This window comes from Castanea sativa, chromosome 3, assembly GCF_040712315.1.
Source record: "Castanea sativa cultivar Marrone di Chiusa Pesio chromosome 3, ASM4071231v1".
Classification (NCBI taxonomy): domain Eukaryota; kingdom Viridiplantae; phylum Streptophyta; class Magnoliopsida; order Fagales; family Fagaceae; genus Castanea; species Castanea sativa.
This window is the reverse complement of record NC_134015.1, coordinates 15482807-15543402: the sequence shown is the minus strand read 5'-3', so window position 1 is coordinate 15543402 and position 60596 is coordinate 15482807. Positions and strand designations below refer to the sequence as shown.

General features: G+C 34.8%; 1 protein-coding gene across 2 annotated transcripts; it reads left to right on the top strand.

Annotated features, from left to right (window-relative positions):
- Window positions 1-32031: 32031 nt before the first annotated feature.
- LOC142629514 (calmodulin-like) lies at window positions 32032-34197 on the top strand. Of its 2 annotated transcripts, XM_075803522.1 has the most exons (4): window positions 32038-32284; window positions 32844-33001; window positions 33159-33239; window positions 33864-34197. In XM_075803522.1, the coding sequence occupies exons 1-4, from the start codon at window positions 32209-32211 to the stop codon at window positions 33996-33998; spliced, it is 450 nt and encodes a 149-aa protein (XP_075659637.1). In that variant the 5' UTR covers window positions 32038-32208; the 3' UTR covers window positions 33999-34197. The 2 variants fall into 2 exon arrangements, with proteins under 2 accessions (XP_075659638.1, XP_075659637.1); XM_075803523.1 differs by lacking the exon at window positions 33159-33239 and having other exon boundaries at window positions 32032-32284.
- Window positions 34198-60596: the final 26399 nt, after the last annotated feature.

Genomic DNA, 60596 nt, shown 5'->3' with positions numbered 1-60596 from the left:
TAAAGGGCCCTGTAGGGGGTAACAAATAGGGACATCTGGAGAGTTTTCTGAGGATCTAGAGAGAGTGATAATAGGACAGGATTAGGAACAATATTTCCAGGTAGGATCCTAGTTGCCATCCTTGGAAAAAGCAGAGTTGGTGAAGTTTCTAGAGGCCAATGTTGATGTCTTCGCTTGGAGTACTTATGATGTCCTAGGGATTGAACCTAGATTTATATGTCATCAATTGAACATTAATCTCGAGGCCGTGCCACGTAAACAGCCTCCTCAACGATCATCCAAGGATCATGCCGAGGCAGTAAGGGTGAAGGTCAACAAGTTGAAGCAAGCTGGAGCCATTAAGGAGATCTTCTATCCTAAATGGTTGGCCAACATTGTGGTGGTTAAGAAGAAGAATGGGAAGTGGTGAAGAGCAGGCAAATAGGAGAGCATTTAGCCGATTTGGGGGAGACATTCTCGGTCCTAAGAAAGCATAAGTTACCCTGAACGCCTCTAAGCGTTCTTTTGGGGTCAGCTTAGGCAAGTTTTTGGGCTACATGATCACTCACCGCGAGATTGAGGTCAACCCCAAGCAGATTAAGGCTATTAACAATTTACATCCTCCTCAAAATCCCAAAGAGGTGTAGAGATTGACTAGAATGGCAGCTGCCTTAAATAGATTCATCTCTCGGTCAGTGGACAGGTGTCGTCCCTTTTTCCAGCTTCTTCACAAGTGGAAGGACTTTCGGTGGATGGAGGAGTGTGTAATGGCTTTTGAGTAGCTTAAGTAGTACTTGTCAAGTCCCCCAATACTCTCCAGGCCTGAGAAGGAGGAAGTGTTGTATGCATACCTAGCAATCACGGACTATGCTGTTAGTCTCGTCTTGGTTAGAAATGAGGATGGGGTCTAGAGGCCTGTCTACTATATTAGTAAGTCCTTATAAGAGGCTGAGACACGCTATTTACCTTTGGAGAAGGTAGTTTTGGCCATAGTGCATGCCACGAGGAAGTTGCCCCATTATTTTCAGGCTCACACTGTGGTAGTGCTCACCCAGCTCCCTTTGCAAGCTCTTCTAAGGAAATCGGACTATACAGGCAAAATTACTAAGTGGGGAACCATGCTTGGAGCCTACGATGTCAAATATATGCCTTAAACTTCCATAAAAGGGCAAATTTTGGCAGACTTTGTGGCAGAATTCACTGAGGGTACAATAGAGAAGGAAGAAAAAGGATTGGGGATGATGGTCATGTTAGCCATCGTTGTCCTCCCTTGGGAGGTTTATACGGATGGGGCATTTAACCGAAAGGGAACAGAGGTTGGGATTGTTTGAATCACTCCCGAGAAGCTGGTAATGGAGAAATCATTGCGGTTGGGTTTCCTTGCTACTAACAATGAGGCCGAATACGAGGCTCTGTTAGTGGGAGTAGCGATGGTCAAGTAGTTAGGGGGAGATGTAGTGGAGTTGTATTTTGATTCTAGGTTGGGGGTGGTCCAGGTTAATGGAGAGTTTGAGGCTCGGGATGAGAGAATGCAGGGGTATCTTGCTAGGGTACAACATGTTCAGTCTTAATTTAAGAGTTTTGCATTGAAGCAAATCCCTAGGGGGCAAAATTCTCACGTAGATTCTTTGGCCATGCTGGCCACCTCTCTGGGGTCAAGTCTTCCTCGGGTTGTGGTTGTCGAGGAGATGTATAGCTCAATCTCATAGGGGTATCCTTGGTCAGGGTTTATAACCTCTATGTGGGGACGAGCAGGATGGACCCTGTAGTAGTCTTTTTAAAGTAGGGAATGTTGCCCGAGGACAAGTGTGAAGCAGAGAAGGTGTGTAGAAGTACCCCTTGTTATTGGCTATCTGGAGACCAGAAGCTGTACAAGTGCTTTTACTCAAGGCCATATTTATTGTGCGTGCATCCAGAGGCAGTGGAGCCTTTGTTGGAAGAGTTACATGAAGGCATATGTGGAAGTCACATAGGGGGTAGGTCTTTGGCACATAGGGCCCTCACCTAGGGATACTTGTGGCCCAGCATGCAAAGAACCTCCCAGGACTATACGAAGAAGTGTGACAAATGTCAGAGGTATGCCCCAAACATTCATCCAGCTAGGAGGAGTCCTGAATCCGATATCTAGCCCTTGGCCGTTCGCTTAGTAGGGCTTAGACATAGTAGGACCGTTTTCCCGAGCTATAGGAAACCGAAGATGGCTCCTTGTCGGCACGGACTATTTCACCAAATGGGTAGAAGCTGAGCCACTTGCTAATATTAGGGATGTGGATGCTAAGAGGTTCATCTGGAAGAATATTGTCACAAGGTTTGGAGTCCCTCACACACTGATCTTAGATAATGGTCTTCAATTTGACAGTAAGCCTTCTAAAGATATTGTTGGGAGTTAGGTATTAGGAATAGATATTCTACACCTGCCTATTCTTAGGGGAATGGACAGACAAAGGCTACTAATAAGGTTATAGTGTTTGGGCTGAATAAAAGGTTGGACAATGCTAAAGGAAAGTGGGTGGATGAATTGCCCCATGTATTATGGACCTATCGCACCACACCTCGAAGATCAACGGGGGAGACTCCTTTTTCAATGACTTATGGGGCAGAGGCAGTAATTTCCCTTGAGTCTGGATTCCCAACTTTGGGAATGGATCAGTTGAATGTTCAAGAGAACAATTGCTTACTCCACGATAGCTTGGATGTGGCCGAGGAAAGAAGAGAGGTGGCAATGGTAAATATGGCACATTACTAATAGAAACTTAGGCAAGGCTATGATAAGGGGATTAAGTCAAGGCCTCTAGCGTCGGGGAATCTGGTCTTAAGAAAAGTGGTAGGGATAACAAAGAACCTTCCCGGGGAAAATTGGGACCTAAGTGGGAAGGGTCATATAGGATCACTTCCATTGTTGGCATTGGGGCTTATTACTTGGACGATCTTGATGAAAATGTAGTTCCTCGTCATTGGAATGTAAACAATCTGTGACGTTATTATTATTAATGTTATGAATTCTTTTGCATCTCATATCTTTCTTAGTTGCGTTTCATTGTGGATGTATTTGCTGTAGCAATCAGTTTTTGAAAAATTCTAAGTGTTAAACAGAACCTAGGCCTTGTTCGGCCCCTCGGGTCACAAGCCTAGGGTAAATTAATATTGCATGAAATATTCTAAGTGTTAAACAGAGCCTAGACCTTGTTCGGCCCCTCGGGTCACAAGCCTAGAGTAAATTAACATTGCATGACATATTCTAAGTGTTAAACAGAGCCTAGACCTTGTTTGGCTCCTCAGGTCACCAGCCTAGGGTAAATTAACATTGCATAAAATATTCTAAGTGTTAAACAGAACCTAGACCTTGTTTGGCTCCTTGGGTCACAAGACTAGGGTAAACTAACATTGCATGAAATATTCTAAGTGTTAAACAGTACCTAGGCCTTGTTCAGTTCCTCCTCACTTTTTCATTTTTATTTTTATTTTTTTAGCTGGGGTGGCTTGATGTATTTGGGGGTCTAAGGCGAAAATTGATTATCTTGTTTTAGATACAAAATTACTACTAATTAACATGAACTATGTAGAATTTTTTTCCTTTTTTTAAGAAATTTTCTAGACAGAAAAAATTTGACAAAATTTTTCCATACTTATTGATGTGGCAGATTGATAGTGGTAAGTGAAAGAGTGGTGTTAGTGGTAGACTTAGATGAGAACTAGTGAAAGTTTGCTAACTCAACTCTTATTATTATTCTTATTTTTTTTAGAAGTGCAACATTCACAATATGTTTTACAACAAATCCTAGGTTTTAAGTTGTTTTTTGTTTTCTATTTGAAAATATCACTATAATTATTTTTTTACCATCAATAACAGGTTGTAACAGCCTACTACTTAGCATAAGTTGTAAAAGTGTTGTAAAAAATATTGTAGAAGTTGAATTTTTCACTCTTTTTTATTTGTTTTTCATCTGGTAAAAAAATATAATTTTATTTATTGATTATAAATAATCCTATTGGTTAAAATTTGGGGGCATTTTTTTTTTTTAGTTGGAGCCTTAGGCGACCGCATCTCTTGCTCACTCATTTAGCTGGCCCTGTTTTTTAGTGTTTATTAGAATTTGAAATTAACAACACGATGATTTATATTTTAGGACAAGTAATTAACATGGATGCCAACCTATCTATTTTCATGCAATGAGATATTTTTTTCAATAATTCATGCAATGAGATTTTCAGTACTCTAATGGCTATTTGCAAAACTTATATATGATCGATAGTTGTAACTTTGATCCTATATGTTAGGGACATATTTTATGTAATTGGCTAATCCTTTGACAAAATGCACTTTACTTGTAATTGGGTAGATCTAGGATGAGTTTAGTACTTCAAGAAACATGTTGTTCAAGCCTAGTATTAAAGCCATGAAGATTGGATCAAGAAACAAGTGAATTAAAGCTGTCATTAAAGCTCGATAGATACCTCGATAGAAACAGCATCTATCGAGACTTAAGAACGAATCTCGATAGAAGCTCGACAGAAGCTGAATCTGTCAAGATCTACAAAATCAGAATTTCCAAATCTGACATGTATGTGTAGGGTTTCTTTTCTCACAACCCTAGACATATATAAGGCTTATTTTAAAGGCTGTTATACATGGAGAACATATGAAGAAAGTGACCTAGTGCCTTATTCTCTTTGCAAGAAGTTACTGCTTCTTTTTCGCCTTATGGTTTTGTAACCAAGTACTTCTTGATCTTCATTGTTGATGAAGTGAAGAACTTTGCAACCAACAACATCTTCAAGTTGCTGGAGTTAGTCATGTATTGGAATCCATGCAAAAAGGTGGCGTTCATATATTGGAAAGTTCAGAGGTTCTGAAGCGGTAGAAGGTTTTTGCTATAAGTTCATCTATGGGGATTGTAGAGTCTAGGGACAAATATTTTGTACTAGATCTGAAACTTCTCTTTACTATAGTGAATTACTTTTCGGGAAGGTTTCCCCCCAGGTTTTTTACTGTGAAACTAGTTTGTTTCATTGGTTTTCTTGGGTCATCATATCTTGTCTTATTTACTATTCCGCTGTGCATGATATTGACATGATATTGATGTTTGTTTGTTTTAACAAAGTTTATTCATAATAAATCTAATTAAAATCTTGAGTTTAAAACTTGTTAATTCTATTAACCTGGGTCTAAATTTCCCAACACTATATTGTAAAGTTGTGATTTACAACTTTTTGTTATGTTGGCTTTAATTCCATGTCAAATTTGATTGTATTTTTGTTCAATCATTTCTCTGTATTTATTGTGGGATTAATGTAAGGGTTGTGTGTGAGAGTTTGGTAAAGATCTGTGAAGAAAGAGATTTCACGATTGGCTCGTGAGTGACAACCAGTAAAAGGCCATGTGAGAAACACATGCTGGAATCTTAATAGTCTCATGCCAGGTTGGATTTCATGAGTCACTTTGCTAATCAGGCCAAGTCACGAGTGACCCGTGAAACTCATTGCCTGGAGCTTTTTAAAGTGTGTTTATCTCATTCCTTTACCAACACTATATAAGCCCACATTACCCATGAAATTGTAAGGAGTTTTTCCAAGGAACTTTTGAGAGAGAAAACCCTAGCTATACATTTGAGAGTTAGAAATCGTAAACCCACAATCATCTACACCATTTCTCCAAAGTTTTCCTTTACTCCTACCTTTTCATCTACACATTCTTGAAAGGTTCTTAGCCTAAACACTTACCTCACCCAATCTGAGTGTTGAGAGAAGTTTTGGTGTGTATAGGAAGTATTGGAAGAAGTCATTGATTGGCGGAAGCAATTTGGAGCTAATTGCGGGATCCAGATAACTAGTGAAGATATGGCTTTGTGAACCCGTTGGTAACTGGAATTTGGTGGGTTCAAATACATTGGGTAGATTAGGCTTGGAGGGTCTTTTGGATATTCGTGTACTCCAACTTTATTCACTAGTGGATCAATTTCAACTTGGTGGGCCGCGAAGAGGTTTTTTGCCAAGTAATTTTGTTTCCTTTTCGATAACACGTCTTGGTGTTATCTTGTGTTTGCAGTTCTTTTTGCTACTCTTTAAGCTTTACATTTATTATTTATTGTACATGTTTATGCCTTAGAATAGTGTTCCGGTTTTATTATGATTCATTTACTCTCATTCCGCACTTAGTTAAGTTAGAGTAAAAGTAATTAATCTATAATTTAAAATTAAGGGTCTAAACTAGCTATAGTGTTTTACACTATTTGAGCTTTCATATATTATCATGAATGGTAGTAAAATCAAAACATCAATTCCCTTATAACTTATAAGGAATGAAGAAATGGAACTAGTTAAAGAATTCAAAATATATCTTTGCATATAATAAATAAAAAATTATACTAATAATATTCAAGAAACAAACTCTTAACATATTTTTATAAGACTAGAGAGTTATAAAGTTTCTCTTCAAACTAATTTAGAGGAAAATCCTTCAAACTCCCTTTATATCTTTTTATTGGATGTGAATTTTGACAAATCCATCATTTGATTACATTTTCTTATTGTATCTTTCATGCGTGCAAAATTTCAAGCATCAATAAAATGTTCATATTTCAAGATTTTGTAGTCTTAAAATTATGCATAAAAAATATGTTTATAGAATGAATAGTAATTAACTTCCAATTTAAATGAAATTTGACATGCATGTTAAGAATATAAAGAAAATGCAATCCAGCAGTTAAATTTTCAAATATAATTGTTGTAAGTTACATTTATTTTCAATCAAAAGTTTGGCAGGTTATACTGCCATATTTTTTGATTTCTTGGATGACTGCTGTATGGGCTGGAGTCCAAGGAGATGGGTTGGTTTGAAGTCTATCAAAAAGGGGTTTGCATTGCTGCCTGAGATTTTGATAGAAATTAGAAATGTAGTTGAGAGATCCTAGAAATCTCTGAAGCTGGGTTTTATCTAGGATTTGGTCAAGAAACTTATCCGCAAACTAGATAGCTCTATCTATGGGTTTGATGACACCATGATGGATATCAAAACCCAAGAATTGAACTTTGGTTTGGAAAAGTTTGATTTTGGGGGTTGAAACAACCAGACCATTGAGCTTGATGGTATGAAGGAATGCTCGCAGGTGCTTCCAATGTTGGTCCAGGGATTCTAAAAAAATGAGTACATCATCGATGTACACAATGGCATGACTGGAGAATGGATTGAAAATCTCATTCATGATATTTTGGAATTCAGAAGGTTCATTTTTGAGACCAAAGGGCATTAAGTTCCATTCTTAATGTCCGAAGGGTGTGGTGAAGGCTGTTTTGTCCTTAGACCTAAGACTTGTTTGTCTAGTTACTGGAAGCTTGACTAAGGGCATTTCTAAAGTTGGGATAGGCTTTTCTTGGTTTCCTAGCTGGAGGATGACTTTGTTTTCTATCCTTTCTTCTACCCTATCGAGCTGCTTTCCTATAACACTTAGACACTGGTTGGTGTAGCTGTTTTGTTCTATCACCTTCTTGACTAGTTTCTCTTCACCTGAAGGGAGTCTAAAGGAAGGTAGCAACTACTTCATGGCCTTGGTGCTTAATGGTTATGTTTTCTAGGGGTGGGTGGCTAGACCGGAAAACTTCCTTGTTTTCCTTGGCCTAGTTGGTTTTGGTGAGACACAAGACTTTTTGTGCTACTCAAAATGGTTCTCAAAGTATTCAAAGAAAAGGGACATTGGAAGATATCTCTTTCATGAATTTTTGCCATTTTTCTAGCACTTCAACCTTTTGTTCCTTGGTATGGCTGGCTCTATAGGTCTCTCTTTTGACTTTGTTTCTTTCAGAATCAAACTCCTTTCCTAGGGCTACCAGGTCAGGGGTGAAGTCTTTCTTTATAAACATGAGTTGGTTATCGACTGGGGGTTCTAGTTGAAATGGTTGCTCCATCTCAGACTTGGATGGGGATAGGGTAAATTGACTATGGTTGTCATCTTCGTTTACAACCGAGCCTTGTTTGGCTGTGTAGTAGGGGGTGCTAACTTGGGATCTATTCTTGACTCCTTGGAGTTCTAGATCTAGGTTTCTTCTAGGTGGAGGAGGGGGTCTAGAGGAGCTACACTGGGATGTGGGCCTATCTCTGAGAAGAATAGGGGACTGTAAACTGGGTTGGTGAAGATCTATTGGGGATCTAAACCTAGACTGGTCAAAGCTTAGCCTTACGGTTCCATCAGCTAACTGCTAGACAAAATCTAAGTCTGGATATTGGGCTGGGTTTTGGATTTAAAGAGGATAGTTTACATTCTCTTGAGTCCAATCTTGACGGAATGAGACCTCAGACCACTTCAGGGTTCTGGGTACCTGAATCTTGGATCTAGGGTTTGTTGTTTGAATGAGAGTGGTCTCTCCCATTTTTCTTTTGTCAAGTGCTTGGACATTTAAGTTTGTTCTCATGCACTTATAATAAACTCTGTATATCAAGGCTATTTGGTTAGTTCCCTGCATCATGAGGGTTCCTTGAGTCTTGATATTAAGGGTGAGGGCTTTTGTGATATGCTGGTCATGAAGGCAGATTGTGAAGTCGGGAAAATAGTCAAAATGAACTAGTCCACAACTAAGACTGGTTTCTATGGTTCCTAAGAGGCTGTCATTAAATCTGATGTGACGAGTGTCTCTAAGGGCCATAAGGATTGAACAATTCAACCCTTTTCTAATAAGAGGTTTAACTTCAACCTGGACTAAACCTATGTGTAAGAAGTTGTGTCCTTGCTTCTTGTGGGCTACCAATGTTAATGGATTAAGCAAGTAGCATGTTTCATACATCTTGTTTATGCCATAAACTTGTTCTATAGTCTTAACATGGTAGTCTGTCTTAAAAGCCTTTTTAAGAGACCATGAGGACTTATAGATCTGGTTGGTGGGGACCTTAGGGATATTCTAATCTCCTAATTTTAGATCTACATCTGATAACTCATATGATTTTGAATTGAGAATTCTAGCTTCTTGTGGAATCTCAGGGAGGGATGACCTAAAGCTGGTAGAAGAGTTACTTCTAAACAACCTATTCATAGTTCTGGATTAAAAGCTTAGATTAAACAATTAAAACCTAATTACCTTTAGATCTGTAACAGGGGTACTTTCCACGACTGATTGCCTCCCCGTGCATACCATGACCAATTGCTAATCCTATTTCACCTAAACACCTATCTCCAACTAAAGCGGCTACTTCCAAGGATATCCAAGGCTTACAAGGTCAAACCTGCACTGATCTGGTCTTAAGGGTTACAACAGTACTCATCTGCAACAAACTGTAGGGTAAACACAAACTGGAAAAAGCAGATCACTGAGAGATAACTGGTTAACCGAAACTGATGACACAGAAATAAAAAACAGATAGGATAAAAGAAAACTGTTTAACAAAAAATATAGGAATGAAGCGATCCAAGAAAAGATGATGATGGAGAAAACATAACAGATGAAGAAATAGATGAATGGAAATGGAAGAGTTATCATAAAATAGATGTAAAACAGGATATAGGGAATGGGGGAATTCAACATAATTAATTGATTGAAATTAATGATATACTGATGTTGAAAATATGGCGGTACAACCTGCCAAAATTTTGATTGAAAATAAATGTAACTTACAACAATTATCGGCCAACTTGGCTCTGATACCAAAAGGGGGCAAAAGGGGGTAAGTTACAGACCTAGGATCTCTCAACTACATTTCTGATTTGTATCTGCCAAAAACCACTCTTCATGTTAAACTTGTTGAAGACCACATCTCTACTTAGCCTATTGACTAAGTCTTTTTTGTTGGGAATTGGGTACCTTACCCATTATAAGACTTTATTAAGGGGCTTGTAGTTGAAAACAAGCCTAGGAACACCTCTTTCTAGCTCAGCATTTTTCTGGACGTAAAAGCCTGGACAAGACCATGGTGATCTAGACTTCCTGATAATACCTTTGCTAAGGAGATCCTCTATTTCTACTCTGCAAATATCCATGAGTTCCTGGTTCATTTGGATAGGTTGAGCTTTGGTCGGGATATCCTTTTCCCTGAAAAATTTGACATATGAGAGAGTTACCTCATGTCTCTTTCTATGCCAAAAGGTTGTGGGTAGATTAGAGCAGACTTCCTACTTAAGTTTTTCCTCAAACTTTCTAATCTCTGCTTGGATGTTTTTACAAGTTAGTTGTTCCTCAACTTTCTTGTATCTTAAACCTCTTTAAGGTAGTTAAGATGCTGGGTTTTGGCACTGATAAGGTTAAGGATCTTGGAGACGGAAACTTCCTGGAGGCTACTGATTTCTCTAGGTTCCAGGCCCCTAAGGAACTTAAACTTGACTGGCTGGCCAAAGGGATGCATAGTGATTCCTTCACCATCCGTGATAAATGGATACCAAAGACACATGAAAGGGTTTCTCAAGATGACCCTATCAGTCATATTCTTAACAAGGACGAAAGTTGTTTTGAAACAGGTGTTGTCCTGGCACACATGAGCTTTTGGGATTTTGAATTCAATCTGCATTTTTCCACCACTTGCGGATGTTAATCTTTCCCTAGTCTTTTTAAAATAATTGGAGGGAATGATTACTTCTTGAATGCAGTTGAGATCAACAACTAAGTCTATTAAGGCTATAACCTCAAATTCAAAATCTTTGCTAATTACAATCCTGACTTTAGAATGCCATTTCTGGAAGTTAATCCTATTGATGGTTTCTAAGAACTTCTGGGTTGGTTGTTCTAAGACCATATCAGTTGTAGGGTTAATTGTTTCATCTTCATCATCTGAAGGGTTCTGGTATGAGGGACCTTCCTCATTTCCTTGATTAGAAGTGTTTTCTAGATGTTTTAGTCTTTGATCAAGGAAATTGTGATCAACCCTAGGAATGGTTAATTCTTGCCTAAGGGCTCTCACCTTAATTTTGGTTTCCTTGATTTCATGTTGAAGGTCACTAACAATAACTTCCTTCTTGGTTTTGGTAAACCTATTGGAGATTTGTTCTAAATTTGGGTTTACCTTGGGTTCAGAACTCCTTGGTTCGGGTTCCTTGGTTTCCCTAACTAAGGATTTATGGAATTTGCTAAGGTACTGAGCCTTAAGAACTGGGTCCTCTATTTGCTTTATGAGGTCAAGGACAAGCTCTTCTTATGTCCTAAGAACATTGACTGATTTTTTCCTGCAACAACCAGCTTTGCATGCTATGGAGCATTTGGGCCGCTAGAGGTACTTAAGGAGGCTCTAGAGGGTGTTGAGGATGATTGATGTAGTTGGTAAATCTCTTGATCTCTAGAACTACTGGTCAACTCACTATCCGTGTAGTTGAGTTCTAGGAGTTTAAGGATTTCTTCCTTACTAGTTAGGTCACTGACTAAGGTGTCGGTTAAGGCTTTGGCCCTGGATCTACACTCATTTCTGTAGTGGCCTTTCTTCCCGCATTTAAAGCATCCTCCTTTCTTGGATGCTGTCTGTGTGGAGTCCTTCTTTTTACCATTGACCTTATGGTAATCCCTGGATTTCCTTATCTTTTTATAGAAATCATTGCTTTTGAAGTGACCATACTTCTTACTTCTATAATACTTGGAGGTTGCTTTCTTTTTGGAGAATTTTCCAAAGTAATCTTTTTCTTTAGATTTTCTCTTGGAAGGGGCTATGGGGGGTAAGCCATATTGGGTATAGAAGTTTCCTACTTCATACTTAGCTTTGCTCTTGCTGGCTTGGCTTTGGATTTTCGTATCTCTGCACATTTTCATACCTTCACTGCGTATTGTGCTAGATATGTCTCCATAGGTTAGGCTATCATAATCTATGACACCTAAGGGATTGCTAAGGGTTTCTTTGACTTTCTCGCTAAAGAGTCTGGGTAAGCCATTGATAAACTTCTCCTTCCAAAATGGAGAGTTACAATTGCTTTTGTGTATGACTTTGGTGGTAAAGACATCTTTATACCACCTGTAGTCGCCAAGGGTTTGACACTTAAGGTTACTCAACTGGTCGTAAATCCTAGATGTGATGTTGCTAGGTTTTCCTATGAAGTGTTTCATGATTGTATAAATCAAGGTATTGACTCCATTAGGTATTGACTACACAAGTTACTCTTTGCTAATACATGTTATTGTGTGTGTTTTTGGTCTGACCAACCAAGTTTGAAAATACCTTGAGTTTTATGCAAAATAGATTTGATGCTTGAGAATTCAAGGAAAATGTTTGAAAATCTTAATTTTGGGAAAACGGGATTCAAAACATGTGTTTTTGAAAAGCATTTCATCTCATAATCTTGCATTTTATTCATAATTTTCAATGCTTTGAGGAGTTTTTGCATCAAATTGCTCTATTTTTTCAAAAAAATTTGTTTTCCAGAATTTCGACCGGTCAAACCTGTTTTTCAATCGATCGAAATTACGATTAAAATTTTGGTCAGCCTCTATCTGTTTCGATCGGTGCTCGATTGGTTTTCGATCAATCGAAGCATTTTCGACCGATCGAATCTGTTTTTTGATTGATTGAAAATCGTGTAGAGACTTTTTTAAAAAGGATTCTTTTTCACGTGTTCATCTTACTTCTCAAAATTTTTTCAACTTTTTCTCTCTCTATACGATTTGGTTAAGGCTCCAATCCTATTTTTTCTCATTTTACTCCGTTCCTTTTGCAAGGTTTTCCTCTCTCAAAGCTGGTAAGACCTTTATACCCTTTCTTTTGCATTTTATTTCATGTTTCATGCATTTAAGGGAGATTTTCGGACCTTAGCATATTTTGGGGTTTTTGATGATTCAAGTCTTATTTTTTGAAATTGATCAATGGGTTTTTGTCATATGATGTTATCATCATGATCTATGGTGTTTAATTTGATCAAATTGGTGTTTTGTGATGAATTGAAAATTCTAGGGCTTGTATTTATCCGAATTAGGGATTTTGTTCAAATTGAGTTTGATTGATGAAATTGGCTTGTTGGCTTGATGTAATTGATCATTATAAACTGTTATCTAACTTGTGTGATGATCAATTGGTCATTTTCGTAAAAATTCTACAAATGGTTTTTCAAAATTTTGGAGTTTATGTTTTAAACTCTATGCTCAAGCCAATTTTGTGATTCTAAACTTAAAAATTGAACTTGTTATCATTGCATTAGACCATACATCATGACATTTATCTGTTCATGCATCATATAGATTCTTTATTTTTGTTGTGCTAACTTGCAGTCTGCCCTTGTGTTTTGTTTTGTTCTTTTTCTTGTGTCTTTGTCCCTATCCAAGCACCATGCCTAGGAAGACTAGAGCCAATAGGTCATCCTTCTCTTCTTCTGCCCCTTCCTTCGAGAGTGACAGATTCTTGAGTGCTAAGCACCAAGAGACTTTTGAGAAACTTAACCTCAACCGAAAGATTTGGGCTGAGCGTAAGGTTCTGTTAGATGAGCTTGATCCTGCCATTAGGGCAAACTTTGAGCGTCGAGGCTGGTTGTCTCTTCTGGAGTTTGATTCCCCCCCCTCCAATCATCTTGATTCGAGAGTTCTATTCGAACCTCTCTATTCACACCTATGATTCCGGCACTCTTGTGAGGAGCTGGATTCGTGGTGATGAGTACACCATTACCCCTTCGGTAGTGGTTGATGCTCTTGGGGTGCCTATTATTCAGCATCCTGTTTACCCGTATGATGTGTCTCCTCCCCAAAACGACATCATGTCATACATCACTAGTACTTCTATTCAATGGAATTCTGATCCTCAGATCATTTCTGCTGAGCTCACTAAGTATACCTATCTTATCTTTCAGATAGTGTGTCATTCCTTGTGGCCTATTTCTCATCTACACACCATTGCTTTGGAGTGTTGTGCATTTTTGTATGCTCTAGTTACGGATGCTCCCATTAGTTTTCCTCATTCGTTTCTTTGTTCTTTGAACAAAGTTTATAGGAGTTCTTCTATTGCTCATGCTCTCTTTCATCTTGTTTTTATTCATAGAATTTTGTTGTTTTTAAGTTTGTCTGACTTCCCCGCTTCTGAGCCCGTACACATTATTGCTCCCATAGGTGCCACTTTTCTTAAGCAAAGAGCTGTTCAGATGAGAGAGCACTCTAAACGTCCTCGTGTTGAGCCTTCTGGTACCACACCCCCTTCTTCTTCTACAGGTCTTCCTTTTGGTGAGGAGTCTGCTGATCTTGTAGGTGCTGTTGCTGCTGATGTTCCCCCACCATCTACTTCGGATGACTTTGACATTCGTCTGACTTTGACATTCGTCGTACTTTAGAGTCTGTCATGACCGTTCAGGCGGCTCATGGTCAGATTTTGGTGGACATCCTTGATGAGATTCGTGCTTTGCGAGCAGATTTGGCGCTTCTTTGCTGCCTCCTTTTGATGATGGATTCTGATTTGCCCTTTGGCATTCCGTCACAAAAAGAGGGAGTAGATTGTATCTAGTTAGGGGGAGATTTGGAGAGAGATTTGGAGAGTTTGTTTCTATGAGCCTGTGGAGATTAGATTGTATCTAGGTGCTTCACTTTGTATTTACTTTTTTGGCTCTTGATGTATTCTTGTTAGGGGGAGATACATTCATTTTTTATATATGGTTCTTGTTTCACTGCTTATTGACTTATGTCTATGAGTTTTTTATTGATATATGTCTATATTTTGTGTTTATGTGAATTCAATATTTTATTTTATTTTATTTACTTGTATTTTCCACACATACGTTTATGCGTTTTGTTTAGTGTTTTAGGAAATATACAAGTTGATTCAATTGAGCTGCTGTCTACACTTGCAACTGAGTAGTTAGGATTGGATTTGTTATAATGGGCATTTTTTTTTTTGTAAAGGGCATTTCTTTGTAAACTTTGAGCCGTTAGTTGTGTTTTGTCACGGATTGCCAAAGGGAGAGTTTGTTAGGTTCTAAGTACTTAGGAACTAATGTATTAGAACTCTAATGTGTATTGTTGGCAAACCATGATCAAAACAGTTGTTTAGTCTTGTTTTAGACTTGCTCAAAGTATGTCATTCATGTAAAGTTGGGATCGAGTTAACTGCAGAAGTTACTGTGCATTTCTGCCTGGCTCGATCGATCGAGAATTAGACTCGATTGATCAAAAGTTGTGCAGATTGTTTTTTCTGCAGAATTTCCAACTCAGCCCTAAGCTCATATGATGTGTAGGGTTTTATGTTTTTCCCTAGGTATAAAAGGCAAACCCTAATCACGTTTTTGTGGTTGCTCATATTGCTGTTTGTGTGAATCTCTTGTGAGATCTGAGAGGTGCTTGCCTTCACACAAGCTTAGGATTATCAAGAAGGAAATTTCTTCGAGAGCTTGATGATTATTTAGTTGTTGCCATAAGTGCTTAAAGATACATAAGCGGGAGTGCTTGTACTTGCTGGAGAATCCAAGAAAGAAGGAGTCTGTGGTCTCGGAGCTTGCACGTGGTCGTGTCAGTAAATTTTCTACTGGTGGGTAGCAATAGGATCTTAGTGATCTAAGTTGCTATTGTACAAACTTTGATTCTTTCATAGTGGATTCAGGTTTACCTTGAGGATAGCTAGGTTAAATCCTCCCTAAGTTTTTTACCGGTTTGGTTTTCCTGGGTTATCATATCTTTGTGTTTTTTATTTTCCGTACTTTACATTGATATGATTCTATGATTGTGTTAACCTAGATCTGGAATTTAGACTAAGTAATAACTTGGCTCATTAACTATATTAATCCAATTGTGTTTTAAGTGGTCTAAATAACTCAACATTAATGTCACAGATGTATAACTTCGTCACTTCTTATGCTACTTCACATCACATTCTATATTAACTTCACAATTTTCTAATAACATGTTCTTTATATTTCCGTCAACCTACACAGTTAATACACATAGCTAGAAACAATACTCATTACAATACATATAATATAGATGCAGAAATATTATGTGTTTTTTGATAGAAACGTCTAAGGTTCAAAAAAAGGTTGATAGGAATATTGAGAGAGAGAGAGAGAGAGAGAGAGCTCTACACTTCATTTCCTCAAAACAGAATTACAGAAACCCTCTAAACATAACCAATACCCTGTCGCCAAATAAAAAGATCATCTTCAAAGCTACAAGAAAAGAATTTTCTGAACAAACACTACATTTCTTGTCACTGTTAAAAAGACTCACACTCGCAGCTAGCTAGACACGGATGGGCAACAGTCATCCTCTGGCATTGCATTAGAACTTGACGTTGTTGCACCCGAAATTTCATGAAAAAGACTGATACATGACACAACAACAATGAAGAATGAAACAACAGAGCTCAAACCAAACGCAATAGCCATGCGCATAGCCTTGGGATACTTTGGTTCTCTGCCTTCTTTTGTGTGCTTGATATCAGTCAGGGCCTCAATCATCATTGCAATGGAATAAGCACCACATGGAAACATCACACAAGCAATCATTGCAGAGAATACCAGTGACGTAGTTTGTCCTTGTTGAAATCCCATTTTAATATTCTTAGCAAAAGAATGTTTCAACTTTCAACTTTCAAGATACTCTTGTTTTAGACGATACATAGTTTGCTTATAAGTTCATTGGAGTCCTTGAGGCTCACTAACCAACCTCAAAAAAAATAAAATAAAAAATAAAACTAATAGGAATGGTGACAAAGCTGTCCAACTAGTTCAATTTGTTTAAGCGAAGAGCCAATCTGGCTTACAAACACAGTGAGGTACTTTCTGTTGTGATGCCATGAATGTTATAATTTTAGTTACAAATTGATGCATGATGCTACCAATTAAGTACCTCTACGCACAGAATTTATGGGACATGGTAAGTGTGAAATGCTTATTTTTAGTTTTCTTTTTCTTTTTTGATGGGAGTGAAATGCTTAAATTTGATTACACACCAGTCATGTTAAAACGGATTTCCAACATCTTGAGGGATTTATCCTCACCTTGGTGTCCATAATATAAGGAAGAGAAACTGTTGGAGTTAAACTTCCAAATATAGCCCCATAGACAATGCATTTCTTAACACAAAAAAGAAAAGTGCTTACACATAATGGTTGTTTTATTTTTTGGGATGGAGAGATAGTGGGTGAGGGTGAAGTTACTGTTCCAACCACCAAGTACCATGAATGGTGTCACTACCAGCTATTACTTGAACCACTGTAATTTAAGAAAAGTTTAATTTCAATAAATGCACCTTCGTCTAATTTGAAAATACCCCTATCCATGTCCAACATTTTCTTTTAAAAAATAAAATGTTATATACAAAATTTAGCTAATGGCCTTTTAGATTATTATTATTTAAAAAAAATCATAAATCCTACGTTATGTAATTGACTAATGTAATTTTTTTTTTTAAATTGTTATCACTCTTAGAGCATTCACATCCGGGAATTCTATTCCATTCTATTTTACTATCCCAAAAAGCTACTTTATTAATTATACCATACTATTTTACAATACACCCAACATCCCAACTTTTATTTTACCATACTATACATTAAAATAACATAAATTATACAATAAAAAAATAATATAAAATTATCTCCCTCTTTCCTTTATTCATAATTTCTGTCACTTTTCCTCATTGCCTCTCTCTCTCTCTCAGCCACACCGCCACCAACAACAGGCACCACCACACCAAAACCCATTATTTAACCACCAAGAACCCAGCTAAGGTTTTTCTCAAATGAATAATAATAAAAGAAAACAGCCAAGAACAAAGCAGCAACAAATCCACCAAATTAAATCACCCAAAAATAGTCAATGCCGCTGCCATCACTCCAAATATAAACACTACTTAGTGGGTCCAACCATGGGTGGCTCTGGTGATGGTGTTCATGTGCACGGGTTTTGGGTTTGAAGAAAATGGGTTTGAAGAGAAGATCTGAGAGAGAGGAACCCACACCACTGACAACCATCACTCCCATCACTCTGATCTCGCTGACAACCACGCCACCACACTGATTAATAAACCCACCACGTTGATCTCCACCTCGCCATTCCACCACGCCTATCAGCACCACCGACCCAGACCTACGCTGCCACACAACCCACGCTGCCACCACCACGGAAACCCTCCACCTCATCAAACCCATGAGCTTCACCACATCAAACCCACATCAAACCCATCTACCACCACATCAAACCCTTGATTTAAGGGAAAATAGAGAGAGAAAAAAAAATGAAAGGGAAGAGAGGGACGAGAGAGGGGGAGGGATTGAATGAGTGAATTGAAAAAGAAGAAAAAAAAAAAGAAAAAAAAAAGAGAGGAGATGAGAGTGTGACCGGTGAGAGAGACAGAGGAATTGATAAAGTTTGAATAAAATTAGTTTTTTTTTTTTTATTATTATTATTTTTTTTAACAATTGAACTACAGTGCAATTCTACCACAATTGCAAATTTTTTTGCAATACTTGGTTTTTACAAGTCCAGGTGTTAGGGGTTTTAGAGCTTCAATGCTAAATCTGTCATACATTTGGCATTTGGCAGTCCAGATGTGAATGCTCTTATGTCATACATAGCTTGTAAAATCAAAGTATTTTCAAGACATATATTCCTAAAAACGGATAAATACTTCTCTTTAATTGGTGGTTTTTTTTTTTAAATTTTAAAAATAGATATAAAGACATTTTGTTTTTATTTTCTGTTTTTAAATGAAAGGACAATTGCAGTTTTAGTGCCAAACATGATGAAAAACGTTTGCACCAACGTCTCCCGATTCCCAACTACACCAGTGTCATCCCCTTCTTTGAACCAGACCAAAGCTTCACCATTCATATTGAAAGAAGCCATTAGTAATTACTCTTTGTTTGGTATCTTGTAGTACTCTTAGTACCGATTTGCCTTGCAAATACAAGCAGCTGGTTCTTCTCCAAAAAATTATGGAAATTCAAGCTACAGCGGTGCGTGAATTTTCGTTGTTAGGTTCACCTTCTTCTATAGTATTCAACTTCTGCAAGATCGTAGTCAATTGTTGACTCATTTCATTCAAGGTTCATGTATGGATGCTAATAGTTAATTTTATAGATTTCTTGAAGGTCTTTGGTATGGAGATCTGAGGTGGTTTCAGGAAAGCTATGTTTTCATTGACAATGGCGGGAAGCTCGTGTTTCACCCATGGTGGAATTTAGGGAATGCAGGATTATCCTGCTCTGATACCAACTGACAAGGAGATGGGAGATTTAGGGAGAGAGTAAGAGAATGAACAAAGTAACTGTATCCTTATTGCTTGCTATTCTAATACAAGTACAAGGGTATTTATACAGTCAGTAACTGAATACCAAGAACCAACAAAATAGTAACTTACTAACAGTGATGAAGCCACATAAGTAAATAAACTCAGCAACCAATCTTCTTATCAGTATTGAATCATTTCAGGAAGTAAACTCTTACACATTCATGATAAGGAGTGCATATTGTGAATTTGCACTTTATTTCAATGAGGGAAAAAATCATAAAGAAATACTTGATGAGCGATGCTGATTATTTAACATTACTTCCATGGGTAACATAGAGAACCAATCGAACCAAGAAGCAGACAAGGGCCAGCCTCTTTCAAAAACCACGAGCAACAAATATTGCCTCGGTCTTTGTCTCCCTTATCGATGTTGACATCAAAGTAGTGAGTTTAGCCTCCCCATTTCATACTACAATTGACATCTTCAGAAAGCAAAGGGATGGGTTGGAAATCAAATTGAATGTTGGCAAGTTTAACAACTGAATGGACTCCAAAATCGTCAGCATGGGATGAACAATTTATTGTAACAGGCATAGTATTTGTCAAATCATTAGTGATTGTGATGTGAACTTTTGGTGGAGTAATACTTAATGCTTCACAAGTCGTTATAAGCAAGACAAGTAGCAACGAATTTAATCTAATGAATAGACTCATGTTTGATATTGGGATTTGTTGGCGGTAGTTTTACTTTGGCATTGAGCTTATTTATAGGGCTACATACATATGACGATGACGATCGTGGCAAAGAAATTATTTGGTAAATCCTGTAAGCTACATCCTCCTTTTCTCACATATAAATGTGAAATCTCATTTGTAAACCTACACATGTGTTAGGAGCATTGCAAGTTGCTGATGATGGTAAGAGGAATTGGAGTGTTTGGACAACATTAGGCTAGTCACTTGGCTCAATGTTTTCTCAAGACACCAATGGCTCCTTATGTCTATCTAGTGAAACTCCTAAGTGTTCTTTGAGGGGGACAAGTCTGGTCTCCCTGCTGCATTCAGAATGATGAGCATGAGGAGGGACAGCATGTGAAGGCACCTTGCTCCACATGATGCCCCAAGGCCATGGCAGTGGTGAGCCATGGTGGGCAGAGATGGTTTGGTGATGATGGACAGTAGAAGGTGGTGCTGATGGTCAGTAGCCCTAGGTGATGGTTCATGGCATGATGGCTTGGCGGATGATTGCTTTGTGTGTGGGCTTAGTGGCTTGTGTGCAAGGCAGTGCTGGGCTGCAGTGATGATATTAGGCTGTGCAAGGCATTGGGCTGGTTGGTGCTGGCAGAATATATGAACTTGTATGAGTGGGCTGATAGCAGTTACTTGGTGGACTGCATATGGACATGCTGTGTGGGTTTAGATGCTGATGAGAAGGGCTTCTAAAATGTGATGGGTTAATCATGTGTGGGCTGCTAGAGCATGGGCAGTGGCCTCATGATGTGCTGAGTGATGGGCTAGCATGTGCAAAGTGTGCAGCAGTAGTTACCAAGCAGTTCCTAGCTTGCTGGATGTTCAGACTTGCTGTGTAGGGGTTGAAAACGTGGAGAGCAGGCCAAGACAGTATTAGTTGGAGGTGTCTTAAGTCAGACCACATGTGGCACCAAGTCTTGGACAGGAGGCAGTTACTTGGCAGTAACTGCCGTGACAGTTATTTCTGTGCATATAGCCTAGGCTGTTAAGGTTGTCAACAACAGAGGGTGTATTATTGCCTTAGAAAACTTCATGTATATTCTCCAGGCTTCCTTTGTACTTGAATATTGAGTACTAAAGATTGGGGTTGGTGCCTTGTAAATACTATGTGTGTTGTGTGTGTGTGAATTCCTTTAATAATTTTGTTCTGAGTGTTCTTGCAGTGTGTGTGAGTGGTGTATTGGCGGAGACTAAGTGAAGAACTTAGTGCCATCACAGACATAAAATTTAAAAGAAAAATTGACCCTGTGACAACATGTAAGGCTCACCTTTATGTTAGAGAAAATAATATATAGTTTACTGGGTGCATTAAATAATTTCACCATCAAATAGAATCTAATTTTAATGAGATAGCATTAAGTTAGAAATGTGTGTGTCTATATATATATATATATATATATATATATAGAATTTACCAATAATCACTCACATTTTCATTTATCAATAATTACTCACTACATCAACAAGTTTGTAAACTTTTTTGTAAAATAATTTGTATCTCTAGCATTATTCTCTCTCTATATATATATATATATATATATAATTTATTTAAGTTATATTCTATATTTAAACGAGATAAAGTTATAGGCATAACATTATCACAAAAAAGTATAAGTGGCAAGTTATAAATGGTGAGTAAAAAATGATGTTAGTGGTGGACTTAGATAAGAACAAATACAAATTTTCTATTCCATTTTTTGTGTTTCATTTTATGTTCTACAAATTACAATCTGCTATGTATTTATTTAACTTTTCTTATAAAATAGCCAAAATTTAAAATGGAAAAAAATAAACACATGACAAGTTGTGATTGGTGGAACATAAAGTAGAACACAAAGTAGAACACAAAATGTGGTACAAAAGATTTGTATTTGATAAGAATTGAAACCTAAACTTTGTTGTGAAAATGTGGTGCCCTAACACTTTTTATTTAAATGCTTAATTAAAATCTTGCCACAATATCTTTTTTTTTTTAATAATAAAATAGATAATTTCATATACAATTACTATCATAATAAATATTTATCAATAATAGCTATAATTTTATAAATAATTCCATATAAAAATAAAATCATTAAAAATATCTATTAATTTATAAGCTAATAAATACATATGAATAACTTTCATAATCATATATTTATACTTCCATATAAAAACAGAAGGGATAATTACAGATTACCCACTTGTGGTTTAGCCCGAATTTAACTTACCCACCCGTGATTTCATTTTTTACACTTTACTCACTTGTGCTTCTCTCCGTTACTACTCTGTAGCCCACCTCCCTTTCAGACGTTACTCTATCACATTTAAAAAAAAAAATACAAAACTCAAAACAGATCAAACACTCCTCTCTCTTCCAAGACACACTCCCATTCACGCGTACAAATTTTTAGCATTTTAAGCTTGTTACAAGCTTAAAATCAAACAGATCAATCATTCTAAGAAGAGATCGCTTAGTGAAACTTTAAAGTATTTAAACTACGATTTATTACGGATATTATTGTGTTTGACAAATTACTATGCTTAGATACTTTAAAGTTTCAGTAAAAAAACACGAAAAACAAGGGGATAATTATAGATAATTCAAACTACAATCAGAGGTCAATTATAGTCAAAAGGGTCATCCCAGAAGTTCAAATTGGTGTTGGGATCGGAGAGATGAACGGAGTTAAGAGACAAGGGTAGAGATCTGGTGCAGTAAGGGTACACCATCAGCGTCAGTCTTCAAATAACTTTCTCACTGCTCTCTCTCTCTCTCTCTCTCTCTCTCTCTCTCTCTCTCTCTCTCTCTCTGTGTTTCATTGATCACTTTGTTTCTCACTAACCCGCTATTTTCTGTTATATTTTTCTTTTTCTTTCTTTATTTGATTTAGGGGTTGGGTTTCTTTTGGTTGTTGGGGTTTGAAAAATGGGATCTGTGGCATGGTTATTGATGGATTCGTGGGTTTGGATGTGTGTGGGTGTGTTGATGTTTGTATTTTGACTTGGGTTCTGGGATTGTATTTTGATGGAAAACCGTAGCAATTACAATGACCCAAACAGTAACATCCCAAAATCAGAGGACAACCTTTGTGAAATTGAAACTAGGTCTTTAATGGAGAAACAAATCGATATCATTTTGTTCAATAAGTTGATGTTGAGTTGGTTCTTAAGTCTAAGAGAATCGTCTAGGTCCATTAACACGAGGAGATCTTCGATTCTTTATAGAAGCTTCCAGGTCCGTCTGATTAAGTAACAATCGCTTGCAGCTACAAACTTTCAATTCGTCCATGGTGTATACAAGTTGATTCTCATCAATGCTGGTGGCAAGTGGCTGAGATGGGCAGTGTATTTTGACTTGGGTTTTGGGGTTGTGTTTTGATAGATCTGTGGTTTGTACTTTGATGGTATTACTTGATTTGATTTGTATTAGTTTTTTGGGTGTATGTTCTTCATGTTTGTGTATGTTCTTCATGTTTGTGAATTGTGAGAAACTATCACCATGTTTTAATCTTATTTTTTCTTGTTTTTGGAGGAGAGAAACATAAAATGGGTGTAAAAAGACTTATTTACCCCTCTTTTTTAACAGAGGTGGGTTACAGAGTAGTAACGAAGAGAAGAACAGGTAGGTAAAGTGTCAAAAATGAAACTACGGGTGGGTAAGTTAAATTCGGGCTAAACCACAAGTGGGTAATCTGTAATTATTTTAAAACAAAATCATAAAAAATACTAACTAATAAGCATCATAGTAATTTGTAATCAAATTTCATATTTAATATTCAATGTATAAGCCCAATCAAAGTAAATGTATTAATAAGTACTACAATTATCCAATGTCATATTTATATACAGAATAAAATAAAGGAAAAATCATTTTTCATATAAAATGAGGCATTAATTGCACATCTTGCTTACTAGTTTACTATATTTATTTATCTTATATAAGGTGAATAATCATAATTAAGATTATACCATAGTTTTAATTAATTTTTTTTAGAATCACCACATTTGAATTTGGTGCACCAAATTAAGAATGTTAAGATGGATAAGTACGAATATAGAGAAAGATAAGTTTTGAAATCTTATAAAAGAAAAAAATAACCCCAAAATACAAAGTCGATTGCTAAGTTTACCAAGTGTATGCTTCTGGTCCTTGAAATTTCAAATTAAATGAGCATTATTAATCCTTAATGTATAAAAAATGAGCCCTTTTAGTCATTCAATAAACTACTTTTAGTCACATTTCCAATGTGGCTAATGGAGCAATGATATAATATTTTTAAGTGACGTGACAACATTTTTAATATTAAAAACAATTTTCATATCTTTAATGACACTAGGGATGACAATGGGGTAGGGTTTGAAGGATGGGGTCTTCGCCCTCGCCCTGCATGGTTTTGTCTTACTCTATCTCTGCCTTGCCTCGCCTTGCATGACAGAGAAAGTTTTCTTGCCCCATCCCCGCCCCTTGGGGCCTCGCCCCACCCCGTAAAACGCTACTTCTTATTAATTTGCCCACAACTATTACAATTGTTTTAAATAAAACCAGTTTCGTTAATAAAAATATACTTGAAATTACAAATAAATTTATCCCATCAAATCAAACTAATTTTTAGCAGAAATTGAATAAAATTATTAAAGCATTTAATAAGACAATATCACAACAAAAACAAAATTACATAATATAAAATCAATGATTCAATAGTATATAAATTTGTTTATAATAAAGACAAGAGAAAATGTTAAAATTAGTACCTTATTTTTAATCTTGCTAGAGAAAAAAAAAAAAAAAAGGTAAAAAGCCTTGTTGGGTAGAATAAAATAAGTTGATGATATGTTTGTTTAAATAGTAAGGTTTTAGGGTATGAAAAATTTACAATTTAACCCTTTCAATGCGGGGCAGGGCAGGTTGGGTCTAAAAAGTCTAAACCCATCCCCCCCTGCCCCGTGATGGCAAGTCTAAAATCTTACCCTATCCCTACCCCACAACTTTTGCGGGGCGGAGAAAACCCGCGCAGGGCAGAGCGGAGATGGGCGGGTCAAGTAGGGCGGTGCAAAATTGTCATCCCTAAAATATGTGACCTTCATCCCCAAATCAAAACCAAACCCAAACGAAATTGTACCTAACAAATCTCAATTATATATGTCCATCTTCACCAAAGGTCTTAGTCTTGTTTGGTTGCTGAGAATATTTATAAAATAATAAACATTTTAGAGTTTGTTTATTTATCATTAATTGAGAAGAAGAGGAAGCAGAGATCTCCAGCTGCACTGAGATAAAGGCAAATCGGCTTGAGGTGTTTTAAGTTTCTAGCTCGTTCTCTTTTTCTTTGCGGTTTTCTCGGAAACCAATCAAAAGTTTGAACTCCTCTTTTTTTAATGGTTGGTAATTCTACATTTAGTTTCTCATAAGTGGCTGGAGATGTAAAAAGAAAACCTGAAATTTTAACTAGACTTTTCTGAACTTGCCAAGTTTTCTTATACAACTCTTGATGCTACACAGTTATGTTGAAGCTTTGTTTTACCATTGATTAATTTTATGTGATAATGGGCTTCTTTGGGCATTGTTATTTTAGGATCTAAGTGTTTATTTTTGACATATCAATAGTGATATATATATATATATATATATATATATATATTAGAAATATAGTCATGTCACTTAAAAAATCTTAAGTCATTTGCTTCATTAAACACATAAGCAAGAGACTACCAATAATTAACAAAATGAATAATTGGGCACATTTGTAAAACTTTAGAACAACAGTGTTGATTTGAAACTTATGAGACTTAAAGCAATAAACTTCAAGATCCAATAGTATAATTTGGAAAAAAAAATTGTGTTTTCAAATATAAATATAAATTAATGGAACTATGATCTCGAAGTTTACCTATTCAACGAGCATTTGTATTGGTGGAGGCACATAGTTAAAATGCTAAATTTAACAACTAGATATAACAAAGGTGGCATAGAAAGGTAGTGCATTGGTGGAGCTATAGCTATATCATTTGATTGTTGCATTATAGCGCATAGTCAAGGATGACTGTGCACGGTAGCTAAGAAGGTAAAAAAAAAAAAAATCAATTTTTTATTTAAAAAATATTAATTTATTGTGTTCGTGGTGGTGGTTGTTATTTACTATGTTGTTTATATTATTTTATTTTGTTTAATGTTAAAATAAAACCACTCATGTTAGATGTTATGTAAAATAATGTGATAAAATAGATAAAGTAATTTTTTTGTGGTATTAAAATGCTAAATTTTTGCCTCCATCAATGTAGATGCTCTACATCAAGTTTGAACTAAGTGCTATTATTTCCCAAAGTTTCAAAATTAAACAGAATTGATATATCTACTAACTTTAGCTAGATTTTTTGCTCATGTGTATAACAGAAAAATGAGTAGGCGTGGCTGCGTGGAAACATTTTTCAGAAGATCAGACCACATGCAATTGCTTAACATGCAATTCCTGCAATACGTATGAGATGGCCCAATAAAAATAAGACATGTCAATTAAAAATGCCCAATAAACAAGTAGAAAGCCCACTCAGCAATTAGTATTGAACCAAATATATTTCATGTTATCCTGTAAAATTGTAACGAAACAATCTTAATTCTCCAACACTGGTCAGATTCACTCCGTTGCCAACATCTCTTCTTCAACTTCACATTATCCGGTCATGGCATCCTCAATGAACTTGACAATTTGACATGGACCTTCAAACTCACAGACCCATAAAAGACAAAGCCAAGAAACTTTCATTTTGTTTGCAAATTGAATAAACAACGAATTACAAGCCATTTAGGCGACTAGATCCTTAGATGCACGAGGTGCATGGAGACAAAGTTTAAGGTGATAACAAAAGCCGATGGTCAATGGTGAACATCAATTACAGGAATAATATGCACAAGTTATGAATTGGATCAAATCCAATTGTCTTATGACCCAATGCCCGCTCAGCCACATGAGAACAAGTTTGCTCCATAAATTTTAAATGTTTATGTCAAGAGATCTGCTCAAGGTATTGCATATATGTACGATGTATACAATACCTTGAGATCTTCGGATTTTTTAAATTAAAAAAAACTGTGACATTCAGTTGTAATTTCATGGTTTCCAAACATTCTTTATTATTATTATTTTTAAAAAACTACTTTAAACTGTAACAAGGCCGCAAAAGTTTGTGTTTATGTCACGTTAAATGATAAGATTTGCCATGTTACATGTTTATAAGGTTTAGCTTCTTCTTTTCTTTTTTCGTTTTTTTATTTTTTAATTTTTTTTATTATTATTTTTTTTTTATGTTAATAAGCTAAACATCTCATTTATGTTAATAAGATTTGCCAAACATTCTCAAATTTATTATTCACTCACTGCACATGTAGTGGAGAATCCATAATTTATCATGTGTGCGCGCGCTCATATTTACATTAGAATGTTACATATCACATAGAATGATGTGTACATCCTATATAATTCTAAACTCTATCAAGTCCCATGGTAACTATAGTTTTTTTTTTTTTTTTTCTTTTGTAAATTTGGATTAGTATTAACGTAACAGATGATTATGACTTTGTCAATTCTTAAGCTACATTGCAATTTTTCTTTTAAAAAACATCACAATTTTCTAACATTCTCTTTTTATTTCCATCCAACCTACACAAGTAATACACATATGATATAGATACATAAATATTCGATGTTTTTCAATAGAGACGACCAAGATTTAAATCTCTCATCTCTATTGTGTAACTAACAAGTAAAAAAAAAAAAAAAAAAAAAAAAAAAGGTTGATAGGAATTGAGAGAGAGAGAGAGAGCTCAACACACCTCAAAACAGAACTACAGAAACCCTAAATATAATCTATATCCTGTTTGCAAATAAAAAGACCTTCAAAGCTACAAGAAAAGAATTTTCTGAACAAACGCTACATTTCTTGTCATTGTTAAAAAAACTCACCACGCAGCTAGCTAGGCACGGATGGGCAACAGTCATCCTCTGGCATTGCATTAGAACTTGACGTAGTTGAACCCGAAATTTCATGAAAAAGACTGATACATGACACAACAACAATGAAAAATGAAACAACAGAGCTCAAACCAAAAGCAATAGCCATGCGCATAGCCTTTGGATACTTTGGTTCTCTGCCTTCTTTTGTGTGCTTGATATCAGTCAGGGCCTCAATCATCATTGCAGTGGAATAAGCACCACATGGAAACATCACACAGGCAATCATCGCAAAGAATACCAGTGACGTAGTTTGTCCTTGTTGAAATCCCATTTTAATGTTCTTAGCAAAAGAATGCTTCAAGTTTCAACTTTCAAGATCCTCTTGTTTTACACGATATATAGTTTTCTTATAAGTTCATTGGAGTACTTGTAGCTCACCAACCAACCTCAAAACCAAAAAAAAAAAAAAAAAACTAAGAGGAATGGTGACAAAGCTGTCCAACTAGTTCAATTTGTTTAAGCAAAGAGCCTCTCTGGCTTATGAATGCAATCATTTTAGTACAAATTGATACATGATGGTGCCAAGTACCGACAATTGTGATCTCTACGCACCGAATTTATGGGACATTGTAAGTGTGAAATGCTTAAACTTGATAACACACCAGTCATGTTAAAACGGAATTTCAACTTCTTGAGGGATTTATCCTCACCTTGGTGTCTATAAAATAAGGAAGAGAAACTGTAGGAGTTAAACTTCCAAATATAGCCCCGAAGACAATGCATTTCTTGACACAAAACAGAAAAGGCTTACGCATAATGTTAATTTAATTTTTTGGGATTGAGAGATAATGGGCAAGAGAAAAGTTACGGTTCCAACTACCGAGCACCATAAATGATGTCATTATCACTGAGTTGTCACTTGAACTTTTTTTTTTTTTTTTTTAATTTCTGATAGGTCCACCTATGTCAAATTTCAATATTCCCTTATTTGTGTCCAAAGTTTTCTTAAAAGATTAGATATGATATACAAAATTTAGCTAATGGCTTTCTATATATATTTAAAAATTTTATGAATCCTACATTATGTAAATGACTAATGCAATTTTTACTGTTATTATTTTTATGTCATGCATAGCTCATAAAATCAAGGTGTATTCAAGGTATATATTTGTAAAAAAAGATGCAAACATCTCATGCTTTTCTTTATTCAAAAACAATTTTTTAAAAGATATAGAGACATTTTGTTTTTATTTTCTGTTTTTAGATGAAAGGACAATTGAAGTTTTAGTGGTTACAAGTTAGAGATCTTTACTGCACTTCTTTTTTTACAAATATGGATTTCATTTTAATTATTGTAATATTTTGTTATATTGACTTCTATATGTCTAGATGTGTAATGTTGTTTATTATTTTAAATTAAATTAAACTAAGAAATATTTATATGTTTCGTAATTTGTAAAACTATAAGTGGAGAAATTGTGTAATCTCTAATTTATTTAATAAAAAATATTAACCCAATTTTTTGGAGAATTAATACACATGATTTAGAGATAGTGTACAGTTTATAATTGATGACAAAGAAATTATTTTGAATTATGTCAAAACTAACTTAACATTTTTTAAATATAAAATAATACATGTTAAATCATGTTATAAACATACTAATTAATATGATTTAACATGTCATTGACATACTAATAATATATATATATATATATATATATATATATGTGTGTGTGTGTGTGTGTGTGTGTGTGTGTATTATTTATAGGGTTATTCTTTGAAAGAAAAAAAAATACAAAACTATGTGTTCTTCAAGCTTAAGTTTGACCGAATTGCTTCTACACTTCACCAATTTTTAAATAGAGTAATAATTATTACTGACTTCTTGTCAGTTAATACACGTTCACAGTAGTGTACACACAGTCACATAAATTGAAATCATGTTTAAAAAACATGATTATTTAAAAAGTGAGTGTAATAAGATTTAACATTTTAAACAATCCTTGTTTCTGATGAATTTTTCAACAAGCTTGATGACGAGCCGGACATGCTTTTCTGTGCTTGTGGGCTGGACCTTGTGTAGTTGGAAGCCCATTATCTTGTTTGACTTGCAAATGTGATGCGCTGGAGACTTGAGTAATCTTTCACCCTATGGCCCAATCCTTATAAATGTAATGTCATTTGCCTTACAGCTCACAGTAATTGTGGGTCATAAAGGTAGTGCGTGTAGAGAATGATGTGTCGTAAAGCCCAGAGTTGTTATGGGTATTATAAACCCAATTCGTGTAAGCAGGGGCACAAGGCCCAAACCACGTAATGAAGCAATTGGTCTAGTCATGGTGGCTTTTTTTGTGTAGAGAAGAGAAGAGAAGAGCTTAAGGCCAGTTCCATGTAGTGAAGTGATATTAGACCCATAGCCATTTCCCACAGACCACTTGGCATATTGTCTGACTATATGACCCTAAATTAAGAGAGATATTTGGCATAAATACAGACTAAGTATGTTTAAAATAAAATAGATAAGAGACCATTGACTAGTTGGGCAAGTTAGTACTTAGTACTTTCCTAAGTGTATGTAAGTGCTTGGAGGAGAGGGGGAGTGGGATCGAACCGTCAAGGTTGCATCATATATTATATAAGTATTTCTAACCGCTTAAAAAAAAAAATCCCATAAACAACATTTTAAGGGTTTTTTTTTTTGCCCGAGGGGGGCTTGAAGAAGAAGTAGTTATATTTGCATAACAGCAGAAGCATTAGCTTCAAAAGGAAATGAAATAAATATAACAAATCAAAGGGTATGTTTTTTTAAAAGGGTATTAATATATTAAACCAATTAGCTAGGTGAGAATATTTTGCTTCAGCATTAAGCAAACTTCCTTGCAAAATATTTGTTTAACATAATCCTATTATTTTTAAATGCTTTTTAGGCTGGGAAGAGAACTGGTCTTCGTTGAGCATTAATTGTCAGTGGGTCTCACAAGCCCTTTAACTACCGACATAACCCAAAATTTAGGACTAAACAAATAATCTTTGTACTGTTGAGTGTTGAAAATTGTTCGTTTCTTTTTCTTGGCATTGAATAATGTTCGTAATGTCTATATACTTTTCTATTTTGTGCTACAGCTACAATTTGTAGTTTGTTCTTGGTCTTATATGAAGGTTCTATAAACCGTAAACTTCACGCGTACGAACTTTCTTCATGACCCTTTCTATTATTCGTTTTATTTTATTTCGATTTTCGAACGTACTCAAGGGAAAAAAGAAAGAAATATAATAGGGGAAAAAAACTAGCACAGCCACAACAAATCTTCAAAGGTGGGTCATACTCAGATCTATACACGGTTAGACACTTGGACTACGTGATAGCCGACGACAATATGCATGGACAAAATTGTAAGTTCCGTACTTATATATGGACGACCTTTTCCACTATGTATAAAATTAAGAAAATTCAATAAAATGATTTTAGTCTTCTGTTTTGGGTTTATCAAAATGTATAATATTTTCAAGTGAAAATGTTTTTCCAAAAAGAAATTATTTTGAAGTATTTGGTTGCATTCTTGAAAATGTTATGGAAATTTTTTTTTTTTTTTTTTAATTTTTTACATTTTCTCATTTCCAAAGTTAGCTTATATATAACAAAAAAAAAAAAATGAAAATTTAGATTAAAAAATCATAATTGGGGATCGGTAGTGGTTAGGTGGCAGATAGCGGAGGGTGGGTGATGGTGGTTTAGTTACTAAGTTTTGAGTGAGGCAGAAAATGAAAGCACAAATCAATTTCTACTATGCCTTTATTTTACTGTCAACTTGAAAATAATTCCTTGTTAACCAACATTTTCCATCACCCCAAACACTTATAAATGCAAAAAAAAATATTTTTTTAAAAATCAATTACCTTCTAACCAAACATAGCATCATAATAGAATTCTTTTAGTCTAAGCGTTAAAATGTTTTGTTATTGAATAAGAAATTTGAAATTTGATTCTGTAAATCTAAATTCTATCATATTTATAAAGATGAATTAAGAGTATAATGATTAGTATTAATGCAGATAAAAAAAATTTAATTAGAAAAAAGTTCAGTACCATTTTCAAATTCTTCCCCGTACATTACCTTTTTGAACAAATATCAAGAAATTTGCTCTAGCAAATTTTCAATTTAAGCATGTTTGACGAAAGAAATAAGACCTTTGACTGTCCATGTCGTTCTCAAATTCTAACGTAATGAATGGACAATTAAGTTTTACCAACCTTGAAGGAGACTATTTAAGTAGTTTTGTGCAGGTCATTCCTTTATTCCGAGTACTCTGTTTCTCTCTGTATGTGTGTTTGTGTGGTCAAGCTATAGGCACTTCAAAGTATTCTCAGTGTGTACGAGCCAGCTTTCTTGTGTGCTTAAAGTGTAAAGAGAAAAGCTTAGTCTTTGATAAAGTCCATAGATAAAAATCAATTATGGGAGATGTTCTGACTGAAGAACAGATTGCTGAGTTTCAAGAAGCTTTTTGTCTCTTCGACAAGGATGGAGATGGTATGCCTTCTCTCTCTCTCTAGATTTTCTTGTCACCAGTGGGCTTTGAACCCAGCTGATGTTTTCCTACTAGGAAATATGATCTTATTACTTCAGTTTTATGCCTTTTGTTTTAGTTTCTTGAGAAGTAATAGCCTAGGTTCCCATAATAAAAACTAAACATTAGCACTAGAGCACAAGATTAAAGGATGATTATATAATAGGTGTTTTTATTTCAATTTTTTTTTTTTTTTGGGGCTGATTTTGGGTGTCCAGATTTGACCACGTATTTATTCCTTCAAAATGCGTATAATCCCCCATTCCATACGCAGTAGATAATAGGATTTATTAATTATATAGTAGTAAAAATTGAGCATGTTAGAATTATTATTAACTTTTTAAAAAATATAAACTTGATGTAGTTGGTGATAAAAGTTTCCAATAATTAATATTTCCGACTCTCATTAGGTCGAAAACTCTCATTAGGTCCTCTACCCTCTGTATTCTTAAACTTGAAGAAAGAAAACAGAGTTTATATGTATCTTTTCTCATACTATATACTCTATTCATGAAACGGTAGGCTGCATCACCATTGAAGAATTGGCCATTGCAATCAGATCATTGGATCAAAATCCCACGGAGGAAGAATTGAAAAGCATGATCAATGAAGTGGATGTTGATGGTAATGGAACCATAGAATTTGGGGAGTTCTTGAATCTCATGGCAAGGAAAATGAAGGTAAAGTAACAAAGAAAAATCTCTTAACAACATTTTAATCTTTCCAAACATCTTTTTCCCAGTCTTGCGTTCCTTTCTTTCAGTTAAAAAAGAAAAGAAAAGAAAAGGACTGGTGGAAACTGTACGTTTTTTATTTATTTTTGTTTTGTAATTAAAGGAAAATGAAGCAGAAGAAGAATTGAAAGAAGCCTTCAAAGTGTTTGACAAAGACCAAGATGGTTACATATCACCAAATGAGGTTGAATACTTTGCCCCCATTATCTTCCTTTACCATGTCTAAAAATCTCAATGTCAAATTTTCAACAAAAGGAAAAAAGGCATTCAAAATGTCACTATCACCTAAGGATCGAAGCCATGCATGCATTCATAAGCTTATGCTTCTCATTCAATTATTTTCTTCAATTCCTACACTAAAAATGACATTAATTTTTATTTCCCTTCTTGAGATTTTACTAATGAATCTTTTAAACAAGACAAGAAAAGATAGCTTTCTAATTTAACAATGTTGTGACAAAAAAATTTCAATCGAGATTTCTAAAAGAAACTTATGGAAATAAAAAATTGAACTTTTTTTTTTATTATATCAAAAAGGTCTTTCAGTTCATTCAAAATTCAAAATCTAATATCATAATGATTTATTGGAAATAATATTGCATTGGAGCTTCTTACCTAAATTTGTGTTATCATACAAATTTTGTTTGAAGATTCAACCCAAATGGTTACACCACCAAAAAAAAAATGGTATTTAATTTATTTATCATTGCAAAGAATATTAGTCGTAGCAGTGGACATGACACATGATTTGTCTTCTTTTTCTTGTAGTGCTCCTATTGACATTTTCTATTTCCGCGTGTAATTGCAGTTGAGGCATGTAATGATGAATCTAGGAGAAAGATTGACAGATGAAGAGGTGGAGCAAATGATCAAAGAAGCTGATTTGGACGGCGATGGTCTAGTTAATTATGAGGAATTTGTTAGAATGATGTTGGCTGCTTGATTATAGTGCATCTCTAGTTTGAGGTTTTTTTTTATAATTTTTTTTTATTAATAACTTCGACTTATTTTGTAAGTAAAATGAACAAATTAATAAAAATATACAGAATATCTCTATATGTCTTATTGTATTGAATGATAATGGGATGCATGTGTAATTATCCGCTCAAAAGAATACTTAAATGATCCAAGAGTTCTAGTCATCACCAACATTGGATTTTGATAAATGGCCAGGAAATATGGAATTATTTTAGATACCATAAAGTGAATTATTTTAAATGAATCTCTCTTTTTCATTATGTTATATATGTAAATATAGTGTAAAGAATATAGGATAAATCATACTCTAGTTTTAAATACACCAAGTTCATAGTTTGATTTCAACAAATTGGCACTAGAGGCTTACAGCTCACTCAATTTGACTCAGTAATTTTCCTTATTGTCCCTAGAAAAAAACCACTAGATTGTAAATTACCCTCCAATTGTTTGGCCTATTGCAGGATTCTTCCTAGTATAAATTATCTTTAAAATGTTAATTCTCTTGTTAAAATAAGATTTTCTTTTGAAAGCAAGAGGGTAACTTTATTAAGAACAAAGAACAAAACAGTTCACCCTCACATGCTATATTCTCTACCCCATGCATATGCTGCAATATTTTCTACTCCAAAAATCTCAAACTTATATTCTCTAGCCCATGCACATGTTATATCATTTCAAAAAATTATAAACAAAAGGGTAAATTGTAAATTTCACCTTAAAGTTTGAGAGTGTTTGAATTTTAGATTGAGAAGTTTTAGAATTTGGACTTCACCTCCTAAATTTTAGGGGTGTTTGGATTTTACTCACTAATGTTTGGGGTTATTTGGATTTTACACCCTAAAGTTTCAGAATTTAAGAGTGTAAAATCCAAACATCCTCAAACTTTAGGGAGTAAAATCCAAATTTTAAAACATTATAGTCTAAAATCCATATACTCTCAAACTTTATAGGGCAAAATCCACATTCTGAAAGGCAAATTGCAATTTACCAACAAAAAAAAACAATGATAAAGGTAATTAATATTTTCAATTTATATTACCTGTTAACAAATTCCTTTGACACCACCGCACACCCTTGGTGCGATAGTCACTTCACAGGTATAAATGCTTGTGGAGTGTGGGGGGCAAGGGTCAGGGTTCAAGTCTCCAGGAGGGAGTTTCCCACACATTTACACTTAGATTAGGCTAGAGTAGCAATTCTATCTTGTATAAAATAAAAATAAAAATAAAAACAAATTCCTTTGACATGGACTAAAGTTTGATTTAAAATATATATTTATTTATTTATACATTTAGAACCATAGGAAACTAGACTAGATTTGCCTGATTAATTAGTGAACTCTCAATGAAATAATAGTCTATTGATTCTATAAAAAATAAATAAATAAAAAAAAGTCTGTTTTGGGGGGAGAGAAAGATATCTCATTGGTCGTTCGTAGAATGCGAACCCAACGAAACATAAGATTTGGTACAAAGGAATGTGAAATCATAGAAAACATGTATATTGGTTCCTTTAAGAATTTGGTCACATCATATTATTTAATTTTATAGTAAGCACTACCAGTACCAGCTTAAACTACTATAGAACGCTATCAAAAAAAATAAAAGCTATAAAATTAGAGCAATTGTATCAGTGGGTCTAAAATATAAAATGTTCTTATAAAAAAAAAAAAATATATATATATATATATATATATATATAATATGTGCAAAAATTTACACAATATAGCATAAAATAGATCCATATAAGTGCTTGTATATTTTTGCATATATTTAAATTTGCTACAGTAACTCTACATATATGTTATAAAAACTTATTTCACTCTTTTTTATCTCTCTTCTCTAACGTGGGCAACTCCTCTTCAGTCCTCTCCTTGTTTCATTATGTCTCTGTTTTTGTCAGTGTTCAGGGTGAAGCAGGGTTACTGACTAAAAATGTGCAATTCAATTGCTACTAAAATCTAGTACTAACACTTCTAACAAAAGTATGAGATAACTGGTGAAGTTGTTGACCTTATGGGCAAGTTTAATACTTGATTTTCCTTCATAAAAACCTTATAGACAATGAAGAAAACCGTTATGTTACATCTGCAAAATTAGAGAGCAAATGGGTGTCCATGCTCTTTTTAAAACAAGGGAATTTTTTATTTATTTATTGCAATCATATTGCCTTAGTGGAATCTGCAACTAGTAGAAACAGATTTGAAACATGAGGTTGGTTTTTTTTTCTTAACGATTGACAGATAACAAAAAATTTCTATCTTCCTTCATTTTCCAGTTAATGCCTTCATGCTTCAAAGACAGATCATAAAGAAGAGGATAGGAATCATGTTGTAAAATAGCGAAAGCTCAAAAATATCAAGACTAATTGTGAAAATATTTTAGGCTTAAAAAAAATCTTCAAAAAAATTATAGGAACAGAGAAAATTAATTCAAAAGAAAATAGACACAAAACACCAAGATTTACATGGTTCGGCAATAGCCTACATCCACGGGGGACGACGAACAAATTTCACTATATCAAATTTGGGATAATATAAAATTGGTGTAAAGGCACTTTCACAAACCCAAATCCCAAATACACCCAAATAGCTCTCTCACAAATACAAAACCAAATAACCAAATACAAATCATAGAACCAAAAGTTCACAAATAGCAAATACAAAATACCAAATGCGAATTGTGCACAAATCAAAGAGAGCGCCACAAATCAAATACAAAAGTTGTAATACACCAAGAGAGAGTAAATCACCAAACCGTAGAACCAAAACCAAGCGGTAACAAACCTCTCTCACCATTCCAAATTGCAACTCACAAATATCAAAGAACCAAAATAAGAGAAAGCCTCTTTCTCACTCTCTCTCTCTCTCTCTCTAATTTTTTGTAGCAGCACTATGCTTATATAGGAGACTTGAGTCGGATAGCATATCCAAAACCAAGAAGGACTAGACTCTTTTCCACCCACAAAAGGAGAATCACTCCTATTCCAAATAGAACTCAAAATCAAGTGGTAGACAAGACTTCAAATAGAGCTTGATAACTTCAAACAATAGTAACCCGAAAGGAATAAAATTCTTTTCTTATTCAAATCAAATAAGGAGTCGAACTCCTAATTCAAGCCATATTCTACAAATCTCCACCTTGGCTTGAATTCCATCAAGCCTCACAAACAATATTTGTAGAACACCAATACAAATCTTTAACAAGTCTCCACCTCAACAAGACATCTCTCAAACTACAAGTGCAAAAGAACTAAATCAAATTTAGAGCCTAATTTGAACAAAGCTTGGTTATTCACTTTGTAATTGAGTTTGGAGGAGAAGAAATGTCTATGCTACCATTAGGTTTGTAAACGTAACTAGTCTAGATGAGTACAAGTTTGGTTATTCACTATTTTATTGAGTTTGAGTCAAATTTGAGCTAAAGACCGAACTCAAATTTTTTGCATGCCTTTCCTTAATTTTTCAAGTGATCTTTAACTTCTTTCTCAAAAAAAAAAATAATAACAACAACAACAACAACAACAACAATAATAATAAATAAATAAAATTAAAGAAGGTGATTTCTAACTTGTTCATCATTTCTTTTTGAGTCAGTTAATTACATAACTTAATACAAATTTGACTTAAGAAACCCATCTTCGCTTTTATATATATAAGAAAATTGGTACAGTTTTGGCCTTTTAACAAGACTATTTTACTATTTGGGAAGGGTGATCTCATATGATACAATCTCACCCAAAAAACAACTTCAAAATACCATAGATCAATAGTGTAATGGATTGAACATGAAACTTCCGAGTTTACGCTAAATCTTAAACCAATGAAAGAATACTAACTACAATTTAATTAAAATTTGATTTTTAAATATAATGTGACTCAAAAAAATTAGGTCATTTTTTCGTGTTGGAAAAGCAAAACATGTAAAGCTAGGATTTCTCCAAATTGATTTGAAGGCTAGAAATTAAAGGAGGGGTTTCTAATTATAACAATTTTAATTGACAAGTAAGTTGAAATTCCATAATTAACCTAATTTAGAAAAGTGCGTGGAAGTTGATATTTATATAAAACAAGTCTTCCGATATTCTCAATAATTCATTTGTCCATTTAAAGATGAATAGTGAACACTAAGAGAGATTTTAATTTTAAATTTGTATAGACAATCTCAAGAATATGGTTAGTTCGTACAGTTTGATCCAAGAGAGTGGATGAATTTAGAGTAGGTCTTGATTAAAGATTTGTTAAAATTGTCAAGCATATAGTTCGTTGAGAATTCTATAAGTAATGAGCAAAATTTTATGGTGTTTCATGACTATGGTTTGAACATAAACTAATTAATTGTCGAGCAGTAATATGACATTATTTGTAGTGTTTATGGGCCCGTTTGGTAACATTATTCTAGTAATGTTGTTTGTATTTTTTAGAAATATGTGTGGGTAAAAAAGTGTATAAAAATACATGTAATGTTATTTAAAAACTGAAAACTATTGCTTAAAATACCATTCCAAATGGCCTCTATGGATGTGATTCTAACCTCACATCTCTCCTTACCCAAGATCTACCAATTAAATAATAAATAATAAAAGGGTGAACTTCATAGCAGTTGCCATGCACGTGTTTCACGAAAAAGAGTAAGGAAAGAATCTTTTTTTTTTTTTTTTGCAAGGAAGTGCATTATATGCAAAAGCTTATGATTCCTAACGTCTTGATAAGATGGAATCAATATCTCAATTTTCCATGGTTAAAGAAACAGATTCCATATTTTATAGGTAAAGATGTAGAATGGATTAGAATAAGTAGTGAATAACTATTTGATTCAAATGGTATCAATTAAATAAACCAAATGTGCTTGGAAGCAATTTTTTGTGTGTTTCATGCTACCTTACAAATTTAAAAACATTCTTTATAGTTAATTCCTAAGTGTAATGCATAATGTCTTTTTACTGCCAGTGGAGAGACTGGAGACTGGAGAGTGATGGATGAATCACAAACTTATGCATCACATTTCCTGCAATAGCATGGTTTTGGCAAGATGAAGTAACTTGCTTGAGAAAGGCAATTGCGCGGAATCTTTTATGGTCAAGTCTATGACTACGAGTGTCTTGCACTCGAGATATGGAATTTTTCGTTTCTTTTTTTTTTTTTTTTGGTGCTTTGCTTTTGTTCCATTTCTCTCTTTGGAGAAGTTACAAGTTATGGTGCAAGTAAGGTTATTCCTAGTTAGAACCAATGAAAAAAGCTTGGTTATTCACTTTGTAGTTGAGTTTGGAGGAGAAGAAATGTCTATGCTACCATTAGGTTTAATTGTAAACGTAACCAATCTAGATGAGTACAAAGGTGCTTAATTAAGTTTGGTTATTCACTATTTTATTGAGTTTGAGTCAAATTTGAGCTAAAGACCGAACTCAAATTTTATGCATGCCTTTCCTTAATTTTTCAAGTGATCTTTAACTTCTTTCTCAAAATAATAATAATAATAAAAATAATAGAAAAGAAGTTGATTTCTAGCTTGTTCATTTTTGTTGAGTCAGTTAATTACATAACTTAATACAAATTTGACTTAAGAAACCCATCTTTTTTTTTTTTTCTTTTTTATATAAGAAAATGGTATAACTTTAACCTTTTAACGAGACTATTTTACTACTTGTGTGAAAGGGTGGTCTCATATGATATCATCTCACCCAAAAAACAACTTCGAAATACAATAGATCAATAGTGTAATGGATTGAACATGAAACTTCCGAGTTTATGCTAAATCCTAAACCAATGAACTGGCCACCCAAATATTCCTTGGGGGTTGAGAATCCCATCTTTGTAAAACAAATCTACCATCAAGCTATATTCTACAGATTTTTTAATTAATTTATACTTTAATAGTTATGATTTTTATAAAACACTAAATAAATTGCATTAATGGAAACAATAATTTCATTAAACATGTTTCTCCGTATCATACAAAGCACAGACCAAACAATAATAATGCTCCCTCCGTATGCTGATTACTTTAAAAGGACTTGCAATCTATAGTTGTTAGAAAGTTGGTAATGGTAGTGCTTAATATAAAATAATATGATGTGACCAAATTTTTAAAGGAAAAAAAATACATGTTTTCTATGATTTCACATTCCTTTGTACCAAATTTTATGTTTCCTCAAGGGATTCGATTTCTACTAGACTTTTTTTCTCTCTCTCTTTTTTTTTTTGGTTGTTGAAAATCGATAGACTATTATTTCAGTGAGACTCTTAATAATTAATCAAGCATATCTAGTTCTAGCATTTGTTTTAGCACAACTAATACGGGTGCTCTAATTAATTCATACTTTAATAGTTATGGTTTTTATAAAAAAACCAAATAAAATGCATTAGCGGAAACAATAATTTTTCTTAACCATGTCACACAAGCACAGACCTAACAATAACAATGCGCTCTCCGTATGCTGCTTAGTGCTTAATTACTTTAAAAGGACTTACATTCTATAGTTGTTAAAGCTGGTACTGGTAGTGCTTACTATAAAATAATATGATGTGACCAAATTCTTAAAGGAAAAAAATATACATGTTTTCTTTGATTTCACATTCCTTTATACAAAATCTTATGTTTCATTGGGTTCGAATTCTACGAACGACCAATGAGATATCTTTCTTTCCCCGCAAAACTTTTTTTTTTTTTGAGAGTCAATAGACTATTATTTCATTGAGAGTTCAGTAATTAATCAGGAAAATTCAGTCTAGATTCCAATGGTTCTGAATGAATAAACATATATTTTCTTTTAAATCAAACTTTAGTCCATGTAAAAGGAATCTGTTAACAGGAAATATAAATTGATATTTGATAATATTAATTACCTTTATCAATTTTTTTTAATATTTTAAATGCACTTTCTTTTATTTTAAAGAAAATGTTTTGAAATAATATAACATTTGCATAGGATAGAGAATGTAAGTTTGAGATATTTGGAGTAGAAAATATAGCAGCATGTGCATGGGGTAGAGAACATAACATGTGAGGGTGAACTGTTTTGTTCTTTGTTCTTTGTTCTTAATAAAGTTTCCGTCTTGCTTTCAAAAGAAAATAGTATCTTAACAAGAGAATTAACATTTTAAAGATAATTCATACTAGGAAGAATCCTGCAATAGGCCAAATCAATTGGAGGTAATTTACAATCTAGTGATTTTTTCTAGGGACAATAAGGAAAATTATTGAGTCAAATTGAGTGAGCTATAAGCCTCTAGTGCCAATTAGTTGAATTCAAACTACGAACTTGGCGTATTTAAAAATAAAGTATTATTTATCCTATATTCTTCAAGCTATATTTACATATATAACATAATGAAAAGAGAGAATCATTTAAAATGCATAGAAATATGTGGGAATATTGGAGGCGAAGGAGCTCATGCAAATTCCTATAACATCTCGTTAATAAAAATAAATCAATAAATTTTGTTCAGAAGCAAGAAATATATTCCTTAACTCGTTTTAAAACATTCCATTAGTATATTTTCTCTTCTTTTCCATCGATCACGCTATCGTGTGATAATAATTTCGAAGAAGTTACTTCAAAGCATTAGGCCACTTTAGGGTGCATGGGAATCATTATTTACTTTCTATACAGGCAAATGCGAGTCACATCCTTTTTACTTCACGATCACTGGTTTAGGCTTGTTAGGCAAAAGGATTTATAATTGATATTTAGTGCAAAGTTTTAGTCACTTCGTTGAAATTTAAGTTGTTCGAATAGACAATCGGTAGCTTGACTATACTCTTTGTTTTTAGTGGAATACTTTATGTTTGCCTTAGAGCTTGGGGTTTACAAAACTGAGACTATAATAATTCTTTTTTAAAATCATAAATACTTTGTTTAGGCATAAAGAAAAAGAACAAATTTTTATGTTATATTTAATTTGTTGTTTTCTATTCACTTTTGGAAAAGATTTTCTGTAAAACATCTTTATTGATTTCACATTGTAATGCTCAAGTTTCTTCCTTTTATACCATACATTTCAAAAGAAGATACATTATAACAATTTGCATGCGTATAGATATTCATATTTAATTCAAGATACTCTTCCTCGTTGATGTTAACGTATAGATTGCTATTTTAAATCACGTGACAGTTTGTAAATATTTAGATATATAATATTTAATTTAATTTGAATAATGAAGCCAATTTCAAATTAAGGTGATTATTTCAGTCATTGTGTTATCCTATATTGCTACATGATAGACCAGTTAATCAAAATGTTTAGCTCGCATTGATCTCGTAGAAGATATTGAAGGTTCATTTATTCTTCAATAGCTTTATAGTTTAGTTAGCACGTTTTTCTATGCATAAAGTATTTGAAGATCTAAGTATAAAATTATTCAATTTACAAGGTGAATAGCATATTGTAACTTTCTAAAAAAAAAAAAAAAAAACAAAATCTCAACCAATCAGGAAAATGTATTGCCAAAGTAAAGCTCATTATACTGTCTCTTTTTTCTAAGGATGAGATCGCAAAGGCAATCCGCGCCCAGCCCTCTTTTCTCTCCTTTCGCAATTCAATTATTTGAACTCAAAGAAACATGCACGTAAAAGTTTGGATTTCTAGGACTTGGTGACTTAACTTACTCTCGGAGAAACACAAATTAAAAATTTGGATTTCAATTCAACCGAAAGTGATTTTTTTTTTTTTTTTAAACTAAGCTAAAGGTTCTTAAGTAAAGTCTGAACTCAATGTATCTTTTCTTTTTGAGAAGGGTAGCTCATTATTTTTTTGGTTGAAAAGATGAAACAAGGAATCCAAGATTATGCCAATGACTTGGGTCTATGAATTTGAAATCTAACATTAGTATGAAGCAACAAAACAAACACCAATAGAATAAACATGTCACTCTGAACGGAGGCAAAATACCTTGAGAAACATTATTTCTTTATATATAATGTAAATAGTGTAAGTATAGTCAATGAGAGATGATTTAGTTGGCTAGGCTCGAACACTTCACCCAAAAGGCCTAGGTTCGAGTCCCGCTTCCAACAATCCTCTTTGCTGGGTGATCTATAAGTCTATCTTGGTAATCTGTAAGTCTATCTTGGTATAGAGTATAGCCTCGCCTCTCACCTAATCTTTATCTTTTACCAAAAAAAAAAAGTGCAAGTATGTAGTAGGTAATTAACCGGCTTCTCTCATTGCCAATGTTTTTGCCACTAACACTGAGACAGCTATGATTTTGATGACCTTGCCAGCCACCACTTCCCATTATGATCTTTAATAATTAGTCACAGATGAAATTGCACCAATCTTTAATCTTAGTTTAGTTGGACCAATCCTTGTCTGACATCCCTTCAAGTTTGTCTTCCAAAGTAATAGCCAACTCTTGTTGGACCAAGACATCCATAACTTCGCATTGCCACATGTCAAAGTTATTTGTTCCATCAAATTTCTCTAGTTCAAATTTGGCATTAGAAACCATCGTCCTCACCGCTAAAGGTTTTGCAGAAGACTTTACCAAAGTTTTTCCAGAGGAATCCGCCGAAGATTTTGTAGAGCAATCACCTGACATCTTTCTCCCTAATAATCAGATCCACGAACCAAAATATCCAAAAATCTTCAAATAGAACAAATCTAAACACCTAGGTAATGAACCTTGGCTCTGGTTCCAATTTGTTATAAAATAGCAGAAGCACAAAAATATCAAGATTAATTGTGAAAATATTAGGCTTAAGAAAATCTCCAAAAAAATAATAGGAACGAAGAAAATCAATCCAAAAGAAAATAGACACAAAACACCAAGACTTACATGGTTCGGCAACAGCCTACATCCACAGGCAACGATGAATAAATTTCACTATATCAAATTTGGGATAATACAAATTGGTGTAGAAGTACTCTCACAAACCCAAATACACCTAAATAACTCTCTCTGACAAATACAAAATCAAAGAACCAAATACAAATCAAAAAACCAAAGGTTCACAAATACCAAATACCAAATGCGAATTGCAAACAAACCAAAGAGAGAGCCACAAATCAAATACAAAAGTTGCAATACACCAAGAAAGAGCAAATCACCAAACTGCAGAACTAAAACCAAGTGGTAACAAACCTCTCTCACTATTCCAAATTGCAACTCACAAAAATCAAAGAACTAGACTTGAGTTGGCTAGCATATCCAAAACCAAGGACTAGACTTCTTTTCCACGCACAAAAAGAGAATCACTTCTATTCCAAATAGAACTCAAAATCAAGTGGTAGACAAGACTTCTAATAAAACTTGATAACTTCAAACAATAGTAACCCAAAAGGAATAAAATTCCTTTCTTATTCAAATCCAATAAGGAGTCGAACCCCTAATTTAAGCCATATTCTACAAATCATTCTGTTCAATACTTGGACAACCACTAACCAAAAGGCAATTCATAATTTCATATTTTTCCAAAGAAAGAAGAAAAGTAATTCTCATTGTTACCAAAATTCAGTACAAGTAGAAAGAGCTGCATTCTTATGCACTAAAATTTAATTGTTAGAACCCTCTTTTTTTTTTTTTTTTTGGCTCAAAACCCCTAAAAAATTGTGTAAAGGATATTGCCCAAAAAAAATTTGTTTTTGTGGCATATGGCTATTGAAAAGGAATGCAATTTGAAAATTTTATTCTGATATTAAACTTAGCTAATTTCAAATTACAATGAAGGCTCACATTAAATAAAAGTAGTACAACTTAGAAATTTGGAATACCAAATTCCTAACACTGGCCTTGTAGTTGCCATAGATGCTCAACGAGCCACTATTCCAACAGTCTGCCCGCCGATGAGGCAGTACGGTGGTTGGAGACATCGATCCACCAACGGTCACCAAAGCTACTATTTCAGCAGTTTGGCCACTGATGCTGGCAGTACGATGGGTGGCGACATCGATCCCACAACGTTCGTCAAACCCACTATTTTAACAATCTACTAACATGGGTTACCACTAACATTACATTTTTACGTACCAATAATTATTTGGAATATACTTAAGTCATATCATCAATTTGTAAAAATATTATAAAATAGTTTGTCTCTATAGCATTACTATTTTTTAAACTGTTATGTGCATATGAAAAGTTTGTATTTTTAGAAATATGTCATTTTAAAAAAAAATTACTGTATTACACCTAGTAATCATAGCTATTACAGTTCATATTGGGATGAATAATTTTTACTTAATTTAAGGAATAAATATTACCAATGGATAATTATTCAATGTAATAAATATAAAACCAAATAAAAAATTATTTATCCCACATAAATAATCATTCCATCACAAGATATATTACAACATATGTAAATTTTAAGTTTATTAAGAACTTACCAAGATTATGCTAAAAATGTAACATTTTTCAATGAATCAACTCTTCTTTAAACACAAACATTTAATCCCAAAGCATCACTGAAGTGGATTGAAGGGACGACTAAAGTGGATAGAAATGGATCAAAGTGAATTGAAATGCTATGCTAATGTAGTTAATATGTGCGTAGCAATAATAAATGTTGCACTTATGCTTTTGGATATTATTATATAGAAATTTTTGGTTGTAAAGTTAGAATAATTAATTGTTATGCCTATTTTCTTTTCTTTTTTTAAAAGTCTGAATTTGGTAAGAATGTGTAAAACCCATGTTTTGCACCATTTAATAAGAGATTGTTACACCAGCGTTTAACTTAAAACTCAATACATTCCACCACATATAATAATATCTCAATAAACTTACAGTTAAGTTAGATTTTCAAATGGGTATTAGAATTGATAGAGTGTGGTTGTGTCTATTCTTTAATATGTAATATGGTGCTGTAGCATGTTAAGATTGTATGGGTAAAACTTGAGTTTTATACCACATTCTTATAGAATTTAGACTCATAAAAAAAATTAATTCTTATGTATAGAATGTTTATGCGTTTGGAAAGAGAAATTTTTTATTTTATTTTTTAAATTGCTATGTGTACGTATATGGGAAGTTCGTATTTTTAGAAATATTATTTTTTAAAATTATTGCACCTAGTATTAATAGCTATTACAGTCCTTATAGGGAGGAAATTCATTAATTTAAGAAGTAGGTATTGTAAAGGAATAATTACTACTTGTAATAAATATACAAACAAATAACAAAATTGTTATTCCTCATGAATAATAATATCGTTATAAAATCTATTACATCATACCAAAGATATCCTAAGAGTATTGCTCATTTCCTTAAGTTATCTTTTGTGTTTTCCTTCTTTTTTTTTTTCCAAACGGTACTAATCTACTAAAAATATTTGATTGAATTACTAAAATTTGTCTTCCAAATGGTTCATCCGTTATATCTCTTCAATTGTCTAAAGAGAAATGATATTTAAATAATAAGTAAATCTGTCACATATATTAAAAAAAAAAATACAAAACTTCAATAACATAAGAAATTTTAATTTTGTTAAGAACCTACTATGATTACGTTGACAATATTGTCAATAAATTAACTCTTCCTTCTACAAAAACCTATCGTTCCAAACTGTCACCAAAGTGGATTGAAGAGGATCGAAGGAGACCTAATTCGACCGAATTGGACCAAAGTGGACTGAAATACTATGTTATTGTGGTTAACAATTACACTTAAGCTTTTAGATATTATTATATAGAAATGTTTGGTTCTAAAGTTAGAATAAAATTAATTTTTATGCTTATAAAAAAAGTAATTTTTATATATAGAAGGTTTATGCATTTTGGAAAGAGAGTGATTTTGTTTTTTTTTTAAAATTGTTATGTGTATATGGAAAGTTTGTATATTTAAAAATATTTCATTTTTAAAATTATTACACCTAGTTAGTAATATCTATTGGTCATTTTAAGGAGGTACAAGTACTTCTCAATTTTTAATTAAGAGCTATTATTAAGGAATAATTATTCCTTCTATATATGGGAAGTTTACACATTTGGAAAGAGATAAATATTTTTGAATTATTTTTTAGTTTTAAAACATTTATATGCATATGAAAATTCTATATTTTTATAAATATTTAATTTTAAAATTTATTATACTATATATATATATAGCCTATGACATTTTTTAACACAACCAAAGAGCTAGACAATGGGTACTAGAAGCCTTTATGATGTAGTAATTGTATTTTGGTCCTTATTGAGAGAGAGAGAGAGAGAGAGAGAGAGAGAGAGAGAGAGAGAGAGAGAGAGAGAGAGAGAGAGAGAGAGAGAGACCTATTTATAGTCATTAATTTTCATAAGATCTAAGGGTGAAAAAAACACCACTTAACATGTCATTAATATAAAATTATTAATTGCAACATTAGCTAACTTTAATTTCCTTAAAAAAAATAATAATAAACCCACCCACATTCACTGAACCTAACACTTAATCTTTTTCCTTTTTTAAAAAAACATTAATAAAGGAAAATGATATTTTCATAATATTGTTCATACTTCCATTACTATCTCTCACATATTTAATTTTTTGTAGATTTTACGATTGAGAGAGGTTACTACACAAATAATAAAAAGAAATCAGAAAATTAGTAATTATTTAGTAATTTAAAAAATTATTAAGTATGGGGAGTTGTGAATGAATGGGTTTTAATTAGCTAATGTTGCAATCAATAACTCTATATTAATGACATATTAAGTGTTGTGTTTTTCACCCGTAGATCTTATGAAAATCAGTGGCTATAAAAAGGTGTTACTCCATAGGTGTAACTCTTGTGGAGTTATACCAAGTAAACAATGTTACACCGACCAATAGTTTTTAATTGACTGCAAATTTTGATAAATCCACCCGTTAGATTACATTATCTTCGTATATTCTCCATGCTTGCAAAATTTCAAGGTGATCAAAGATCAATAGACATGTCATCAATCAATTGTTTAAAATTCAAATTTTTGTTACTTGAAATAATGCATAAAAGATTAGTTTATGGACCGAATGGTAAATTACATCTGATTGGCATGCATCTCGACACCTCTAGTTGTCGAGGTTTAAGAAAAACAGTTTTTCAGATCTGTTTTGATTCTAATCCGTGAATATGTCTTTAAGCCTTTTTTTCTCATAACTCTAGACATATAAAAGGATTATTTTAAGGGCCGTCAAAGTAGACACAAGTTGCACAAGCATTGAACAAAGTCTCTTCAAGCAATTTGTGACCGGAGACAAAGTTTGCCTTAGTTCATCTCTTTATGAAGAAGCTATTGTGTCTGTGCACCATAGGGTTTTTTAACCAAACATCTTCTTATTCTTTATTGTAAGGATGAACTGAAGAAATTTGCAGCCAACATCTTTCTTAAATTGGTGATTGAAGTCGCGTACTGGGATCTGCGCAATTGGTTAGTCACGTGCTGGGAGCTGTGTATTGAAAATGAGAGATTGTCACTACAGAACAAGTCAAATTGGGTATTGGAGTAAGGGTTCAACTGTCGGTTGGTAGAAGGTACTAAGATTCCTTTACTTGTAACCGCTTGTTGTGATAATAGTGGATTCTCAGTAGTGGTGACCTTAAAATCACCCGGTGAGGTTTTTGCCTTGGAAGTTTTCCCCATTCGTAAACAAATTACCCGTGTCAAATTTAATTTCCGCTGCATTTAGTTATTTGGTGATTTGTTTGTGCTACCACACATTTGCATGTTAAATTGGTTAATTAATTGAACTTGGCTAATTAATCAACTAATCCATCACAAGGGGTCAATACGTTTTTGGCCTATCAAGTGGTATCTGAGCAAGCACACTCTGATTAGGGTTTAATCTCTGTGTGAGATCCATTGACCCTTGTTTGTCATGGATAGAGGACAATCTCTTATTATCCCTCCTTTATTTGATGGGACTAACTATGCATACTGGAAAGTACGCATGAGAGCTTTTTTGCAGTCTCTAGATGAGAAGGTGTGGCAAGCTGTAGAGATTGGCTGAACCAAGCCAAAGGAAGCACTGACCGATTGGGATGAGACTAAGATCAAGGCGGTAAACTTCAACAGCAGGGCATTGAATGCGTTGTTTAGTGTAGTCACGAATGAGGAATTTAAGAAGATATCCTCCACTGAAACTGCAAAGGAAGCATGGACCATCCTCCAGACAACCTATGAAGGAACAAAGGCTGTCAAGGATTCGAAGCTACAGAGGCTCACTACAAGCTTTGAAGAGATAAAGATGGAGGAGGATGAGTCGTTTGATGAGTTCTATGCTAAACTTAAGGACATAGTGAACTCTGCCTTTAATTTTGGAGAAACTATCCCAGAACCCAAGATTGTGAGAAAAGTGCTCAGATCTCTGCCCAAAAGATTCCATGCCAAGATCACTACGATTGAGGAATCAAAGGATATTGATAAACTTCCTTTGACAAAGTTGGTTGGAAATCTACAGACCTATGAGTTGGGTTTGTCTAGAATCGAAAAGATGAGCAAGAACAAGAGTATGGCACTGAAGGCCAAGAGCAGTAAAGGCCAAGAGCAGTGAGACGAAAGAGTCTTCAGACGATGAAGATTCTAAGATGAAGTCCTATATCACCAAGCAATTCAAGAAGTTTATGAAGAATGCCAATGGGAAAGGCTTCAACAAGGACCATAGGCAATCTAGTTCTTCTCAGTTTAAGGGTCTAGACAAAGGGAAGAAGGATGCTAGGGATGGTGGTCAGTACATTGTACCTACTAGACCTAAGTGTTTTGGGTGCCAAGGCTTCGGATACATGAAACAGGAGTGCCCAACATATCTTAAGACAATTGGGAAAAGCAAGGCACTTGTTGTTACACTAAGTGACACCAAGCTTGAAGATGATTCCGATAATGAAGATGACGGAATCTTGAATGCCTTCACTGCCACAATAAATCCTACTAAGGGGATTGCTGAAGATGTGGATGAAGAAGAGGAATTAGTAGAATCCAAGTCTGAGAAGATAGATGATTAAGATGACATTCACACAGCCTATGCTAAGTTATACAAGGTCTCAGAAAAGCATGAGAAGCTGTATAGGTTAACCACCAAAAAGCTTAGTGATGTGGAGCTGGAATGTGAAGGGCTTTCCACAAAACTTGATGAAGCAAATCAAACTATTGGAGCTTTGAGGTTTGAAAATAACTTCTTGGCTGAGAAGACTAAGAAGCTTGAGGCAGAACTATTCCAAGTCAGAGCTCAATTGGAAAGGACTTCAAGCGCTAAGCTCGATGAGATGATCAGTTTTCAGAAATCTGCTTCAGATCGAACAGGTTTAGGGTATGATTTCTCTTCCTCTAATATTACTTCTTCTAGTACTACTGTTTTTGTTCCTTCTAGCAATAATGTTGAAATTGAGAACACTAATGTTAAAACTGAATTAGCTAGTGAGAACATAGATAAGAGTAAATCTATCTTAGGAGCACCCCCTAAGCAAGATAAGAAGGAAGTTAAAAACCCTAGAGCTAAGAAGGCTAACTCTCAAAGGCCTAAACAAAAGAAGCAGCACCTCTGTCATCACTGTGGAGCAGCTGGTCATACTCGACCAAATTGCTATAAGTGGTTAGCCACTCAAAATAGCAACAACATATAGGCATTGGGAAATCAGAATCAGTTTCCGTCCTTGTTTGCTCCTCTCGAAGATCTTCTCAAAGCCCTCATGTTCCTTTTGAACTTGAACGGTATCAATTCTTCCCCCTCACCGCCGGTTCAAGGGTTTGCAAAAAGGAAAGGGTCTTCCAAGGTGTGGAAGGAAAAGGATTCCAAGTGATCTAATCACTTTTTCTTTCTCTCTCCATCTATTTTAGTTTTTGCATTACTTGTGCGTTTTGCATTTTTGTTTTGAGTCAGTCTAGTTTTATGCATTGCTTTGTTTTGTATTGCATGTTTTTGGTTATTAGTTTTTCAGTTTTAGCTATTTTGTTTTATTTCAAAAAATTTTTTAAAAATTGAAAAATTCAAAAAAAATACGAAAACAGTGTGTGTTTGTGTACATTAGTTCTTGTGAACCTTAAAATGGTCATTGAAACAAAGTTTTCTAAAATTTGTATCTCTCGTAGCTTAGATGAGCATCTCTATGCACAACTAAGCAAGTGAGCTTTGTGACTCTTTGTTTGTGATGAGTAAGGTTAAGTGATCTCTTGTACTTAACACTCGTATCACTCTTTTTTATGAGAAGGACTAGAAAATCCTAAGAGAAGGGTATAAATAATCATCTCACCACTGTTACTCGTCAATCATGACATGACAAATGTATGCTTCGGCATAGCAAAAGTGCAATGTCAAAAAGCTTAACATAATTGGGTATTTCTTTTCTCTCCTTATATACCTATGCATGGTTTGCTTAATAAAAAGAATATATGCAAAGAAAATAAAAGTAAAAAGAACAAAATGCTTTAAAACATGATTGCAAGCGTGTTTTCTAGGAGATGTGGGAGTTATAGGATGTACCTCGAAGGTGATAGTCTCCATCAAACAATTATGATTGTGTATGAGTTAAAGTGATTTTCTCATATCTCAAATCATCATAACATTGAGACATTTATGAAATCTTGCAATATTTTTCACACATAACACGCAATACTCTTTGCTACTTTTGATCCATGTGCAGGTACAATGTGATTTGACCATCACAAGGTTTACATGTATTGATGTATCTCACTAAACTGTCTTAACTTGTTTTTGAAATATAAAATTGGTTAGACTTGTTTAGTGTGTGTGTGTGTGTGTGTGTGTGTGTGAGTTTTTGGGAGCTAAATGTTTAACTCTTTGTTGTTTGAGAGGTTAAAATATTGGTTGGTTCATTGGCTGAGTTGCACATTTGATTGCATTCATATCTGTGTTTTTCTCCTTTTTGAAAAACTGTTTTCAAGCCATCTCGACACCTCTCGATACCTGGCTTATCTGTCGAGATCTTCAGCTATTTCTTAGCGCAATCTCGATAGCTTCTTGATAGCTGGTGGATCGATCAAGAAATCTCCTGTCCCTTCGATAGCTTCTCGATACCTCCTCGATCCATCGAGCTTCTAGTGTGAACATTTCTGGACACCTCTCGATAGCTGCATCTGTTGATGCCTATGTTCTCAACACCTACCTCGACACCTGTCTCGATACCTCTCGACACCTCTATCTATCGAGATATACTGAGGTTCTATATAAAGGATTCTCATGCGATTTGGACTTCATTCTCACGATCTCTCTCGATCTGTCCGTGCCTATTCATCTCCCAAACACTCTCTTCTCTCTCAAAACCTTCAACCGACATAATTTTCAGCCTCTCTTGCTTCAAATCACTTGATATGATCTCTCTTTCTCTCTTTCCTCATGATCTTTTCATGCATTCATACCTAGGTTTTGAGTTTTTGAAAAATTTTGGGGTTTTTCAAAATTGTTGAGTTTTGTGAAATTTTTGGGATGAGTTTTTACCAAACTGAATTTCAAATCTCATACATTGCATTACATGAGCATTATAACTGTATTATCATGCATTTAGATGTGTGCAATTTGAATGTGTGCTGATAGGATTGGATTGGGCTGAGCCCATGATGTCTTTTTAATTGCATGTCACATGTTTATGCATTTTTCATGCATACGTTTTTTCCTTTCAATATACTTGTTATATTTGAAATGTGTTGGGACTTTTCTAAGTGTTTCTTTCTTCCCCTTCTCTCTCTAGTTTATGTTAGGGCATCAATGGCACCAAAATGTAAGTCTACTCCATCCTAGAACCCTCTGCGTTCTAGGGCCTCTTCGTCCTCTGATCCTACTCCTTCTTCTGTTCGGTTCCGTGATGAGAAAGCCCAAAAGGACTTCTCGGAGTACTTCTCTAAACGAGGTGTTCATTCAAAACGCCAAGTTATTTTGTCGGATTTCGCCGACACTAACCTTCCCAATGTCATTCACAGTCGGGAATGGGAGTCACTGTGTGATGTCCCGGTCACATGTCCTTCCGTGCTTATCCAAGAGTTCTACTCCAATATGTGTTGGACTGACACTTCAGTACCTCTCTTTCATACTCACGTTCGAGGTACGCATATAGTAGTCACACTGGAGTTGGTATCCAATGTGCTTCGTGTTCCGAGGGTTGCGCATCCTAACTACCCCAGTTGTGAGCGTCTACGAACTGTGTCCAAAGACGAGATGATCTCTGCTTTTTGTGAGCACCCAACTGATTGGGGTGAGCATCATTCTACATCATGTATACCTTTTGCTAAAGGTCCTAAATTCTTGAACATTGTGATGACTTTTATGTTGTATCCTCTCTTTCACTACAACCCCATTACAGAGTCTCGTTCTCATTTTCTGTTGTCCCTTCTTAAGGATCTTTCTATAGACTTTCCTTCACACTTCATTATTTCTATCATAGATGTGTATAGGGATACGGCTACCCGTCATAAGCTCATCTTTCCTTCTGCTATCACGCGGATCTTATGCCATTTTTTTGTTCATTTTCCCTCTTCTGACCACTTCTCCTTTATGTGTGCCATTGACTACGCTACCATTAAATGGAGCAAGGTGCAGTTTTGTTCGAGGCGGTCCGGTTCGGCAGAACCTCCCACTCCTTCAGCTCCTTCTACCTCCGCTCCCATTTCTTCAGCGGGAGGTGTGACTTTGGATGTGATCATGGCGCAGCTTCAGCGCATGGATGCTCACCTTAATGCACTTTCTAGGGAGTTGTATCAGGTGAACACCCGTGTTGGCCGTATTGCTAGACGGCAGGCTCACCTTGGTGGTTTTGTGGAGTCTCCCTCTCCTCCTCTCAAGGCATCCGAGACACCTGATGATGGTTCCGACGATGATGATGATGAGGATGGAGATGCTAGCTCTTCTAGTTCTGACGAGATGTCTACTTGACACTCTTACCCTTTGTCACTCGTGACAAAAAGGGGGAGTAATTTTGGATATGAGAGTAATCTTTCTTAGGGGGAGAGTTAGGACATAGGAGATTTTTGTTAGGAGAAGGTTTTGTTTATTTTTGTTAGGGGGAGGGTTTGTTTGTTTTTGAGGGATGTAGTAAGGATTACATGTATCTTTTCTTTTCTTTTTTGTTGAAGATACATTGTTCTTGTACCTAGGTCTTGTGACAATTTTTACATACATGATGCTTATCAAGTGGTATATGTGATGATGTATGTTTTATTCACCTATCTCTACATGTGTTGTTTCTTTTCTCTCTTTATACACATGCTTCTTATTTGTATGCAATCTATTATTTCTGCTTCACATAAAGATGCCTTGATGTGTTTTGTTTAAAGTGTTTCAGAAATACAAGTTGTCAAAGTCTACTTGCCATAAACTCTTTTCTTGTAAAGTTTTTCAAGAGTTTGTATTAGGATAGATTTTATTGTACTTAACAAGTGAGTATGAGTTGAGTGATTTATGACTTCTCTCATATGTTCATTTGTTTGTTGTGGTTTTGTCATGGATTGCCAAAGGGAGAGATTGTTAGGACATATGTGGTTCACTTGTTAAGAACATATGTCGTTCTTTTATGTAATTGGCTAATCCTTTGACAAAACGCACTTTACTTGTATTTGGGTAGATTTAGGATGTTTTAATATTTCAAGAAATAAGGTTTCAAGATCAAATGTTAAAGCCATGCAAGTCTGTCCAAGAAACAAGTTGAAGAAGTGCCTATCATTAGAGCTTGACAGTTGGCTCGACAACTGGCTCGATAGCTTCATCTATCGAGCTTTAATAAGCTGTTCCAGCCCGAGGCTCGACAGCTACTCGACAGCATCTCAACACCTTTAGCTGTCAAGGTTTAAAAAAAACAGTTTTTCAGATCTGTTTTAATTCTAATCCGTGGATATGTCTTTGGACTTTCTTTTCTCATAACCCTAGACATATAAAAGGATTATTTGAAGGGTCGTTAAAGTAGAAACAAGTTGCACAAGCATTGAGCAAAGTTTGTTCAAGCAATTTGTGACCGGAGATAAAATTTGCCCTAGTTCATCTCTTTGTGAAGAAGCTGCTGTGTTTGTGCACCATAGGGTTTTGTAACCAAGCATCTTCTTGTTTTTCATTGTGAGGTTAAACTGAAGAACTTTGCAGCCAACATCTTTCTTAAGTTGGTGATTGAAGTCGCGTACTGGGATCCGCGCAATTGGCTAGTCACGTATTGGGAGCCGTGCATTGAATATGAGAGATTGTCACTACCTAACAAATCCAATTGGGTATTGGGGTAAGGGTTCAACTGTAGGTTGGTAGAAGGTACTGGGATTCCTTTACTTGTAACTGCTTGTTGTGATAATAGTAGATTCTCGAGAGTGGTGACCTTAAAATCACTCGGTGGGGTTTTTGCCTTGGAGGTTTTTCCCATTTGTAAACAAATCACTCGTGTCAAATTTAATTTCCGCTGCATTTAGTTATTTGGTGATTTGTTTGTGCTACCACGCATTTGCATGTTGAATTGGCTAATTAATTGAACTTGGCTAATTAATCAATTAATCCATCACAAGGGGTCAATACGTTTTTGGCCTATCATATATATATATATATATATATATATATATATGAGATAGGTTCAAGTTACACCTTCTTTAAATCATTGGATTTAAGTAGATCTAACCGTTAAAAAAAGACTATAATTATTACAAATATTCTAATTAAAATCTAATTAATTACCCTCATTTATTACCTTCTAAACCTATTTCTAAATCCAAAAAAAAGTTTGACTTCTAACTCCCTCTCTCATTTACATTTCTCTCTCTCTCTCTCTCTTTCTCCTCCACCACCTCCATAGGTTGCTGGCAAAAAAAAAAAACCAAAAATGGTGTACAAAGATGCTGATGCTAGCATACAGGCGTGTAGCCATATCCTCAGCCCATATCAGAGCCGCCTACCACAATTGCTTCAACAGGTTCCAAATCCAAATCCATCCTTCTTCTTTTTTAATTTATTAGGGTTTTTTTTAAAAAAATTATTAGAACAAGAACAATATCTTATATCAAGTTGCAAGGAACTTACTTTCTATAGAGATGAAGCGAATGAAACGGGGCAAAATCTCGGGAGACAAATAGTCTTAGCTAAGGGAAGAAAGCAGTACCTACGAAAGAGCTGTGCAATGGGTTATATCATAATGGTTTATCAAAGAAACTCATCTGGTACATATACTTGCAACAGGGATGGACCCAGAATTTCAAGTTAGGAGGGCGAAGTATAAGCAAAAACAAAAAAACAAAAATTAGTTACTAAGTGGTTGATTTTCTCATAATCTACCAATCAAATAAGAATTGCATGACAAGAATTACATATATCATCTCACAAAAGCTCTAATTCCTGATACTGAGTAAAGGTGAAGGCTAAAATCCGGGTAATATGCATTATGCATTAATTATAAATTTAATATTTCTCAATTGTTAAATTTACTAGTTTTCAATTAAAATTTTGTATAATTTAAGAATATTACTTCTAGCATTATGAATTAGCAATATGAGAAAAGTCGCAATTTTATTTGGTTACATTATTGTGACATTTTTATTATATTATGTATTTGTTTTTGAGTTTTGACTCTTTATCTTTGTCGCTCACCCACTACCCCCAATTTATAATACACTACTTTTCTTACCTTTACTTCTTCTTGCACATAGTCAAAGTCCCAAATACCGAACAGGATTATATCTCTACAGACTCTCTATCTATAATTTTATTTTATTCAAAAATCACAACTCAACTTAGTTCTCACTGTCTTAGACACTGCAAAAACAAATAAAACAGAGACTCCCAAACACAATCATTTTCAATAATCCCAGATAAATAAATAAAAACCACAATCACATAACAGATTCAGAAATCACAAACATTATAAAATGTATTTATTGGAGAGAGAAGAATCATATCAAAATAAATGTTAGGTTTTGAACTTGAAGGAGGGAGAAAAAAAACTTGGAGTAGATTGGATTCGGGATGGAAGCTAGAGGCAGCAGCGGCCGATGTCAAAGGCGTACATGAACTCTGGGTCAGTCACTAGGTAGATTGGCTGGTTTGTTGGGTCAGTGGCGAGCCTGGGTCATGGGCAAGACGGCCAACCAACGATGGCTGTGGTGGCAACAGCGTGGCGAACTCTCCTCTATAGATTCTCCAGGCTCTGGAGGAACGAACTCTCCTCTATCTCTCTGTCTCTCCTCTATCTCTTTATCTCGCCTCACTTTCCTAAGTTTCCTTTCTTTCTTTTTTTTCCTTCGTCTTTCACTTTCTAGTTTCTCCGTTAGTTTTTGCCGTTTTGGACTGAGTTTTTTTCTTCTTTTTTCTTTTTTTAATTTACATGGGTCATGGGCTCTTGCCTCCTGGGTTGGCCGGCTGAGCTAGGAATTCATTAGGGGCCCTGAGCAACAAACTAAGGGTGGCCCAAGAATTTTTTTTTTTGAAAAATTTAACCAGCTAATATATTTTTTTTGGGCCTAAGAGGGCCCGGGCCCCCTTAGGCCCCCACCTGGGTCCGTCCCTGACTTGCAAGTTATATTGAATTTGTTCACTTTGCATATATTTGTTCATTTGTTGTTGTGTTGTCTTTGTTCAAGTATAGGACCAATGTCTAGTCCAAAGAGAGTGATCCACAGCAGCCTTGTGTTGGTTCTACAGGGCTATACTACAACTTACTATTAGGGGTGTCGAACAGCAACCGAGACCCGATTCACCCGGCCAGCCCGTTCGACCCGGCCCAAAAACCGGCCGACTCGACGCCGGTGACGGTCGGCGGTGGGTCTTCTCCACAAAAAACTGATCTAGGCAGGTCAGATGGCGAGTTTTCTTCTCCAAAACCCGATGAACCCGATCCGACCGACGAAACTCATGAAAGAAGACCGGATCGACCTAGATCCACTCAGATCCGGTGAAGATTTGGTAGTTTTTGGTTAGATCCGGCGATGAGATGTAAGTTTTCTCTTAAATCTGGGCTTGAGGTGGCGTTTTTTGCTTCGATCTCGTGGTTGTCACACAGATCTGGCAAAGACAGTGATGATTCAACAAAGATCCGGCGATGAGATGGAAGTTCTCGTTCAAATCTGGGCTTGTGTTGATCTTTCTTGCTTCAATCCCGTGGTTGTCGCACAAATTGGGTGAAGATTCAGCAAGATCTAGCGAAGATTCAGTGAAGATTAGGCGAGATCCGGCGAAGATTTAGCGATTTTCGACGAAGATTCGGCGAAGATTGGAGGTTGAAACTCACTCCGACTTCGACCGACTCGACTGTTGTCCACCGAAGCCCGATCTGACTCGACCCGAAGTTGCCGGCGGACGGCTGCGGGTCATTCAACCTCCCACCCGATGTGAGCAGGTCGGTTCCAGGTTGGGCACAAACCCGACTCGGATCGACCCGTGGACACCCCTACTTACTATGTTGAAGAAGTCAATCTAAGCTCGAGCAATGACTGTTCAACATATGCAATGAAGGTGGAAAATTAGTCTTTTGTTCAAGTTGATGTCAATGCTTCAGGACCTCAAGTTGATGAAAGGCTTTGCTTGATTTTTTTTTTGGTTCAGAATAAATTATTACATTGCTTATGAGACTATTAAAAGGAAGATTGAAAATGTAATTTCAATGTTCATTGGAAATGCTATTTAAAGTGATTACCTTGGATTTTTTATCAGGTCATTCAAATGAGATCTTCTTGCAATGCAGATAACAATGGCTACAACTAGTGAAGGTCATGTATGGGCTGGGAAGATATGAGTAGAAGTGTTTGAAAAATGCTATGTGTTTTTTTTTCTTTGGAGAATTTAGGCTTAGCGAGAAAATGGTGACCTTGGACCAAGAAAAGTATCTTATATCAAATTGCAGTGGATTCTAATACTACTTGGGTAGTAAAACTATGACTTTATATATATTATCAGAACTATGACTTTATTTGAAACATTTGTAATTGTATCAATCATAACTAAAAAAAATAGTGTCATTTTGTAAGTCTTGTTAGAGATATATATTAGACATATTAGCCCAATGTAATAGGCCCAAGCCCACTCCTGCTTGTACTAGTAGTCTAGGGTTTAGTCGCCTATATATACTCATGTTAGGGTTCATTGTAACACAGGTTATTGTACTATACTCTAATACAATAAAGATGTAATCTTTAAGGGACTCCTCCATGGATGTAGGCCGACAAGGCTGAATCACGTAACCTCGTGTTCTCGGTGTTCCTATTCTATGATTTTCCTTCCGCATTAATATATTTAACATGGTATCAAAGCCAAACTTCATTCTTGGCAACAAACAAACATCTTAACATAGCAAAGAAGATTCTCACGTGCACAAAACCATCTAAAGTCACACATGTTTGTCTGCTGGATCTAGACTCCATGGCATCTCACAGCCACCATGGCTTTGTGTTGTGCCAAAATCTAACAACCAAGCAAGCCGTTACTTAACTTCTCAGATTTGTGCACATCAAGCCTTTGCCTAACAAAACCAACCATAGAGATGTGCCCCACGGCCTCCCGCGAGAAAAACCCAGAAGTTCGGTCTCCACTAAATGCTGCACGCGCCACCACATGCTAAGGAAAAAAAGAAAAGAAAAAAAAAAAGAGGCAACGTGCCACTCTCAGCCTAGGAAATCAAAAAAGAAAAAAAAAAGCAACATGCAGAGGAAAGAAAAAAAAAAAAAAAGGAACTAAACAGGGGTGTTTTTGTCCATTAAGCAGTTTTATTTTCTCCCTTCAATTTTCTCTCATTTTGGTGAGAAAACTTTTTGGTGGGCCCGGGGAGAAAACACTTGGGCCCCACCATTTATTTTCCTTCCTCCCCACTCAACCAAACACACTCAAAAAAGTTTTCCTTCCCATTTTCTTTCCAAAGTTTTCCATCTACCCTATTTCACCTCCAAACAAACACACTGTAAAGAATCTTGGAAAACTTTATTTTAAAAAAAGGCTTTAAATATATCTCCTCTTAAGGAGATAACCATTAGTTATTGCAAATTTAATGCACCATGTTTGTTCGTTTAGACCCCTCAAACTAGATTGTTTAATCTAATTTATTACCCAAGTGATTACTTAGAGTAATTTTCAGATCTAGGTTAAATACAAATAAATCATATCATGCAAAGATGCGGAAAAGTAAATAACACACGATATAATAACCCAAGAAAATCAATAAAATGAACCATTTCAAGGTAAAAACATGGAGATGATTTGACCTAACTATCCTCAAGGTAAAATTGAAGTTTTTACAAAAGATTTAACCCTAAATCTAATGCTACCTTCAGTAGTAACTTACTGACGCGACCACGTGCAAGCTCCGAATCCATGGACTCCTTCTCTTCTTGGATTTACAGCAACACAAGCCGCTTTGCTTGTGACTTTGAGATCCCACTCAAAGGCTTCAGATCACCCTCAATAATGACCTTGATGCAGCAACTATGTTCTACCAATGCTTGATTGTAGTTTTGGTACTAGTAGATTCTTGTGTAGTTAGAAGGTACAAAACCTTTCAAATCTCACAAAGAGTAACACACAAGACTTCTCCAGCACCTTTAAAATATGGCTAAGGTTTTCTTTTTATATGTAAAGAAGTTTAAATGAAACCCTAAATGTTTTCGCAAGCTTGGGCCTATTTAAAAATCTGCAAAAAAAAAAAAAAACTGTGCCTACGATTTTCGATTGGTCGAGTCTAATTCTTGATCGTTCGACACTCCTTTTTCTGAACTCAG

Excerpts from the sequence above, each read along its gene's own strand:
- LOC142629514 (XM_075803522.1), top strand. The coding sequence starts at position 32,209 with ATGGGAGATGTTCTGACTGAAGAACAGATTGCTGAGTTTCAAGAAGCT. Across the intron at positions 33,002-33,158 it reads TCATGGCAAGGAAAATGAAG|GAAAATGAAGCAGAAGAAGA; the intron begins GTAAAGTAACAA and ends TTGTAATTAAAG. Across the intron at positions 33,240-33,863 it reads GTTACATATCACCAAATGAG|TTGAGGCATGTAATGATGAA; the intron begins GTTGAATACTTT and ends GTGTAATTGCAG.